Source organism: Labeo rohita, unplaced genomic scaffold (assembly GCF_022985175.1).
Source record: "Labeo rohita strain BAU-BD-2019 unplaced genomic scaffold, IGBB_LRoh.1.0 scaffold_273, whole genome shotgun sequence".
NCBI classification, from domain to species: Eukaryota; Metazoa; Chordata; class Actinopteri; order Cypriniformes; family Cyprinidae; genus Labeo; species Labeo rohita.
The window spans coordinates 1-71,238 of record NW_026129023.1 but is presented as its reverse complement, the minus strand read 5'-3'; the positions used below and the strand labels follow the sequence as shown (position 1 = coordinate 71,238).

Here is a 71,238-nt window from a genome sequence, read left to right as displayed (position 1 = left end):
CTTATGACATGAAATATCCTGAGTGGACGGTATGGTGGTGCGTGGTCCAGGGTTGCTATGGTAACGGAAAGCCACAAGGAAGAGACTGTCGTTATTAGAGCGGCTCAGCTTTGAACAACAACGCAACTTTGACCGTCTCATTATTTCTGTCACATAGATTTCACTGCAGTACTGCCAACTGGACAGTGGGCGTGCTACACTAGCATGTTTCTAGCATGATTAGCATGTTTCTAACATGATTAGCAAGTTACTAGCATGTTACTAGCATGATTAGCAGGCTACTAGCATGAATCTAGTTTGGCTAGTAATAGATAGATAGATAGATGAGTTTGAATGAGTTTAAATGGATTAGAAATACAGTACATAGAAGGGAAGCTTGACTGAGTCTCAAGGGATTGAAAAATTTAGTCTCAGAAGAAAAATAATAATAATAAGTTTAAATAGCATAACAGTATATTGGCTTTCCCAAGCCAACATAATAAATAATAATAATAATAATAATAAGTTTAAATAGAATAACAATATGTTGGCTTTGCCAAGCCAACATAATAAGTTTAAATAGCATAACAGTATTTTGGCTTTCCCAAGCCAACATAAATAATAATAATAATAAGCTTAAGTAGCAGATCAGTAGGTTGGCTTTCTCAGGCCAACTTAATAATTAACAATACACATCTGAACATAATGACAAAATTCAATCAATAACCATGTGAATGAACAGACCAGGAAAAAGATGCAAACTAAAAGTCCAAACTAACAGAAACTGTGGCAATGTCATGGGGTGTAAGAAAAAAGGTGGAGAGTTAAAAGATATTTAGATAATAATTAAACTGTCATATCCTGTATCATTCTCCTGACACACTTGACATTAAGTAAAGTATAAAAGCAGGACTCTTTCTGGAACTTCACAAAATCTTCTTCTAAGATTCTGAAGGCAACCAGCTGAAAACCAAGGTGAGTTTTGGTAGAGACCTACGGAATAACCTTTTGACTTAAAGTATCTTTGTATTTAAAATGCATTGACAATCCACAATGTGCAGCATATGAATACATGCTTTTAACTTTAAATCCTTAACTTTTATTTTTTTAGTTGTATCATGGCAATGCTGAGAAGTCTTCTGCTTCTTTTCATTGTGTTCTCCATGGGGAATGCACGAGGTAACACAATTATTTGTAAAAATATTTTAAAATATTGTAAATTGTAAAATATTGTAATTTTAAACACTTTTCCGCCAATCCTTTGATATTTTGTAGCTTTATGGAGAAGCATAGCAGCAAATGTTAAATATTCCAATATTCCAATATTTATCATAATATTATTATAATATTTCTTATTTTTATTTACTGGATAGTTCATTTAGTTGAAAAATGCCCTTATGGATGGACAAATTTTGGAGTCCGATGCTACAAGTTCTTCTCTCAGACAGTCAACTGGATCACAGCTGAAGTAAATTGTTACAAGAAGATGATTTTTATTATTTTAAATAAATTTAACAAAAAACTAATACTGAGCAAATAATCAATCAGGCCCAACTTTGTTTGAAAATGACAAAGAAGTTATCTATGCTTCATGCTGAAAAGACTGTATTTTGTATTGACAATGAAACATCTCTCTCTGTAGAAGAACTGCCAGAGTTTGGGTGCAAATCTCGCATCTGTACATAGTATAATAGAACATGATTTTCTCCTGAGTCTGTTGCCGTCCTCTTCCACACGTTGTTGGATTGGTATTCATGATGGTAACCATGTAAGTAAAGTCATGTGGCCTTCTTTGTTTTGCTTTGTCTAGTTTGTTTGTCTAAACTGAAAACTCCAAACTAAAACTAAGCCAAACTAAATGATCTTCTAAATGGAGTCTGCGTACAGTAGAGCACTTATAATAATGTTTTTGTTCTTTAGGAAGGACAGTGGTTGTGGACTGATGGTACTCCGTATGACTTAGCCTACTTTGGCCCTGGACAACCTGACAATCTGGATGAAGAGAACTGCGGGGAGCTGAACTTAACCGGTAAGAATGCAGTGTGTGGGTGTTGTTTTTTTATTTACAATTATTATTTGCAGTCCTATAATTTCACATCAACCAGTAACATGAAATGGCTCCTTTGTCAAAAATACCTTAAACATTCTATTTTGATCTTATTTTGATTCTAACACAAGAATATTAATGAGAATAACATTTTTTCACCCAACAGCTAACCGTTGGAATGATGCAGACTGTTTAACCTCACTGCCTTATCTTTGTGTCCAAAACCTGTGAGATCACATGCAGTCGTCCTGCTCCACAGTTACTTTGATTGTACTACATTTACATTTTCTGAACTTACCTTTACAAAACGTTCTCAACTTTAATCTCTACTCAAATCAATAAAAGCATTAAAGCAAGGCTTGTGTGTTGTGGTGTTAAATCAAAACATTTATATTTTAACATTTATCTATATTGTGAGAATATTGTTATTAGAATGCAATTATACTTTTTTTTGTTTGCAATTCTAATGCAATTCTCAGGAGTAGATAAAAGATTAAACGTTTGATTCATATCAAAACATTAAAATATACTCTCTATGTCTTTATTATGTAAGAGCTTATTGGGAATGCAGTGTCAAAAAAAAAATTATAACAACAAATTAAATTAAACACTAATACATTAAACATTTGAATACATTTAAATTAGGCTACTTAAGAGACTTCCAGATGTTGATACATTTGTAGTGAATTACTGAGACTTTTATCCTTTATTCCAAAGTGAAGATCATGATAACTCCCTAGTAGTGACTAAAGCTTACAATGATTTCAGTCATTACTAGTGGGTTACCATGATCTTCACTTTAAAATTATTTATAAATTTAAAATTTCTTAGTAATTCTCCAGGAGATGATGAAAAATAGTTACTGATTAGCTAACTACCACTTTCAGCTGAGCGCTATTACTTACTGATTCATTAATCAGTTTCTTGTTAGTTAATAGTAGTTACTAAAATGTTAATAGTGCATTAGTCATTTGTTCCTGTGTAGTTATTTATTAATGATGGAACAATATTACTGGGAAGATGTATAAAGAAATGCAGCAAATTATAGAATGCTCAGCTAAAATGATCTCATGATGATTTAAAACAACAAAAACCCAAAACACGCGGAAGAAAATGAGCAACTACTGTTAAACAGATCGAAGAATAGTCCAAATGGCAAAGATCCAGCCAATCATCACCTCCAGAAAGATCAAAGTTGGTCTAAAATTACCTGTGAGTACAGCTGCACTCAGAAGACGTTTGATGGAAGCTAAGCTGTCAGCAAGAAGCCCCCGTAAAGCAGCATTGTTGAAAAAACGGCATATGCAGAATCGTTAAAATTTGGGAACACGTTGACTGGACCAAAGAGAAATGATGTAACATTCTGTGGACTGATGAGAGTAAAACTGTTCTTTTCAGATCTAGCGGTCATCGACAGTATGTCAGACGACCCCCAGGTACTGAATTCTAACCTCAGTACACTGTGAAGCATGATGGCGCAAAAATCATGGTATGGGAATGTTTTTCATACTGTGGCGTTGGGCATATTTATCGTATACCAGGTATCATGGATCAGTTTGAAGAGATTATGTTGCCCTATGCCAAAGAGGAAATGCCTTGTTTCAACTAGACAACGACCCCAAATACACAAGTAAGCGAGCAATATCTTGGTTTCAGACAAAAAGGATTGAGCTAATGGAGTGGCCTAGGGAGGGCCTTATTGTCCCAGTAATTCAATTCATATTTATTTGTACAGCGCTTTTCAGATACAAATCTTTGCAAAGCAGCTTCACAGAAAATTTAAGTTTCTACATTATATTTAGAAGTAGTTTATCAGTAGTGACTATGCCAAAAGTGTACAGTAAAAATCACGCAGTCAGTAAGGCAGCATCCATTTATTAATTTAAAAAAAAAGATAAGTTACAGATTTTACACTCACTAGTATAATGTACTACAATACTGAGGTATTGCAATAAGTAGTACAACAGCAAAAATACTATTTTTAAATAGTTTAAATAGAATCTATTGCTATTTTCACTTAGTGTAAATAGCATCTATTGCTGTTTGTACTTAGTGTAAATAGCATCTATTGCTAAGAAAATATGCTGTAACTTAGTGTAAATAGTAATATTTCCACTTAGTGTAAATTGCATCTATTGCTATGAAAATATGCAGACAATGCAGAGCTGCTAAAATCAAGGACTCTAACTACCCTTGTCATTGTCTGTTCAGCCAATTTGTGTTAAATTGCATAAATATGAAATCCCATATGGCCTTACATGTTTAAATAGAAACACACTTTCCCAACCAGTTGTAAAGTTTTATTGCCTTGTGTGACTGATTACAGTAGAAAATGTACAGAAGAGTAGTACATAATGCAGTGACAAAATTACACCGCAGTATTTCATTTAAATCCCCTCCTTAGTTTCCAGTTTAGAGGTGGTTAAAATAAATGATTTTGACCTATATAAATAAGAGACATTTTTGACCTGTATAATTTCAATTTAATATTAAGAACATTATGCAGTTTATCCACTGATGTACAAAATGTACAAAATGATTTTGGTGTAAAAGACAAGTTCTTTCAGCAGATTTGTTTGAGGTTCACAGTATATGAATCATTCATCATCATCTTCGTCATCATCATCATCGTCATCATCATCATCGTCGTCATTGTCATTGTCGTCGTCGTCGTCGTCATCATCATCATCATCGTCATCATCATCATCATCATCCTCTGTATTCACTGTTCCAGAGAGCACATCTTCTATCCAGTTTTCCAGCTCTTCAGGTGAAGGCAGATCATCTTCATCATTCATGTCCAACCAGACACTGTCCGCCTGTCATAGAGAACACGACAGTGGGACACATCCAAGCATGAGAAAGAGGGCTTTCATAATGAATTCAGCAGATCTGGTTAAAAATGAAAGTAGTGCACTTACATCTGTAACATTAACTACACCAATCTGTGGTCTGAAGAGGTCAACCTTGAAGGTCTTCTCCCAGTAAGGAATGAGCTAAGAAAGGAAACGTGCATATGAAGAGTGGTTAAAAAAAAGAACAGTGTTCTTTCAGTTTTTGTCATCCATTTCACGTTACAGCATTACTGATGTCATGCATGCATGTCAATATATTGTCATGCATCCATCAAGACTTATTTTAGTCACCAGTGGGAAGTTGTCTGGGTCGATCCACACAATACTCAAATCTGGATTGTGTGTGTTGTCTCTGGCCACCTCCTTCAAAATCTCCAAGAATTCAAAACCATCTGAAAACATATTCAAGGTTAAGTTCTTTAGATGATGCTCACATTAAATTAATGTCATTGGCTTTATAATGTAGAGGTACCATGAAATTGTACATACCAGGGTCCTCTTCTTCTGCAAAGGCTACAATGTGAATTCCATTTAAATCATCCTCCTGCGAAATGACAACATTTATTTCAGTGTGTCATATGCCCTATGAAGTCCACCAGTCATTTTTATGACAATCGATAACTGAGATGCATACAGTAATGTCTGTATAAAACAAGAGAGTGAGTCCACAGTGCCCGCCATAAATGTAGCCATAGTTTCAGTTACCAGATGAGGAAGTATCTAACCATTAGATAATGCAACTGACCAATCAGAGTAAAGTTTTCCAGAAAGTCGTGAAAGAACAGTCATAAAAAATAGTCATAGTCACAGAAAATCATATACAATTGCACCAAATTTTCATTTAAAAAATATTGCTCACCCAGGTCTCAAACATGTCTTCTGCCCTGAGCTTTCTTAGAGTTGGTCTGTGGAGGTCAATAGATATCATCAGTATGTATATTAGATCAGTATTGAATATCTCTCTATCCATCCTTTAGAATATCATTAAACTAGCTTTTGCTGATTACCTCCTGTGTTCGGATATGAAGGCCACCAGCTCTTCCTCTGAGTGTGGTTTGTCTGGAATGGTGACTGGTTCCTCCATGAATGGCTCATAGAAGTCCACCTCATTCATCTTCAAAGTCAGCTCTTTTGCGACCTGAAATGCACCAGTTAAAAACAACATATCTACCATCAGTGGTTTTCAGAGAATTCTCCACTCCCCAAAAGAAAATAATGGCACAATGATAGCCTCAAGATCCTCTGAACATAAACAGAGTATAAAATAACACAATACTCACAGATTTCTCAAAGGTGGCGAAAAATTTGATAAAAGGCTGAAACTGTTCAGCTGCCTCTTGGAAAGCAAGATAATCTGGGGAAACCAGAGATAGCATTTGTTTGTTTGTTTACTACAATTCCCTTTTGATCATAACTGGAACCTTTATTTTTGACAGTGTAGCCTACCACAGTGGTGTCTTGAAATAAATGACCTCTAAATGTCAACTATAGCTTGAAAGAGTAGTAGTCTACAATACTCAAGAGATCTTATACGGTTTCATTGTGCATTTAAAAACGTAACTGGAATGTACAGACATTTTAAAATAAATGTGTTAACATTCATTTATTGCATACAATGTAGGTATGTGTTTGGAAAGTGCAGAGATCAGATAACCACAGCTGAAGGATATAATTGCCTGCGCGCACATACTTACGTTCAGAGTCACGACTCTTAAAGAAACCAATGAGTTTGATGTCTTCTTCCATACGGTCAAATGCTCGCAACTCCAGAGCATTGTCAATTATCTCAACCGGATCTTCCAACAGCTAATGCATGAGGGAGAGAAAGGCAGAAAGTTAAAATGACATAAAAATGTACTACAACAAATTAGTTATCTAGATTTATGGTAAATATAGATTTTTTACATCCAAAAGGAATTCCACAAGAGTGTCTGCAGCGAGCAGTCCATCAAATTCAATCACACGGTCCTCCTTAAAGACATAGACGCTGCCTTCCTCATGCAAATCTTCCAATGAAACACATACACATTCATCACTGCATTGTAAAGTACACCGTAAAAATAGCCTAAAATACAGTTAATCGGCATCCATTTATACAAATCTCCCAAAAGTCAACATCAACATTGACTGTGTGTTTCTTTCACCCGGATATTTAATGAGGATTTTAGGAGATGTTTTAAGGCCGTGTATGATGGGTGCATAATGGTCATGTTTGTATCTCTTTATAGTCAGTGCAATGCACTGCTGCTGCCATCACTTTTTCATGAGACCAACAGATTTTCATTTTGTATTTGTCACACGTGTGTCACTAATGTTAAACGTGTGCTACACAGCTATGAATGAAGGATGGAATAAAGGTTATACAAATGTGCTGGGATTAGGACTGTGCAATAATGAAAAAAATAAAAATATCTAGATATTTTCTGAAATTTTGTCAATAATGATACATATTTTTAAGACAATATTTTGTTATTTTGCTGGAACTTGTACATCTGACTCCCAAAGTTTTCGAGTCTGTGCAGCAGTTAGTTTGTGAGAGTAACAGAAATTAACTTTTACGGGTTAAATTGATTTTTACCTTTTATGGGCATTTTTACCTTTATAAAGCCATTTTTTCCTAACCTAAATAAATGTATGCACCGTATTTTTTTTTTTTTTTGGGTGACTTGAATTTTTAAATTAAAACCTAAAATTGTCAAAATCATTAAATTGTCAGAAAACGTACAAAGCTTTTACGGGTTTGGAACGACATAAGTGATTAATCACAAAATTTTCATTTTGGTGAAATCTAAAATGTGTTTACTAATCTACAAAGGGGTGCTGTAAGTTGGGGGGTTTAGGGTGATTCCAAGGGCCCGACGATGGAGGGGGGAACGCCATACTGAGGGGGAATTTTTTTTTCAGAGGGGAACTACAGAGAAAAAGTGAATATGCTGTTCAGATGGCCCAGAACCTACATCGTGCAGTGTATGCGTGCATGCTCTGGGTGTGTGTTGTTTGGTTTTTGCAATATACTCCATCGCATATCGTTTAAACGATATTAACGTAGATGATATCGCACACCCCTCATTTAGGATAGATGGCTGAAATGAGTTTAAATGTTGTACATGGGGCCTGTGAATTTCATAAATACTTCTAAGCAATATAATTGTTAAACATTTATTTGATTTAGGTAATTCAGTTCCCTGCTGAAGAAAAAAAAAACAGCTAAAACCAGCCTGAGCTGGTTGGCTGGTCTTAACTGGTTTAAGCTGGAAGCAGCTGGTTAGGCTGGTTTAGCTGTTTTTTAGCAGGGTTTACACAACTATTTTCTGTATTTTTTCCCGTTGCTTTTATATGAATTACACTGCATTTCTAAACTGTGTACATTAACATTTTACTGATATTCTCATTAAAGTATTGCACCCAGAGTTTTAGCTTTACCTAGTTTCTTGGCAACCTTGGCATCTTTTTGGGAATCAACCATTCCAAAGCCAATATCCTTTGCCTCCAAGACTTGAGCAGCTAACTGTGGAAAAACAAATCATTATTAGTACTGTAACAGCATTTTTGTCATTTTTTATTTACTGTTAGCTCAAACTCCAAAAAAAGATCAAACAAAACACAGTAAAATAAATTAAGGTCTTAAAAAATATATATATAGCCTGTGTATACCTATATATATGCATGTTTCAGTGAATATTACAAGTACATGGAGTACCATTAAGTCATGCTGGCATCATTATCTAGATAGTGAACCTATGAGCCATTAAATTTAGAGTTAAGAAGGGCACACTTATGTAATCATTTTAGAAGTGTTCTCGTTCCATAAATACCCTCAGTGTTCTGCTTTCATCGTGATGCGAGTCACTGAAACGGCTGAATTTTAAAAGCCAATACTCTAAGACCAGTTTCCCAATCGCACATTAAGAAGCTATCAGGTGCACTGAACACTGAAGTGCCTGATTAACACATGGTGACTGATGACATCCACTTTTTTAATCCAGATAAATACAGAAGTGAAAAAGAGAGTGATGTGAAGATGGACATGTCAGTCAGCTGCAGCATGTGGGCCTCTAAGCTGCATTGATATTACATAGGACATACAAAAAATGTATTTAAAATTATATTACATGCATATTTATTTTTACATATCATACATGCAACCCATTTATGATGAAATTTAATAAAAATATATTGAATCGTTTCAATTATTTAAAAACGTAATGCAGTAATCATGTGTACTTTACAAATTCCATGTCTATAGACACTCCCATGTTGAAATATCTTATTCCATACATTCACTCTTGTCTTGTCCTCTCTTACCTCTAGCACTAGTTCAGTCATTTGTAACTGTTTCTGCAGCTCTTTTGCAGTTGGTGGAGGAGCGTGGTAGAAAAGGCACAGCATGTCGTATTTCTTCAGGGCTTTGCGGTAGTTCTTCTCATTTATGTCCAGGACACGATCTTTGCCATCATAGCGTGGAAATTCGAGGCCTTTCTCAGCACCAGCCAGGGTTGAGAGGCTCAGAGAGGCAAGCAGCAGGATCCAGAAGGTCTGCATGGTCTATACTAATGACTTAAGACCTTTTCAAAAAGAAACGGTGGCTCTTCATGCAGCTCCACTAGGTTTGAGAGAGCTCTGGTCAGGAAGTGTAAGAAATAGGAATATAAGTCAAAAGTTTATAATTACAGTGGCAACCGTCCAGGCCTTCTTCCACCGCTCTTTCTGAGGGTTTGTGTACGCTTCTGAAAATTCAGCTTTCTTTAGACAAACCCTTGACTCTCTGCCTTCTCTCCTGAGTAGAGACAAAGAGTGGCTGGTGGATTGTGCTGGTAATAGGATGAGAGAGAGCAGGCAGGATACCTTACATAGCAGTGTTCCTCTAACCCTTTTTTAGGAGCCCAGTTGTTTCAGAGCTAAAAATACCCCAGCTGGACAGCAAAGGGACAAGAGCTCTATGGAAGAGTGCTTAGGCCACAGCTAATGACATTTGATGCTGAGAAGGGAAAGGAGTGTTATGAAAACTTCACAGCAACATAAGACAGATGTAAACAAGAGCAAATGCGCTCCTTCCTGTATATTCATCTGAGCACGATGGAAAACAGCTTGCTGTTAGTGTCATTGTCATTGTGCAAATTAGTGTACTGTACTGTAACCGGACACTTGTGTGCGTCTGTGTGTGTGAGTTGTTTTTTTTGGTCAGGTATGTCCCTCTACATGTGTGCACAAGTTAAGCTGTGTACATGAGCTGTTGTGTTTGGTAACTGGTGTTTTGGGCACTGAAAAGCCATTTGCACAAAAAGTGGCCAAAAGTCTTAACTGGAATCCCTAATAGAAGCAGGAACCCTGAAACATTATTACCATGTAGGATACGGCTGATAAAGCATACAGCTGTTTGTCAAATACACTTAAAAATTGGTGTAGAAACAATTTTCACTCAGAAACTGCTAGTAAATTGCTTGAATAATTACAGAAAAACACACTGAATTGAAGGTGAATTTTTGAAGTAGAAAGACTGAAATCGTATTCTCTTGTAAAACATATTCTAGTAATATTTGTTTTATTTACGACTTGAAAAAAAACATTTTTTACAATGTACAATCAGAACTGTAAAAGGTCTAGTTAAAGTCAAGACATGTCTTTCATGCTATTCTGAAAACTGACAACAAGCACCGTTTAACTTGCATTATACATACATATATGTGTACATTTATTGTGGTAAAATGTTGTTTTGCAGCATTGCAACAGTTATTTAGGATAATTTTATGATAAAAACACAGTACCATCATGATCGTAACTACTAGGCATGCATGTCCAGATGTCAGACAAAACTCTGCTGACAGGTATATATATAACAGGGACGTTTCCTCTGAGGAGGCAAGGGAGGCAGCCTAGTGTGTCTCCTCAAAATATTGGATGAGAAAAACAATTCATAGTACAAAAATAAAACTACCACAATATTACAAAATATAACCAAAAAGTATGAATTCCTCGGTTTTCTAAAGTAAAACTGTCCAACAGTGACACCAGCAGGTAAAGTTACAGTGGGAGTCCGTGTCTCTCTTGCCTCCCTTGAACCCACTGAGTTTCAACAGACACCATAAAGCCTGCCATGAGTTTTTGGGGGGTTATTAAGAATGAATAGGGGGAAAATGACCTAAGAGGAGGTAATGCCTCCATCGCGATAAAATTGGTTGTTTTCAATTGTGATTGGTTCATGCGATAAATCCCGCCTCCCAAGTCTCCCATTTGCAAATCAGTAAGATCAAAGGCCACGTTCACACTAGAGGTCTTCACGGGTCCAAAAAAACCCGAAGAGACCCATAAATTTGTTGCACGGAACCGACCCAGACCCGTATTTAATTTGAAAGTGGGACCCGAACCCATGCAGACCCGAGAAATGCCTTAAATTTACTACCCGGACCCGACGCGGACCCGACCGTTATTTGTAAATTAGACCCGAACCCGGCTGGGAAGACAGAAACCCGACTGCACCCGGTATAAACAAGGTATAAACAAGTTGTGAAAAAAAACTTTTTGGCTTACCTACTGTTAGTAGCCCAGACTGTGATCAATCCTCCTTGACACTAACATTTTCGTCCATGTTAGGCTGTTCCTCTCTTTTGCCGAGTGAAAGAACCTTCTTAATTTTTTCATTATTCCAGCACAGAACAAGAAGTGCGTTACACTTTTCTGCGTGCACAGTGGTGTAGTGGTGTCTGGAGAAGTAAGAACTCTTAATTTATTTAAGGTATTGTTTTCCTTATAATGCACTGATTCAAATTAGTAATCAACAATTAATTATCATGTTACCACTCTGAGTTACAGGCTCTGGCGTATGCAGGCAGCAGTTCTGTCACGAAGCAGGACCGAAGCGGGCGCAGTTGCAATCATTTTTCAAAGGAAGCCGGCGCCACGGTCTTGCTGTTATGGAGTATTTGCATTTATTCACGTGCAATTGGATAAGATATTATGTGGTCGACTGTCATGATTTTGGCTAATGCAAGACACTACTGAATGATGCACATCATAGTGGATTTATAAGTGGGTATACACAAAGCCGACTGCGCTGCTTCATCGTGCGTGTTCAATAGGTGCGTGTAAAAGAAAACAATACAAAACATATGCTTAAAGGGGTCATCGGATGCCCATTTTCCACAAGTTGATATGATTCTTTAGGGTCTTAATAAAAAGTCTCTAATATACTTTGATTAAAAATTCTCAATGATTTTGTAAAAAAACACCCTTTTTACCTTGTCAAAATGAGCTCTACAAAAATCATCTCATTCTAAGGGGTTGTTCCTTTAAATGCAAATGAGCTCTGCTCGCCCCGCCCCTCTCTTCTCTCTGTGGAAAGATGCTATTGTTTACATTAGCCGCATGTAGCCGCGTTTAGCCGCTAAACTTCCTAACTACCACGTTATAAGGAAAGGCGATCGCAAAGATTCATAAAATAACCCTTATACTCACTTCTGCTGTAAGTGAAGCTGGATCATGAATGATTCGTGCGAACATAGACGGATATATGTAGATCCTGAGGTGCATTCCCTTCACAAACAAAGGTAATCTACTGCATCTTCAGCGGCTCAGATGTCGGGAGTAAATGACGACCACTATGTTCATTATTACATCCAGCAACACAACACCTCAATCGCTCAATCGGAGATATTCTTGTCTAACTTACATCCCTGCTCCAGCATCCAAACAAAGAGGGCGGACTGTGACGGCTTATTCAAGGTAAATCGCTCATGTCAATCAACTATCGTGGGAGCGGCCTCTGTGGGTGTGACGCCACAACGACAGGCATCTGAGAATGGCTCGATTTGAAAAAGGGGATATTATTTTTACAGATTAATTAAAACCACTACATGGATTTTTATAATTATAGGGTAAATTTGTACATACACTGCCAACACACATTAATGTTCAAACAGCATGAAAAAGTGAACTTAGCATCCGATGACCCTTTTAAAGCTCCACCTAGTTAATCTTATGAGGCTTAAAGGAGGAATTCACATGAGACAGCTTGATACCGTCCGCTTGCAGTACTAACATTAACTTAACATTAACATGTTTTTTTCCCACCTTATTTCCCGCTCACACTTTTCTCATCCTAATTTTACAAGTTGCAAGTTACAAAACACACGCAAAGTGCTGACCCACACTGATCACTGGCGGGTGCAGTGTTCTCTGATCGATTCGGGTATTACACACAAATGTTAAACAGACCCGGTGTTCTGACAATTTGTGCTACCCTGTCAGATTTTGCTACCTCCCATTAAAACAGATGGTAGCATAATTCGACAGCGAAAAATGCTACCTATCAGATTTTGCTTCCAGCATGATATTAATATTGTGTGAGGCTTTATTAACGTGTACACCTACCCCAACCCTAAACATAACATTACAGTATGAAAAACACAGTGTTGGTAGCACAATCTGATAGGTAGCATTTTTCGCTGTCGAATTATGCTACCATCTGTTTTAATGGGAGGTAGCAAAATCTGACAGGGTAGCACAAATTGTCAGAACACCGGGACCCGAGGTAATAGATTGGGACCCGACCCGGACCCGGCTGACCATTTAAAATATAGACCCGAAACCGTACGGGTCCCGGGATCCTCGGGTCTCGGGTCCTCCGTGAAGACCTCTAGTTCACACTGTCAGTTTTTGGGATTGACAACCGCATTTACTTACAGGTGTGACTCTCGAAATGTCCCGTTCACAGAGCAGCTTACAGTCGCTTTTCGAATCGGAGTCAAGCCCTTATTCGTTACCAGTAGCCATAGCAACAGAGACCAAAGCAATATCAAAGATGGCGAGGTCCGTAAAACTGAAAGTATTACCGTTTTTTTAAAACAAGAGTCGAATCCAGCCAGGAGTTCATCCATCAAATCATCATTAACCGACAGCCGCTTTTAAATTTGAGTGGAGATCGGAGCATTTGAGCCCTGCGCAGGACACACAATTGACGTGAGGGAGCAGCTCCGATGGAGACTGGATATAAACTTTAAAATGACACACAGCTCATTTCGCCGTCACTGTAAGTTACGGAAACCACAAATTAAACCACGCAGCACACGGTAGACGCGCGTTTGTGCTGCAGAGCGGGTCTTTTACACCGAATGACGTGACAGACAACTAGTTGTCCAGTCTTGTTCCGTTCACACAGGGCGTGTGTTTCAAGAATGCGGTTGTGAATCCTGAAAATTTACGGGTGTGAGTTCGGTTATAGAATACGGTTGTCACACCCGTAAATAACCGTACTGTGTGTGAACGTAACCGTATTAAGGACTCAAATAAGGTATTGACAACCGTATTCTGCTGCTGTGTGAATGTGGCCATAATGGACCCTTTTCACACTGTGATGACACGTTTTAACGGTCATCGTCATTATAAATCCTTAAAAGTTTTTCATATTTAGATTTTTTAATGTATGTGCAATTTTAACACTATACGTTGTATTATATCACCTTTTCATCAAGTTACAAAAAACTAACCGTTAAGGCGAGGGTATTTCTAATGCTGGATCTATGGGAGGGACAGTTAATGTGAGGTCGTTCTCTCTTCTGACTGCCGATCAGGCTCTCTTAGTTTTTTTTTTCTTTTAATTGAAAGTCGTTCAAACACTATCGTGTAGTTTTTTTCTTTTGTCATTTGAGCAAATGGGAATGCAAATATATATATTTGTGGTACTCTCCCATTCACTGCTCTCGGATTTTACCCAACTATGACGACTTCCGCTATGAGAATCCCGGAAATGTGAGAAAGGTCCATAATGGCTGTAACGGAATAACAATAAAAAAAAGTAAGTAAACCGCTCACACCCTTAGATTTAACCACTTTGTTACGTCAAAAGTAAGATTTAAATCGGCATGAAAACATTATCTGTGGGAGTTTTTATTGAGTAATCAGCTTGGTGAAATTTAAAGTAAATCTCCTATCTGTGACCAATATTTACGGAGCTTTGATGACTGATGATCCGATTCAAAAATAGGTCACTATTAGAGAATTAAAAGAGAGACTATTAATTCATTAATTAGACTATTAAAGAATAGCTTAACATAAGTTCACAAATAGAATATATTGTTTAAATTGTTACTGCCTTGAGCTGTTATTTTAAAATAATTGTAAAATGTTTAAAAACACTAACTTAAAGATATTCATAGTTGGCTTTAATAAATAGAATACTGATTAATGTAATGTAATTTTTTTTTTAGTGATAGTGTAAGTAATGTTTATTTAAACATTAATTTATGTTTGATTGGAAAAAAAAACAAACAAAAAAACTGTTTCCTCATTTTAGAATACCACTGGTGTTCCCAACCTGCTGTGGGAATTCTCACTCATTTATAAGTTGAACTCAAAAGCTGGCAGCCCTGCTATATGTAATTAATCAAATTATGCCAACGGGATTCTTTAAATGTTCTTTTGTATCCTGTCCTAACACTTGTTACGTTTAAATCACATTATAGAACGGAACCTTTGAAGTCTGTTTGACTTTAAATAGAATTTGTTGTCACAGAAATGGCACCAGCAATGTTCATGCCCAAATTAGGATCAGCTGTCTCAAGGATTCCTGTCTAATTGCTTTGGACACAGCATTCCTAAAAAGCCTCTTTCTTATATTAACATATACATAGTCACAATGTCTTAAAAGTAGTCTTAGGTCATTAACACATAATCTTAAATCAAGCTGCTAACATGCTTTACAAATCGCTTATGTTAGGTGATGTACTGGAAGAGCTGTTTTCTGTCCATATAGATAAGTCAAGGTTCACTGGATGTTGGACAAATAACAAAACACTGGACGTATGCCTTGGTCTGAGAAGACCAGACTTCCTCTTTGAACTTGTGGTAGGTAAAGCTCCCTTCTCTTGGACTTAACTGTGCTTACTGTTAACAAGCGTCACGGTTAGCAAATGTTTTTCTCAGTAAGCTATTGGTTTAGGCCATGCTGGAACTTGGTGTTTGTTCTCAAGAATTTTAATTGTGGCGCTTGTACAAGTGGAAGCTTAGATTTAGCCAATTAGTCATTACAATGGAAAACAGAAAGAAAACACTGGAGAAATAACTTGGTTATTCCAGGTTCGCTGTTCAATATTTGTCGCAATTGAAGTTACTAACTGAAACCACTAGATGGCATGTGTGTCCTGTGTCAGACTCATTTTCATTACATCTCATCCTTGCTTTATTGAATTCAGTGGCATTTATGGTTTGGGGTGAGAAGGAAGTAAGTTCATTTTATGTGTTTGAAAGTGAATGAAAATCACACCACAGAATTTACCAGTTTTTTTTTTTTAGGTTTACTACATTCATAAAAACTTATTTCCAGTCACACATGTATTGTTCCATTCAATTAACCACACAAAATTTGAAGTCTGCATAGAGTGGTGTGCCAAACAATATACACTTGCAAAAATTAACAGTGGTTTTATTATAATAAAAGTGTAGTAACCATGTTTTTTTTGTTGTTTTTTGTTTTTTTGGCATATTGACTACCTTTTGTACAACCACAGTGTTACTACAAATACCATGGTTGAACTATGGTTAGTGTAGCAAAACAATGGTTTACTTGTGGTTATGATAGTTTTACTATAAAAGGTTTGCACTTACGTCAGGGTTTGGTCAGTTACCCGGATGCACGGTCATATTGGAGACACTCGGATGTAAACAACAGCATGGATTGCACGGTTAATCTACTACTGAATACGTTGTTCTGCTAATTTATGCTGTCTAAACCACAGAAAAAAATGTGTGAAAGCTGTTAAATCATATAGAGAAGGACTTAGCAAGCAGGAGGAGAAATAAGAACAGACACGAATGTTGTCAAGATTCATGCACTGGAAATCCTGGTTCAGTTTGGCCAAAGACAGTCTTTTGCACACCCAAGACAAGACAATAATTAACCATTTTGAGCTGCAATAATCAGCAAAATGTGTAAGTTCCATTTGGTTCAGTGGCATTGTTTACATTCTGGGCTGCTAATCTGGCTGATTGATGACGCGTTGTGAAAACACTATAGTAACCATGTTTTTTTTTGTTTTTGTTTTTTTATTTGTTGTAAAACCATGGTTAATTTTGTAAGGATAGCCATTCAGAAATTGCAACCCAATTCTTTCTCCAAATTGTCTGCAGTTTCTGCATTTCACAAAGCAAGGTAAACATCTAGCTGGACATCCTAAATGAAACACAGCTTTGAACAAATTGAGTGCACCCTGAGTGTTTTCTGTGTTGGTCTGTGTGCACTGACATTTTAAGCAATTTAGCATACCTCACAAACACAGAGGCATATTGTTTGATTCAAGTACTGCTGTGGAATGCTGTGGATTTTTCTTAAAGTGTCCACATTACTGGCAACACTGAACTTACAACCTCTCAATCTCTTCTATCTCTTTATGTAATGGTCATCATTTCTCTCTTAGTTTTTTCAGTTTCAGATTTAAACCAAGTGATACTCTATGAATAAGTTACAAACAACAAATGATTTTGAATCACAAATGCTTGTGTATTAGTATATGTACTACTTAAATTGATTAATGAATGAGTTCGACACATGGGTGATCTCTTCGGATACAGATGCATACTAAATACTAATGCTTGTCTCTGCAGATGCATACTAAATTTTCTCTTTTCCACACAGAAGGGGTATGACATTGCTCCTTTAAGACATACTCAAGGACGAAGTGAAAAAGTATGAGAAATGGAGTAAGAGAGAGAGAAAATGGGGGGAAAGGTGATGGAAATATTTGAGTTTCCACTGGAAAATGACATGTTTAAAAATGCAGAAGATTACAAGTAAGCAAAGTCAGATGTCCCATACACTGCATCAGTTCCACTTTTCCTTGCTTTTCTCTCATTTAAAAACAGACACATTTTCAAGAGATTGTTTATTTGGTTTACACACAAGAGGTTCTGAAGTGAACCAGTGTAGAAAATGCATGCAAATGAAATGGCACGATGCATTATCGTAAGAACATTTTGATGTTAGAAAGCACTGCTACTGATTAGAATCAAAGGGACATTTTAATGCGTGACCTGAGGGGTGGGGGTATAAAATTACGTTAGCAGTTACTGGAGCAGAAACACAGTATCATGAGCTGCTCCTGGAGAACTACTGTCCTGCAGAGTTCTGAGTCCAACCCCAATCAAACACGCCTGAACTAGCTATATATGTGTGAGTGAGTGTGTGTGTGTGTGTGTGTGTGTGTGTGTGTGTGTGTTTGTGTACTTGTTTTTGCCACAAGGATAGTAAAACCTGAAATTTTTGACCGGCCTGCGGTCCCCACAATGTTAAAAAAATACTAAAAATAGTAAATGATGTTTATCTGAAAGTGTAACTATGCAAACATGTTTTCTGTAAGGGGTAGGTTCAGGGTTAGGGTTGGGTTAGGGGTTAGACAATATCGTTTGGTCAGTATAAAATCTATGGAAGTCTATGGAAAGTCCCCACAATTCACAAAAACAAACGTGTGTGTGTGTGTGTGTGTGTGTGTGTGTACATATATATTATATATATAATATATATATAATATATATATTTTGGATATCCTGCCTTGGTTATTTATTTATTTTAAGGTGGTACTTAAGGTGGATTCTTCAAGAAAAGAATCACACAGAAAAGAATACCAAAATGTCCAAGTTGTATGTTCACCTGCTAGATCGCCAAAAGTTACATTGAATTGCTTTAAAACAGGGGTGTCCAAACTTGTACAGTTCATGTTTGAGCCAAGTCATTTGCGTGTTAGCCTGAGAACCCAGTGTAATGATTTACTGATATATCCTGCTTGTATTACCCTGCTTATTCTATTCTGAACATAGATCTTACGCAATAAAATCATCACTTCTAATACTGTCATTTGTGCTTTACCATCATTTATTTAGAAACTCTCTCTCTCTCTCTCTCTTTTCTTTCTCTCTTATTTGCTGATGTAAAACTGAACATTTTCACTACATGATATATCTAAGAAAGAGGAATTCAGCAAAAATTACTTCTCAAAATCTGTGTGTGTGTGTGTTGTGATGGACTGGCCATCATCCAGGGTGTTTTCCTACCTGTGGCTCAAGACGCTGGGTTAGCCTCCAGCTCCCTACGACCCTAATAAGGACAAAGAGGTTTGGATAATACAATGAATGGATGGATGGCTATATAAAGATACAGTTCACAACTTTGAAGGCATTTTTTAAATTATTTAAAATTTTCAAAACGAAAACTTCTAAATGAAGAATTAAAGATGACCTATTATACTCCTTTTTACAGAAAGTAAAATAAGTCTTTGATGTCCCCAGAGAGTGTATGTGAAGTTGTAGATCAAAATACCCGATAGATAATTTTTATTGCTTGTTAAAATTGCCACTTTTAGGGTGAGACAAAACACGTCGTTTTTGTGTTTGACGCTTTAAATGCGAATAAGTTGGTGCTACCGGAGAAGAGGGTGGAGGTTCGTGCTCCGGTGCTGGCCTTTGCAAATAATCATTTTACTATTAGTAAAAGCCTGTTATCTTTACAGAAAACGTACTCGTTTAAAAGTCAGTCATCTGATTGATACTGTGCATAATAAATGCATGTTTATGAATTACACAGACGGGGAGCATGGTGCAATAAAAATAACAACATAGCTGGTCTCATGGTGTGCTATCACAAACACACGTGTGGCATTTTTTTTAGATTTGTCTGTAATTGTTCAGACACATGAAGCATCAGTTTTTGAACATAAAAAATCACTCTGAACAGCAGAAAAACCTTTAGAACTTAAATGTTGCCAATTATCCCATGAGCCTCTCTCCATCACAGGGTGAGGAAAATGGACATCTCTTCATATATATGTGGTCACATCACCAATTTTGTTTAAGGTTGTCTAGGGGTGGCTCAACTCCCCCACATGCTCAAATCACCTCATTCTCCCTTATATACACTACCAATCAAAAGTTTTTGAACAGTACGATTTTTAATGTTTTTAAAGAAGGTTCTTCTGCTCACCAAGCCTGCATTTGTTTGATCCAAAGTAAAGCAAAAACAGTAACATTTAGATATATTTTTATTATTTAAAAGAACCGTTTTATTTAAATATATTTTAAAAGGGTCATCGCTAAGTTCACTTTTACGTGTTGTTTGAACATTAATGTGTGTTGGCAGTGTATGTACAAATCTACCCTATAATGATAAAAATCCATGTAGTGGTTTTTAATTAATCTGTAAAAATAATATCCCCTTTTTAAAATCGAGCCATTCTCCGATGCCTGTCGTTGTGGCGTCACACCGACAGAGGCCGCTCCCACGATAGTTGATTGACATGAGCGTTTTACCTCAGATCAGCTGTCACAGTCCAACCTCTTTGTTTCCATGCCGGAGCAGGGATGTAAATTAGACAAGAATATGTCCGATTGAGCGATTGAGGTGTTGTGTTGCTGGATATATATATGGTAATAATGAACATAGTGGTCGTCATTTATTCCCGACATCTGAGCTGCTGAAAATGCAGTAGATTATGTTTGTTTGTGAAGGGAAAGCGCCTCCCGATCTAAATATCCGTCTGTGTTCGCGCAAATCATTCATGATCCAGCTTCACTTACAGCAGAAGTGAGTATAAGGTTTTTTTTTCTTTGCGATCGCCTTTCCTAATAATGTACTAGTTAGCAAGTTTAGCTGCTAAATGCAGCTAAAGTAAACAGGCTCCTCAATCCACAGAGAGAAGAGAGGGGCGGGGCGAGCAGAGCTTATTTTCATTAAAAGCAGCCTCGACCAGAATGGGATGATTTTTGCAGAGCTGATTAAAAAGGGTGTTTTACACAGCCATTGAGAATTTTTAACCAAAGTATATTATAGACTTTTCATTAAGACCCTAAAGAATCATATCAACTTGTGGAAAATGGGCATCCGATGACCCCTTTAAAACCATTTTATTCCTGTGATTTCAAAGCTGAATTTTTAGCATCATTCCACAGTCTTCAGTATCACATGATCCTTCAGAAATCATTCTAATATTCTGATTTGCTGCCCAAAAAACATTTATTATTATGTTGAAAACAGCTGAGTAGATTTTTTTTTCTGGTTTCTTTGATGAATATAAAGTTATCTGAAAAAGAAAATGTTTTGTAACAGTCGTGGCCTAATGGTTGGAGAGTCTGGCTTGTAACCCAAAAGTCACTGGTTCGATTCCCGCACCAGCAGGAATTGAAGGTGGGGATTGTGAATGTACAGCGCTCTTTCCACCTTCAATATCATGACTGAAGTGCCCTTGACCAAGGCACTGAACCCCCAATTGCTCTCAAGGCGCTGGAGCAATGGCTGCCCACTGCTCCGGGTGTGCGTTCACAGTGTGTGTGTGTGTGTGTGTGTGTGTGTGTGTGTGCACTCATGATGGGTTAAATCACCATACTTGACAATACGTCGTCACTTTCACTTTCATTTTTCACTTTCAAATGTCTTTATCATTTTAAATAGTAAAAACATTTTAAATAGTAAAATATTTCACAGTATTACTGTTTTTGCTGTATTTTGGATCAAATAAATGCAACTCTTGAAATTCTTTAAAAAACATTAAAAATCTTACTGTTCAAAACCTTTTGACTGGTAGTGTATATTAAAATATTTAGCTTCTGGTAAGTTTCTGCACTTTCTGCAACTCTTCACAAGGTTTCAATTGATTTGTCAGAAAAAGCTGAGAAGGTTGAGGTGAGAAATTAAAAAGTACAAAGGTGGTATGGTACTTTTCCATGAAGTCTGTCCCCTCTAGCGTCATCATGCCTCACCCAGTTTCTGTCGGTACATATGTTACATCGGTGACACCCTCTTTACCCTCCACCCTTCTGGCTTTTTCCATTGTACCATTTTTTGCGTATTTTAATTTCTGAAAATAGCAGACTGCTATGCATAAAAACAGGCCAAAGCTCATTGGGAAAATAAACGATGGGCAAGAAATATCTGTTTTTCTTATTGCAAGGCAATTCTAAACTCTACACTTTATATTTACTTGTTTTAGAAATGTCTTTAATTATATCATGTTTGACTAATTAAACGAGAACCAGTGTAGAAGGTGCATGCATCTGCATTATACACTGAAGGACACCAATCTTAAAAAGGGCAGTTAATGATTAGAATCAAAAGGGCGATTTAATATGTAACGCAATATAGTGACCTGAGGGGTGTGGAGTAATGTGACATTCCAAAGTGCTGGAGCAGAAAAACAGCAGCGTGAGATGAAGGAGAACTTATGGAAATGACTGGTCATTGGTTGAAAATGATCACTTATGCAGGCAGCAAGAGCAGATGTAAGATGATCTTATCTATCCATCTTTACTCCTCTCAATTCAAATAGTAATTTCAGTAGCGATCAGTAGTTAAATATGTGTTCTAAACCGGTTTGGTCCTCTAATGATGACGCATCAGCGGCTCCTCTGAGGTCTGTTACCAGAGGCCCGACCTCACTCCTAAAGCCTCTTGATTAACATAGCATCCATATATATTTTCCTTTTCCATTCAGATGCCTTTTTGTGGAATAATTTCATAAATTGAGGAATCTCCTGCATGCCAAAACCGCTTAACTGGCCATCTATATTGAATTTTGGGAATGTGTGGCATCTGTGTTTGTTTTGGTGTGGGTTGGGGTGGAGAACAGTATTGTTCTTCATATTAGATGCTGAACAATGCCTGTTTTCCATGTGTCTCTGCCCTGGCCTGTGACAGGTTTACATTAGGGCTTGACAAGGATGTTGTCTTTGAGGGACTGTTCATGTTATATGATTCAGATCACTTAAAATACCACCGCAATTATGAAGAATACCATAAGTCAATATTGAGGTTAATTATCATTTTTATACATAGCAATTGCCAAAACAAAACAAATGTCTTCAAGACATTTAACAAAAATCAAATCAGCACCGAATGTCCCTTCTCTGAAAAAATTTACAACAGTTAAAACAGTTACAAACAAAAAAAAAATAAGATGGTATTTTCATAATACGACAGTATTTACACAATAGTTGATATATACACAACAATATAAAAACTGTAAAAATACGTAAACACAGTTTTACCTTCTTTTCAAATTGCACTTTTGCATTACATTGTGTTTTAGGGTTAGCAAAAATGTCACCAGTACCATGAGATTTCCAGTATCTTTTCTTTAACAAAAAAAACAAAAATTATATATATATATATATATATATATATATATATATATATATATATATATATATCCTAAATTGGAACCTAATTTAATTATAAATAAATAATAATAATAAAATTAAATGTACTATTAAGATGTACTAATACTTTTGCATTTATTATATATATATATGTATATATATCCAGAATTACAGGATAACAGAAATTGCATGCTTGAACATGTTCTCAGCAACATAAAAGACATGCTATTATGAGTCATTTCATAATCAAATGCTTGAGTTTACATTTGCATTTTATGTTGAATCATGCCTCAGTGTGGTGGTTGTCAGATTTTATATTTGCAAATAAAAATAGTACCACAATAATATGATGTCCAAACCCTGTTGGAGAAAACTGTGTTTTATCATTGTTTTAATTTTTTTATTGCATTATGACTACAATGTTAGAATTGAAATGGCAAGTAATTGCAGCAATTTCAATAAAACAGCAACAACAACAACAAAACAGCTAGTTCATACAAATGTCAACCTGAAAAACAATAAAAAATCATCTTAAAATAAAATCACCCTTTTTTGCACCTTATTTACTTGCATAGTGCATTCTCTTATTCTGGGCTGTTAACTGGAGTGACACATTCTGCTATGAGTGCAATTCCCACAGCTATGAGCTTTGGTTGCAAAAATGAAGCGGTCAGTCCAAATGTGCATGTCGAATTCATGTTGAAATAGATTTGTTGTTTTTCACTTTTGCTCTCTGGCTGCAACAATGAACAAAGAGCAGCCCACGGTATTGTTTTGCCAGTACTTTTCCACTGTCTGTAGTAGCAGCACCAGCCTCAGGAGGAAATACAGAGATAGAAAAAGAGGTCATAGTGACATTGAGAGGAGCAAATAACAGGTATACATTTTCACAGAACAGCTCTATATCTGATAAGCTGCTGTTAGGCTGAGTGATACGGAAGAAGTAAATTATTGTCTGCTGAATGGATGCAATCAGACTTTCCACTGCATGTTCCACTGCATTTATTCTCATGAGGCATCAGTCTCAAGTTCAGCAGTCCTGTTGTAATACTTTGTTTCTTTGCTCATTGATACGTTTTAACCAGATATGGATAGAGAAGCTGCCCTTATTAGTGCTAAACTCAGGTTAGATAAGGTTATCCCTTCTTTTTGACAAGGAATGTTGGATCTCCCATACAGGTGAAACGCCAAGCTGAAGGATTCACTGCATCGGCTTCGTTTGAAGAGCTTACCGCATTTACATTGTAATTATCATGTATTATGAATGTAGTGAAAACAGATTCTTGGAACATTGTTCCCGTTTTTTCCTTTCTCAGAAACATCAAATAGAGCATTGACACACCCTATTAACAACCTGCAGGCTTTGCCAAACAAAGGTGCAAGGTGGAGGTAAGTTCACAACAATTATTCACCTACGCATTTTCATCCTCAAGAAAGTTTTCCATTTAGTCACCTCCATTCCTAACATACATCTGAATGCAAATTAAATGAAAGCTGTCAGTGGAAAAGTACTGCACAGACACAAACTGTCATGCTGTGGAGAGAGAGAGTGAACGCTGCAAAACACTTGCGCTGTACAATTCATTTCAAAGAAATAAACTGCCTGCTGTTCTTCAGAAAAATCCTTTAGGATTCCACAGATTCTTTGGTTTTTCAGCATTTTTTGCATTTGAACCCTTTCCAACAATGACGGTATGATTTTGAGATCCATCTTTTCACACTGAGGACAACTGAAGGAGTCATATGTAACTATTACAGAAGATTCAAATGCTCACTGATGCTTCAGAAGGAAACGGGGTAAATTTAACTTATTTTGTCTTCTGGGAAACTGGCATCTTCCCTGAAGGGCAGTACTAAATGAAAAAAAACATGATATTTAGGCAAAAAAAGAAAAACGTACACATCTTTATTCTGTTCAAAAGTTTACACCCCCAGCTCTAAATGCATCGTTTTTCTTCTGGAGCATCAGTGAGCGTTTGAACCTTCTGTAATAGTTGCATATGAGTCCCTCAGTTGTCTTCAGTATGAAAATATGGATCTCAAAATCAGAGTCATTGTTCGAAAGTGTTCAAATACACAAAAATGTAAAAATCTTATTCAGGTCAGTACTAAATAAATAATAACATGCATTTTGTATGATCCCTCTTATTTTGGTAAAATAATTAACATTTTGCAGATTCTGCAAGGTGTATATAAACTTTTGACTTCAGCTGTGCTTGTGCGTGTGGAAGTAAATGCCTTCATTATTGTAGATGGATTGTCATATTTATGCAGAATATGGAGTAGATAACAGGACTAAACTTTATGTAGTATGTTGATGACAGTGTTTTGTCAATTACTGTTACAAGGACAGGATGATCATCTCTACAAGACATTACGGAGCCATGCATGACAGATGAACAAGACTGTAAAACTCTCATTTTGAAATGCGGTACTGTTTCAGTTGGAAAAACAGAGTCAGTTGTTTGGAATGTGATAAATTAACTAAAGAAAAAAAAAAACCCAACAACATGCAAGTAAATGGTACAATATAGAAGATTTAATGTCAAATAACCAAGTACAGTTTGTCCTTCTCAAATGAATGTCTTTTTATTCATCTGCAACTTTTGATAATAAAAGTAGCAGATGTACAATGTACAAATCATTTTCGTATTTCTGATGAGATCAGAGATTGCAAGCAATAAACTCCATATGCATCTTTTTAGCTCATGGAACTCATCACAATGAATCGATAAAGCCCGATTTCTGCAACACAAGGGATCATAAGAAATGTACACACTCTAAAAATCACAACAGAAATATATGGAATCTATACACCATTCAATACAAATGTAAAACATGAGCTACTGAAAACAAACCACATAAACACAAAACCCTTTTGTCATAAAAAAAAATGTTAAAATAAGTATCCTTAGAGTGTGACGTTAAATCAAATCAAACGTAACAGTCGATTAAAATTCACATTATTAAACACAAACATAGTGCCTTCAAAAAAAAAAGACCCCATCATTTCACTAGTAAATACATGGGTAAATTATTCAAAAACTTTGGGTTGTTGGTTTGAAAATCTGTGGTGTATCCAAAACCAACAACCACTTCCACATCCCTAAGCAAGTAGTAGTTAAAGTATGACACTGCCAAGTGTTCAATTTGTGCTAAATGATGTTCTGTTGGAGCATAAAGTCTATAACAAAAAAGAAAATTGACAATTTTGTCAATTCAATGAGATCATGTCAGGTATGGATGATCTAACTGATTCAGAGAACAATTCTCTGAATCAATTAGGCCTTACACAATTACAACAGTTCCCAAACTTTGTAAATATACCTTTATACCTACAGTTTAAGCAATGACATGGCTGTATACTTTCACTCTGAGATTGAGAATGGCTTCTACAAATTAGAAAAAGATGAACTGATAAAATTTTTTTAAAAAAAAAATAGGAATCACAGTAACATTCACAAGGACCATAAGTGTCAAAAACCAAACCATTCATTTTGAGAAAATAAATGTAAAAGAACAGATCTCTATTAAACATTTTCTTTTTAGTCATGTACCTAAGAGATTATCTGTACAAAAATTGATTTATACTCAGTGATTTAAACAGATTTTAAATTTACAATGTAAAACAATAGCCTTCCAACGTCTTTATCCCCGTCTTATTTTTGGGGGGAATTTTTTTCAAGATATATGAGATATGAGTTATGACATACTTGCAAATGTTGCACCTTTGGGTCACATTTCATGACAATTACTAGCTTTTGAAGGTATTAAACCAACATTGTGAACTTGTGCTTAAAAAAATAAGTTAAATCTGTCTAGAAAATCCCTCACGGCTGTCACATTTTCACTAAGGCCACCCAGCAGTTCCTCTTTGTCTGAACAAATAGTGCATTCAACAGCAGATCAACAACAGGCAATGCCTGTTACTGCAGCCACAATCGAATTCTTCTTCTAGAAGAACAAGATACTATTTTGCGCAGCAATCAAAAGACTGGACATCCCAGTCTTTATGTTTTGGGATATCATAATATCAGTTATGATATCAGTTTTTAACACATTAATAACAGTGTTCTCAAGTCTTTTCTGTAACGGTTCTAATGGTCATTAAGTAACATCCATATTAGCAGTCTGTGCATTTCATAGTTGAGTTGTTTTGTTGCGATAACATATTGGAAGTCTTTTTTTTTTTTTCCACAGTAAATGTTATATTCCCAAAATGAAGACAAAGCAGTGTCTTTACAGCTTATGCTTTGCTCAAATGCTCTGCAAAAAAGGCATTTTGGTGTTTTTTTGTCCAATGAAAGTAGCTATAAATACAAAGACATGAAAGTGCAGAAACACACAGCAATTTACATACGGTTACAGTTACAATTTAATTGTACGGACCTAAATACTCGTATTTGACGGCACAACACCTTAATGATATGGCATCTTTTTAAACAAAAGTTTTTGTTTTAAATAAATCATCATCATACATCATAATAAATTTCTCACCTTTTCTAACTGAAAATTGATCGTTTTCACAATTTCAATTTAACGTTAAAACTTTAGAAACACTACTCCAGTTACACAAGTGAGAAATTTACAAGTGAGGTCAAGGTTTAGAAATTTGGTAGACTTAACAGTGTGCTTACAATTACAAATGCACATATAAAAGACAACTTCTTCATATATTTATGTATTATATGAGTCTGTTAAAAAAAAAAAAAAAAAAAACTTGACTTGTGGGAAAAAAACTAACCGCTTTTCGGTTTGGCGGAGTACACACATTAAGGCAAAATTTACCAATGAAAAGAAATAGTGTATCCTACATTACCTTAGCTCAGTGGTTTTCAAACCGGTCCTGCGAGCGCCCCCAACACTACACATTTTCTGTGTCTCCCTCATCTATCACAACTGATTCAACTCATCAGCTAATTAGTAGACGGCAAGACCTGGAATGGGTGTGTCACATATGAGAGACCTACAAATTGTGCAGCGTTGGGGATGCTCGCCAGACCAGTTTGAAAAATCACTGCCTTAGCTCAACCAAATATTAACTATAAAAAGCTACAGTTTCAGTAATGCATTTGGTCATCAACATACCACAAAGAATAGCTTAATATTTTCAAAAAGGTGTGACAGAGCCAAGGTGAAGGAATAAATAACTTCTATCAGTATGATTCAAAATACTTAAGAGTCCCTAAAAGGAAGAAAATAAACCACACTGTAAATATTACAGACCCTAAATGGCTTGCAATAACAAATAGTTCATATAAATGTGCTGTCGTTCACACAGGCCTTACGGTACTGCAAGATCAGCATATTACAAGGAGAAGTAGATAAACATAAAAACACCCAGCAAACAGACAAATACCAGGCCGAAGTTCAATAAGAGCTTGATCTTTGGAGGTTCGTGAAGCATTTCACGAATAACTCCTTCATCTTCTTTAATGACTTTGGGTTCGGCGACGGACGTTTTCTCCTTGTGACAACAAATCCAGTCAAACATTTGCAGGCAGCTCTCATCATCTCCACACTTGCCTTGATTGTTCTGTTTTACAAGATTTGCATGACCGTTGGCATACAGCTCCATTGGTGTGGATGCCTCTGTGCTTGGGGTCATGTGATCTTGGTCACAAGGGGAGGGCATAAGCAGTTTCAAATCAGCCCCATCAAGACATCTCTCCTTCTGGACATCTTCAGGAACGTCTTTCTTTAGAACACCGTCGCCACTGCCATTAGTGAGTTTGTACATTTCCTCTCGTTCAGTCACAGGTAGGCGCTTAAGTTCTTTCAAGCCCCAGATTGTGGTACGCTTGATCTTCTCCTCTTCTGGAGGCGATGTGCACAGACTGACACACACAGCCACCAGCCCGGATATCCAAAACAGGCCAGCGGCAATGTACATGTAGTGGACGTGCGTGATGAAAGTCGGCCGGTCATCCGGCTGGTCACATTTTGGCTCACGATATATAAAACCAAGGAAGAGGCGGGTAGTGCCGAGTACGAACCCAGTCATGCCACCCCAAAATGCGCCGGTCTCACTGCAACGTTTCCAGAAGACTCCAAGGAGAAAGAGGGCGGCAATAGGAGGTGTGAGGTATCCTGCCATTTCCTGGATGTAGAGGTACATCTGGCCGCCTTGCATCTCAATAATGACAGGCACCCAAGCAATGCTAATAGTCACCATGAATATCACAAAAAACCTGCCGACGACTACCAGCTCACGGGAAGAGGCGCATTCACGCAGCATTTTATAGATGTCCAATGTGAAGATGGTGCTGGCGCTGTTGAAAATCGAGTCTAGGTCACTCATGAGGGCGGCGATCATCACAGCCATCATCAACCCTCTGAGACCCACTGGCATCACGGTCATGACCAGCCGAGGGTAGGCGATGTTGGAACAGCCAGCCTGACTGCCGCACACAGCCAAGCAGTGCTCTGGTCCGATGCATGCAAGCTCATCAGGGAACAATATTCTTGAGATCATTCCTGGAATAACAATGATGAACATGGGAAGGATCTTAAGCATTCCCGCCATAAGCGTAGAGCCTTTGGCGTGGGCGATGTTCTTGGCGGCTAACACTCTCTGGACGATGACCTGGTCAGCGCACCAGTACCAAATGGATGAGGGCGTTTGACCCAAAATGAACCCTGGCCAAGGGATGTCCTCATCCAGCGGCCCTCGTAGGAGCTTGAGGGAATCTGGCTTGGGATGGATTCGGCAGGAGTTTGTGTACTGGAAGCTGAAGTTGCTGTTAGCCAGGATGGCTGTGACGTTTGGGATCGCCTCCATGTATTTTTCCCGCACCCCTTCCAAACCGCCTACCTTGACCAGGCTGATGATAGTAAGGGTCATTGCACCGCCAATCATGAGCACGGCCTGTAGAGTGTCCGTGTAGATCACGGCAGCCAGTCCACCGGTTACTGTCAACAAGGCGGTCATTGAGATCAACAAGATGATTGACAGGTAGAGGTTCCAGCCAAGAGACTCCTGGATGAAAAGAGCTCCTGCGTACAAGTCCACTGAGAGTTTGGTAAAGATGTACAGCAGAAGTGAGAGGGCGGCAAAGTAAACCTTTAGCCGCCTGCCCCCGTAGCGCTTGGAGAGGTACTCTGGCATGGTGTAAACTCCAGAGTAGATGTACACTGGGATGAACACCCAACCGAGCAGCTGCAGAAGCAGGAGGGCGTTGAACTCCCAGGCGCCTACTGCAAAACCACTGGCTGCACCAGAACCAGCAAGTCCAATGAAATGCTCACTGCCGATGTTGCTGACAAACAGCGAGGCACCAATCACCACCCAGTTCATAGTTCGACCAGCCAGGAAGTAGCCGCTGACGGTGCTACGGTTGGCCTTCCACATGGTGAGCAGACCAATTATGAGCACGAGAACAAAATAAAGTGCTACAACTGCAATATCCGCTGCCTCCATCGCTGGTCCCGTTTTTAACATGTTTAAGCTGTTATGAAAGTTCAAAATGCAATTGTCTAAAAAAATTTGGGTAAAAATGCAAGCAAAAGCACATAAAATCTCTTATTCCTTTGGTTTGCTGTCTTTCTAGAAGGAAACTGATGCATCCGCCGTCTGTCAGATGGATTTCTATTTGGTTTGTGTTTGGTTTTGATTTGATTGGTAATCCAACGGTGCTCTCATGAAGCACAAGAGTTATTTTGGGGAGGATGTCTCTGGCTTCTGGTCTAGAAATGGCAAGAGTTTACATTCCTGCAAGACAGCAAACACAGAAAGAAAGAGAGAGAAACAGGGCATGCATTAGATCAAGTGTGGATCAAAATACTAAAGCTGATGACAGAATTTCCCCATCCCATTCATTATTACAGGCCACTGACTATAATCACCACAAAACAGGAAAAAGCATTTTTATAAAGATTTTATTTACAACATTGACAATCATTTACAAAGGCAAAAAAAAAAAGAATGCACAATATATAAATAGTATTACCAGATTAGATAACATTTTATCAATTTATTGGTATTGAACAATATTGGATCTGCTCATTTTCCCTATTTTGCATTTAGAAAAACTTAACACTGTAAAACACTGTTAAATTCAACCCTCAGCGAATCTCAAAATATAACTAAATATAACTATACATTATAATGTCACACTGACTAAATTCATATAGAATTTTAATATTAGTGCATCCTTAGAAGAAATTAATAAAAGCAATAAAAACACTGTTTAATTCACTTACTCTATTTTCAAATATATGATAATAGAATGGCATCAACAAACAATCATTATAATAATCATTTACTCCTTTTAATCCTTATGAAAACAACCGTTTATCCCAAATTTGTTTAGCCCTCACTTTGAACATGTATAAGAATTCAGCTCACATTTTGTAAATGGTTTTATTGCTTGCATAACATAGACATACGCAAATGTGCCATCAGTTCCCAATCCACTGCTCTGCCATCTGAAAACTATACCAACTCGGACTTCAGGCACTAAGTCCTTGTGAATCACAGGGCAGATTACTGCATAACACTACACTGGTTGATTCTAACCACTAGCTTAAAATCCCATCTAACAGCAAGCTAAAGGTCAGACTGCAACAGCCCTGACAACTATCCAAACAGTTCGGTCCTATTAATGTTAAGGTTTAAAGCAGAAATGAGAAACAAAGATTTAAAAGTCATCAATCGTAACAAACTACCGATGGTAATGCCAATAACCAAAAAAAAAAAAAATCTCAAGGAATGTCAATACGAAATGACTACTGCCACCTATTGGTATTACTGTGAAATGGGTCCTGTAACTCATTTAAGTTGCAGATCACATATGCAACTGATTTATGCTGTCAGAACAATGCCAGCTCTATTCCTCTTACATTACAGCTCAACCCGTACCAAAGAAAATCTCTTATTGCCTATCTAGGTTAAATCCATACAGTGAGAAAAATATTGGGCTTTTCATAGCTCAAGCTTTTTATAAACCAGGTAGGTTATGCTCTGCATAGATTTTCACCTATACATATTTCTAAGACATGTGCATATGCATTGAAACTGTACACGTATTACGATTACACCTGTACTTTTCCGTCATGGCCTTATCTATGTATCAGAACACAACCATCACACATGATACTGTAATTGTATGACACAACCTGTGCTGATGTTATCAGGTTGCATTTGCTCATCGGCGTTGCTATAAATTTATCATAACTGACAACACATCACAAATGACAAAATATTAAGTCAGTACTGTAAACTAGGTGTTAAAGGGACAGAGAACCTAATTATGTCATCACTTACTGACCTCATGTCATTCGTGGAACAAAAAAAAGATGACAGTGTTGGTCATTATTACGTGTGATGTATAGAAAATACACAAATATTCTGCCTAACATCTCCAAGAAAGAGTCTCAAAACGGAGGAGTAAATTATGACATGATTTTCATTTCTGAATGAACATCAGATCCCTTTATTTACCCCTTTAAATCTAACAACAACCAGCCAGACTGGGATAATCTCCTTACAGATCCTCTGGTTGGCCAAGAAAAAAAGAGAAAAGAGACTTGGTAGGAGGAGGGGTGGGCAAAGAGGAAATTTTCCACTTGCAGCCAACTTACCTCACTACAACCTCAAATGTGCTCGAGCATCCAATGGCAACGACTATTTGTTTTAACAGATAACATAAACAAAAAGAGCTGACAGTAAATACAGGACAAAGATCTAAACCTGTGTGACTAAATCTACCCTGCTTCAAAATTATTACACTGTTATTGCATTATTGCACTGCTTATTGATACTCATGTCGTGTATCGATTCGCTCTGAGTGGAATTTTACGACATTGAGTGACAGGATAACAAGCTGCCCCACCAACCCACTGCGACTCCTGCGAAATTTCTAGAAGGACCGCTCGCCGGAAAGAACGATGCTTTATGTTGAATAATTTTAATAGCGACCAACACAGTCATTTTTTTACTCACCCCCAAAACCTTTACCTCTTACGAACAGCCTCCATCACCATTCATGCAAGCTAAATAATAGAGGTGAATGGTGATCAAGCTGTCACGCCTCCTTGTTTTAAATTAATTTTAAATTAACTACCCATGTAATTCAAGACGAAAAACAGCATTTTAGAAATCTATTTATTATTTATCTTTCACGTATTTACTACTAAATGACGAAATTTTTCAAATATGGCGCATCTGTATGCTGCAACAAATGCAGTCTCTTTACAATTCCGTGTTTGCACGGATTCTTGGTTTGGTTGCCTTCAAAATTCCTGTTTGATTAATACAGTAGTTACACTTGAGATACAACTTACCATTTTCATGATGAAGTCTTGAAGCAAAGAACTGATCAACGCGTGTTAGTGGAATGAAGGAAGAGCTCCGAGCGAAGTGATCACCTACATCAGTTTCTGACAGCTTCAACGCGGAAGGATGCAGAATAAGTTTGTTGTCAGAAGAGAGCTTTAAAAGTTCAGAAATGGAAGATTTCATTTCTTCGGAATGAATGGTGACTCAAACGCGGCTTTTATAAACGTACATCAACTCCTTATCTTCCGCTGTAAACGCCCTTGTGCGTGGTTTGTAAACGTGACGTGGACATGGGGGTACTTTGCATATTTAACCACGCCTATTGCATCTCATAAGAGCTTGTCTTGTAAGGGCCTTTGTTTCATGACTTATCACCTCTTGTAGTCCCTTAATTTTGGAAACTACTAGAAATCGCCCTCTTTTTATATAAGAAGAAGCAGTCAGTGGAAAGGCTAAATTTAAGCCTCTTAGGTTTTGCTGTCAGCAGAACAATCTGGAAATTCACCATAAGGTTCATGAGCAGTGGGGTTTACAGTGCTCATTAAGAATGTTCTTTACTAGATTTGTTTACCTTAGTTTTATTGTATGCATGCTATCATGTCAGTCAGCATGGATTGTAAAGCCTTCCATCATTAGGAATTAGCAAATTCTAGTCTATTAACAGATTCACAAGGATCATTCTGCTCATTCCACAGGTGCACCTGACATAAAACACATAAATAAACACAATTGCTCATTGCTTATGTTATACCCTTATCAATAGTCTGTATCTGGGTGAAAAGATAAATTTGTGACATGATGTCATACGCAGCTGACCTACTTGCTCATGGGTTGAGCTGCATCTGTCCTCACAGAAAATAAATAGATGAAAAAGTGCGGTGCAGTTAAATTGCAGAACGTAAGATAAAGGTATTGTTCCAAATCAACTGAGGTGAGGTGATGTAATTTATGAATGAGGGCACACATCTTTTTTTAGACTGTGAAATTAATAAAGATGTGCTAAAGGAATCCTGCAGTCAGCAATGACCTTGATCACTTTACAATACAAGATTCAAATCAGTATATCAGGTTTGGTAAACCTAAATTGATTTGATTTTGGACTGGCCACCAGATTTAAGATGAATGCTATGCTGCTTAATATACATAACAAATAGGTTAAGGCTTTAACTTAAAACGTTTTATTAAACAAGTTGATTCATACAAGGTAAAATAATAGTATTATTATTCATAATAATAATAATAATAATAATACTAAAAAGGGGACGTTATATATACGTATTTGGAATTAAGTTTCCAAACGTTTTATTTGTTAAGTATCCCATCATCTTTCAGAGTAATTTTCCACTGATGTGACTAACTACATTTCCCACAATGCACAAGCGCAGTTCTTGCGTATTTGTTCCCAGACTTACGCGCACGCGCACTGCTTTTGACCTACACAGTCGCAGGAGAAAATGGCAGCGATAGGAGTTGGGCTGCAGGTATGACTTTCTAAAAAACCTTGGTATTTCTATGTAAAACCGCGAGCTGTTTGGTTTTGTGTAGTTAGATATATGTAATCTTTGGGAACTGAAATGATTTGACCAGTCGAAACAAAACGATTTTTGTGATAACTAATCGAGGCCTTGACAGCCAGTTCTTATTTGCGACATGTAGTCATTCAAACCGTGTGCTCTTGTAGAAGCCTAATAATTTAATTTTCGTTAGCGTCTCTCCTTTGAGTTGTGTTTTTGCGAAATAAATTAATTTAGTTTTATCTGAAAAAAGCCTGGTGCGTTTCTGCTCCCCGCATGCACAAGTAAGATTAACAAATGCTATAGGACATGCGTTTTAAAACCGGTATAAGTGATCGTATGGTGCAGTTTAACGTTACTTGGTTGTGGGAGGCATTGAGTGACACTATTAAAATTACGAGCATAGGTTGACCAGGTCGTGTCATTGAGAGTGTTGTATTTGTTTAAAAAAATATATTGCATTAAAGTTATTCTGATTTTCTCTCTACAGGTGCGTCAATTTAGCACTTCTGTGATCCGGCCAGCAGCAAAACTTGTCAAGGTAAGAAAATTAATTCGTGCCAGTATATAAACAGTAACATTTTCATAGCAAGGAAAAAAAAATATGTTTCACATCTCTTGCACCCCTTGCAAAAGATAAAATTGTAACCACAGTTTCACCTAAAATATCTAAAACATGGTGTTTTATACAACACAGGATGTCCCATGTTAATATATGATTGGTGTTTACTATGGTATTTTGGTCAAATGCACAATTTAGTTACACATTTTTGTACATGTATATATAAATTTCTTTGTTTATGCACACTGTAACTACACACTGTATGTTTATGCATGCTGTATTCTTACCATAGTATGTTTTTTCAGCCCCCTATCCAGGTCTATGGGGTGGAGGGTCGTTATGCTACTGCCCTGTTCTCTGCTGCCAGCAAGCAGAAGAGTCTCGATAAGGTCGAACAGGAACTTGGCCGTGTAACTGTGAGTTTCTCTGTGGATTTCAGTCTTCGTTCTGCTTGTTTCCCATAATGCTTCAATAGTTCACCTTTCATTTTCTGACTTCTTAGAGCCTGATTAAGGATCCTAAGCTGTCAGGTATCGTGATGAACCCTCATGTCAAGCGCAGTGTCAAACAGAAGACTTTCATTGATGCTTTGACCAAGGCAAAACTCTCCCCGATCACCATCAACCTCATCAGTGAGTTTTCTGATCAGCCATTATTCTCATTATTACTCTGGTGGATTCAATGAAAATTGATACGATTAAATATAAACATACAAGTCGAGTTTACAAGTTTGCACTTAACTAAAATATCTGTAGAATAGAGACCTATATTCAAAAAGCATTGATAGTAGTAGCATTTAAAAAATGATGGGACTGTTTTATAGATTTGAAAGTGTATTATCTATGAATATTTACAATCATTTTTGTTTACAGATGTCCTAGCAGAAAATGGCCGCTTGACCTTGACCCCTGATGTCATCACAGCCTTTGGCAAAATGATGAGTGCCCACAGAGGAGAGGTCACATGTTCAGTCACCACCGCTCAGGTAAGCCCTGTGGACAATTATGCACAAATACTTATATTTGTGCATTCATTTTGTACACCCTGTTAAAGTCTTGTTTTAAAAGATTTTCTGGTCTGCATAGAAGGTTTTGAATTTGCTTTCCACAAAGTTTTGAATTAAACCTTTGTGTCTATGAACAGCCACTGGATGAAGCTAATCTTGCAGAGCTGAAGGTGGCACTGAATGGTTTCCTGTCAAAGGGAGAGACCATCAAACTTGAGACCAAGGTAAGAGGGCTTGTACTAAAGAGTGCGCTTCATTTTATTCTGAAGTGCTAATTTGAAAATGAGTACATATTTATTTTATTCAGGTCAGCATAATGTTTTGATTTGTTTTTCACTAAAGTTGATCAGTCTTTTTTTTGCATCGTTTCTAATGTATCATAACCGAGAAAGAGTGGCAAATGGTTCCTACTCATTGAGTTAGAATTAGCCAAAACCTTTCGAAAATGACCTTTAATGTCTTTTGCTCGTATTTGTTTTGTCGATTCCTCATCCTAGTGAAATTGAACAATAAATAATTGTTTTTGTCAAAAGGATTTCTTATTTTTATTGTAATGTAATACAGATGCCTAATATGTTTTTCTTCCTCCTCCTCCTCACAGTCTGATCCCTCAATCCTTGGGGGCATGATCGTGAGCATTGGTGATAAGTATGTGGACATGTCTACCAAGACAAAGATCCAGAAGCTCACAAAGCTGATCAGAGAGACCTAAGTCCTGTGGACTGACCAGACCTAATCAAATCAAGATTCAGGGGATGAAGAAAGAACAACCTCTCTCTGCTATTGTGTAGTTGAATGACCTTGTCCAGTTGTGTTCAAAATAAATATTATGTAACATTTAAACTTGTGTTATTTTTAAAATATGTTGTTTAAAGAAATATGACATGATACCATCTTTAATGACCTAAATACCACAGAACCTAAACTAAAACACAGTGTGCGGGTGCTAATACAAATTCATGCTCTAATTGTTGTGGAAAAATGATGAGGGTAAAACACTAAAATTGGGTTTTGCATTAGCAACACTATATTTATATTGGGTCCCTTTTTTGGTTTTTATAAATTTAATTTTTACCTTGACCTGCTAAACATTTTGGTCTCTAAGGTCCAGTTTCGACGTCAGGTTTAGGCCATAGTTCAATTAGGACATTTAAGTAGCTTTTATAAACATTCCTTAGGTAAAAACAGTACTAGTGTGCATTTTAATGCATAACAATGAAACTAATGTATTTCTTTCAGTTAAAACAGCTCAGACATGCATTTTAGCCTGGCACTAGGCTTAATATTAAAACCTTACCCCCCATGAAACTGGGGGTAAATGTTTTAAGTAGGTTTTAAGATTATCTGCTGACTTTACTATTTGTTTCATTAATAATACCAAGATTAGAAATAGATAATTATCTAAATTATCCCTTGATTAATACATTTCAACTTTAGTTGAAATAGTTGTGCTTTCATTGTCATACCAAGCGTTTTTCTCTAGTTAATATTTTGACTTCATGATAAACAGAAGAGGGCGCCAGGAACTCAAAATTTTGTACACGGAGTTTGATCAGTGTGCTCAAATGGTACTCATTTCAGATGAGCTTTTTATTTCTGTCCTGTGCACAGTGTTTAATATTCCTGGCATATCTAACAAGTTTTAACCCTAGAATAAGAGTGCAGACTTTTGCCTGCTAAATTTTGTACATGGAGTTTGTGTACTCAAATGGTACTCGTTTCTCATTTCAGATGAGCTTTTTATTTCTGTCCTGTGCAAAATGTTTAATATTCCTGGCATATCTAACAAGTTTTAACCCCAAAATAAGAGTGCAGACCTCTGTGTTATCTTCAAGTTCAGAACTCAAACAGGTCGCAGGATAAAAGCTGCTTTGCATAACCACATAAGATAAATGGAAACCTATTGACCTATACTATTCAGTATCTGGACTGTCATTTTTCAAGCAGTCATAAGTGCTTCGTTACTGAAACCTTAATTTGCAAACCAAATTAAGACAAGTGTTTGCGGTGCATCTGCAGAAAACAGTGAAAATATGTTACACATTTCTTATTTGAAATGTAAGTCTTTTATAACATTATTAATTTTCTCTCACTTTTGATAAAGCATAATTGCTGAATAAAAAAAAAAATTTATTTTTCAATAAATAAAAATGAATGGTAGATACTATATATGTGACATTAATATATATAAGTGTCTGACAGTCTCTATTCATCTTTTCATGTTTTCAGTTGATGGTCATCCAGCTACATCTCGTATTAAACATCATCTATGCTTCATAATCTGTCATGCGTTATTATCACTAAAGCACTGATGGTCAGCCGCCTTAAAATGTGACAGCTTGCTGCGAGAAAAGTAAACAGATGAGATCCTGGAAGATACCAACGAATGGGGTGAAGCTGGCAAAGAATATGACTGTCTAATAAATACAGTGATTTCGCCCAGCACTAAAACAGATAACAAATTCATTATAAATAGAAATAATAATCTTTTTTTACACGAACTCAACACAATTAAGAAACGCAATAAAAGCGTTCAATAATATATGCCACCGCCACACCCCCGTGTCATCGCCGCATGGTTCGTCCCCCTCCGCCCATCAGGAAGTGTACACAAATGAACTGTTTGGTGGAAATCAGCTGAGCGATTCGATTTATGCTGGCTACAGCTTTGAATATTAATATGGCGTATCTTTCCTCTTTCGCGTTCGTCTTTTACTGTTTTTAAAGAATCGCTTTATTTAAAATCGTACGGTTATTTGGGACGAGACTCTGTCATCTGTCGACCATCCTGTTTTGCTGCAGTGAGTGAGTCATTCAGTTCTCACAATAACATATGACATGTTGTAATGAATGTCATAAAATTTAATAGGTAGTTTATTGCACATATTGTACTAATAGTATTTCTGTAATCATGGCTGTAGTTCAAACAGAGTTGGCTTTTATATGTGATAACAGATGCTGCAAATTATTGTTCTAGCGGCAAAAGAGATGTTTTGTTAAAAATGTGCATTTCTTTCGTTTAATTTCTTTTTAGTATTTTTATTATTTTTTTTTTTTTAAATGCAAATGCATTCAGACATCTAGCATAAAACCACACTTTCCCTTCCACATGTATATAAAATGTCCATTGTGTTTAAATGTCAAAGAATGATGTTTTAATACTCTTTAGGATGAATATGCATGTGATGGATATGATGTTCTGTGTGGTAGCCATGAAGTCATTGGATGCAACAAGGACGGATTTGAGTTACATAACAGCTCTGTATGTTGTGTTGCTTCACTGTTGCTTCAATGAAACTGTTGCTCAAATATTGTGAAAGGAGTGTAGCAGAGACCCCTCCTTTATAACTGCTGAAATTAAGGTCTACTTATTTATCACATGCACATCTATATCCACTTGCTGTGCATTTCTCTGGCTCCCAGTGCACTGCTTTCACTGGTATGCTGCTAAGAGGAGAACTATTAATGACCAGATCAATAGATCAATATCATTGTGTGCAACTTTGTACCATAAATACATGGCCTAGGGAGAGCTGATTTTGTATGTGCTTTGCAGAGTGGCCGACAAATCAATCCTGTCTCCTTGCTTTAGAAAGCAGAGATTGTTCACAGTATGGGGTGCATGAATTGAGCACTGGAAATGGGTGATTACATGACATTTACACTAACATTCGAAAATCTGAGGTCAGTAAGTTTTTTTTTTTTTCTTTTAAATAATTAATAATTCAGCTTATACCTTTATTCACATTAAATTGATCGAAAGTAACAGTAAAGACATAATGCTACTAAATATTTATAATTCTGCACACTCTCAGAAAAAAAAGGTACAAAAGCTGTCACTGGGGCACAATTTTATACCCTTCAGGTGCTATTATGTACACTTTAGATACTAATATGTACTTTTCAGGTACCAGTGACAGCTTTTGTGCCTTTTTTGTAGAGTGTATGTGTATTTTTGAAGACATAACTGCTGCCTTGTGGCATTTTTAATGAGCTGCATTTATAATGACAGTAAGCTGCTGATGATATTAAGAACATAAGCCAGGATAATTGTGTGCATGTTTGTGTTTCCTTTATTGGCCTTGTGCCTCCCCCTGCCAGACACAGAATATCTTTGATGTCTCAATGAAGTGCCGAAACTAAAATTAGTACTTGATATCCAGCAGTTTACTAATTGGGCTGTAATGAGTCTAAATCCATAATGGGAGTTGTTGTGTACATTTCTGGATGATAAGAACGGAAAGCTGAACAGGTAGTATTAAGACACTAGTAGACATGAATCAGATTGTTTGGGTGGATTTGTGTTTATCAGGCACGTGTTTTGGGGCTTGCTTCTGTCTGTTAAATCCTCTGTAAATCTCTAAATAACCATTTGATGCTCATAGCATCAGACTAAACAGATGTAAGTGTTACAGTGTGTGTTTGCATGCATGTATGTGCGTTCTCAGGGCTTTTATCACCAGAGAGCTAACAGATGTCACCATATCTAATCAGAGACCATAATCTATCTTATGCTGTCTGTTGTTTTTGGTGTGTATTTATTTGTAATGTCTGCTTATGAGCTGGCCAACACAGAATAATGCAGGTGCATTTACTGCAATTATTTTGTCAGTATGTCATTTAACTGAGAGTGGTTATGTTCAGAGTCATCGCTCTGCAATTATTCCATCCATTTTGACTCATTCAGGCTGATTTGTGCTATGGATGACTCCTCTCATGTGATTTGTCAGCTGTAGTTTGCTATTACCCCCTGCATTCATGGCATGTATTAGAACCTCTGTGAGAACAATGAGCTCAGGGGAGGCAAAAGAGACGCTGTGTCCCTCTGTAATCCGCTGATGTCTCTGTTGGACAGTATTACTTTAGAAAAATGAGTGGATTATATGCTACTTGTTTTGATTTAGTTTTGTACTGTCAATTTCAGTATCATCCAATTTTTTCAGGAGGCAATGCCTCCCTTCAGAGAAGGCACCCCTGATATGTGTACACTACCATTCAAAAGTTTTTTTTGTTGTTGTTTTTAATAAATGAGAAATTGAGTACAGGAAAATTATAAATTGCATTTACACTACTGTTTGAGCAGTTTGGGGTTCTTTTGCACTTTCCCTGTATCAAAAATACAGGTTAAAATGTTTCCAGAAAACATTAATCAATTTTAACTGTGGGAATAACAATGAGCACCAAATCAACACATTATTCGAATATGCTGATTTGGTGCATTTCTTGTTATTTCTAGTTTCTGAAGGATCATATGACTCTGAAGACTGAAGTAATGACTGCTGTAAATTTAGCTTTGCACTCACAGGAATAAATTCCATTTTAAAACATAAAATGACAGAAACTACTAAATAAATGCAGTCTTAGTGAACGTCAGAGGTTTACTGACCCCAAACCTTTAAACAGCAGTGTGCAATGTTTCAGGCACTGTGTTTACAACTATAAACTCTGTTCCATAGTGTCATGTTATAGATGCACTTGGTATACATGGAATTGTCCATTTATTGTGGCACGATTTTGTTCAGCATCATTTAAATCCCCCATCATTTCACAATAACAAGATGCTCTCTTCTTGCTTTTAGGTTTGCTTCAATTTCAGCACAAAATTTGTCTCTAATTTCTGGGAACTATTTAGTTCCCAGAAATTAGAGACAAATTTTGTGGTTCTCTTTTTCCATATACTGTTGATTTTTGATTTTTTTTTTCATCCGTGTATCGGTCGTGAGGTAAAACTCATAAGCCTGATTGCTTAGAAGAGTAGCACACGTCTCCTTAATAAGCCACAAATGATTTGAAGTGTAATTTATGTATGCAGCACGCAGTCTAATACTTAAGGTTAGTGGTTTGTTCAGACTTACTCTTACCTTAGCATGCACCACTTTAGCTATTCACCTTTTATACATTTCTATATAAAAAGTTATTTGTCATTAGCAAGGATTTCACCTTACTTTATGATGCATTTATTTTTTTGCACAATCATGAGGATTTCTCCTGATTTCTGTTTCTCCTTGACTTCTCTGTTTTGTCTCACAGACAGATGCTAAGCATGCTGGGACGTGACTGAGGCATGATGGATCCTGAGGAAGCAGAGCTTCAGAATGACTACCGTTATCGCAGTTACGCAGCTGTCATTGAGAAGGCGCTGCGGAACTTTGAATCATCTAGTGAATGGGCTGATCTCATCTCCTCGTTAGGAAAACTCAACAAGGTAAAGTCTGGTGAAAAACAAATCAAAAGGTTATCATTTGCTTCAGTTGGAAAACAAACAGAATCAATATGAGCAACTGTTTAAAAACTCATTCAGCTCTTTACTGATTTCTGTTTTTAAAAACTCAAAATGCTCCAATTTATACATGTCTTACCTGTAGTTGCACATGAAACTAGTAGAAAAATATTTTAGAATTTAAAAAAGACACACTTTAGCTTTACTTCCCTCTGCAAGTACAGTAGGAAGTTTGCTTAGTTCAGTTGAAGTTTTTTTTAGAGAAGTGAGAGACGTTCCTTTATGATCTTCGGTCCTGTTGAACAAAGGCGTTGGATATAACATTACGGCTTGACCTCAAACACATCACACAAAAGTTCAAAGTGCAGCTGATTTGCATAACTTGAACAGGACATGTGAACACTGTCCTTAAGATTAGACAAATACTTTAACAAATACAAATTTATTTTACACTTATGCAAATACTCCTCTGAATTTCTTTCTAAATGTTTTTGTGCAGATGTGAAAAAAAAACTCGTCTTATTTAAATTTCTCTCTGTCTCTTTACATGGCATGTGATTTTCTTGTTTGCTTAATGGGACTTTCCTGATATTACGCAAGTTATAAAACAGCATGTATATGAGTGAATCTTTTAGGTTTTGTGTGTTTGTTTCAGATATTTGACATCTAACATGATGCTATGATTAACAGTCTCTCTTTTTTTTTAACACACTCCAAGTATGTTGGCTTTGTGTATCAGGTGACATAATTAATGTTATGTGTTGTAAAACATGTTTCAAGTGCCGTGCAATAACAAACTAGGCCTAGTTCCTCCTTTGAGCTCTTGTTGGTAGCTTGTTTGAAACCTGTTCAGCAAATGTGGTTGCTGAGTGAGATATGTGTTAAAGAGTGGAAAGCTAGTGACATGGATGATAACTAAAGACTGTTACTACCATGTGTGAATACTAGCTTTCATGATTTTTATTTTACTGATATAATCAATCTACAATTAGCCTTGTTTTGGTGGTATAGTATGTGTATGTAGTGTGCAATAATTTTCAACCACTAAATACTACCATTCAAAAAATATGGTTAGATTTTTTTTTAGGTTTATATAGATACATGTAGATAGTCATTTAAAATCTTTGACCAGTCAGTATAATGTTGCAGTTATTTACACTGTCCAACTCGCTCTGCTCTTCCACTCTTTGTGTTTCTCAGGCTCTCCAGAGTAATTTAAAGTACTCACTGTTACCACGGCGGCTGATCATTGGGAAGCGTCTGGCTCAATGTTTGCATCCTGCCCTGCCCAGCGGTGTCCATCTCAAAGCACTTGAGACTTATGAGGTCATTTTCAAAATCATTGGCACAAAATGGCTAGCCAAGGATCTCTTCATATACAGGTTGGTGTCAAAGATAAACACTTGGTTAATCCTACATAAAAATGTGAAGGTCACATTAAAAAAAAAAAAAAAAATAGAAAATCAATACATTTTTTCCATATTCATGACAAATAAGCATTTACTGCGTTACGTTTTGTTTTTAAATGCATGAATATTACTAACTTGTATTAATATCAGCATAAGTTAATATGTTTTTAGTTTTTAGTTTTTAGTTATATAAATGTACATTGTACCAGTCAAAAGTTTTTGGACAGTAAGAGTTTAGTGTTTTTTTAAAGAGGTCTCTTCTGCTCACGAAGCCTGCATTTATTTGATCCAAAATATTTTTACTATTTAAAATAGCTGCTTTCTATTTGAATATATTTTTAACTGTCATTTATTCCTGTGATCAAAGTTAAATTTTCATCATCATTACTCTAGTCTTCAGTGTCACATGATCCTTCAGAAATCATTCTTATATGCTGATTTTCTGTTAAAGAAACAATTTTTTATAATTATCAATATTTAAAACAGTTGAGTACATTTTTAAGGTCCAAATTATAGAAATCAATACTTTTATTTAGCAAGGATTCTTTAAATTGGTCAAAAGTGATGATAAAGACATTTATAATGTTACAAAAGATTTCTATTTCAGATAAATGCTGTTCTTTTGGACTTTCTATTCATCAAACAAACCTGAAAAAAATGTACTCAGCTGTTTTCAACGTAATAATAATAAATGTTTTTTTGAGCAGCAAATCACAGGAATAAATTACATTTTAAAATATATTTAAATAGAAAACAGTTGTTTTAAATAGTAAAAATATTTTAAGTAAATTAATAGTATCTTATAATAATATGAATGTATTTTTTATTGTAATAATGAAAATTGATACAAAATTGGCAAACACGTTTTAATTTTTTTTAAATATTCAAAATATAACCTGAACATATTGTTAACAAAAATTAGTGAGATTAATTTTCAAAGGTTGATATGGTGGTATTTGTGTGTTCATGTGTATACAGCTCAGGTCTGTTCCCATTGTTGGGACATGCAGCGATGTCAGTGAAGCCAGTTCTGTTGACGCTGTACGAGCGATATTTCCTGCCTCTTCAGAGGGCTCTGTTACCCAGCCTGCAGGCCTTTATCATGGGCCTACTGCCAGGACTGGAGGAGGGTGCTGAGGTTTATGAAAGGTGCAACCTAACACCAGACATCAATAAATGATTCTCATGCTGACACTCCAGAGATTTCATCCTAATCTTTCCTAATATTTTTACAACATACTACTATGCCCTGAAGTCCTTTGTTGCTTTCACTACAACTGTGCCTCAAATAATACATAACCAGTTTAATGTTAAAGGCGTAGTTCACCCAAAAATAAAAATTCTGTCATTAATTACTCACCTTTCATGTCGTTCCAAACCCGTAAGACCTTTGTTCATCTTCAGAACACGAATTAAGATTTCTGACCAATGCAACTACCACGTTCAAGGCCCAGAAAGGTAGTAAGGACGTTGTTAAAACAGTCTGTGTGACATCAGTGGTTCAACTTGAACGTGGTAGTTCCATTGCTATCAATGCAGGGTCAAAAATCGCTCAAATTTTTAAAAAATATCTTAATTCGTGCTCTGAAGATGAACTGAAGGTCTTACAGGTTTGGAACGACATGAAGGGGACTAATTAATGACAGAATTTTCATTTTTGCGTGAACTGTCCCTTTAAGAAAATGCTGCATTATCATTATAGCACTTATTATTATTCATATTGTAACTGTCTTTCTTCCTGTCTTAGGACGGATGCATTGCTTGTGAAGTTGTCCGTGTTGGTGGGTCAGTCTGTGTTTTATGGAGCGCTGTGGGGTTCAGTGCTTATATGTCCTCTGGTACGGCTCCCAGCCTCCCTCTTCATTGTCGCACACTTTGACCACTCACTCTCTGCTCGAGAACAGAAGTATATGCTTGGGACAGACCACAGACTGGTGGTGAGTATGTATTTTACACACTATACTTTATTTCTTCAAAACTAATCGGTTTAAATTACACATGGCGTCTACTCTGACTAAGGTCTGTTGTTTTAAAGGAGTTACGTAACTGAAATGTACACCTCCCCATCTCCCTGCTCTAGGTGAAAGCTGTTTGTCTGGCCTTACAAGACTCTAATGTTCTGGTCCAGAGAAACATGCTGGAAATCCTTCTCTACTTCTTCCCATTCACAACATTCCAGGTTATCCTTCTTTTTCTTTTGGTTCTTTCTTCACTTCCATCTATATTTGTGACCCTGGACCACAAAACCAGTCTTAAGTTGCACGGGTATATTTGTAGCCATAGCCAAAAATAAATTGTGTGGGTCAAAATTATTTATTTTTCTTTTATGCCAAAAATCATTAGGATATTTAGTAAAGATCATGTTCCATGACGAATCTTTGTAAATTTCCTGCCGTAGATATATCAAAACTTAATTTTTGATTAGTATTATACATTGGTAAGAACTTCATTTGGACAACTTTAAAGGCGATTTTCTCAATATTTAGATTTTTTTTTGTCCTGTCCTAACAAATCAACATACATCAATGGAAAGCTTATTTATTCAGCTTTCAGATGATGTATAATTCTCCATTTCCAAAAAAGTGACCCTTATGACTGGTTTTGTGGTCCAGGGTCATATTTGTTTAACCAGTCATCACAAATAAACTTGTCCCAGCCTAGCCGTGAAACATTTTGTTAAAATAATCCTATCTTTAGGATCCTGAGAAATGTGCCATTCCATTAAATCAAGATGAGATGATCAGTGTGGTGTCTGCTGCCTCGCTCACCCTGCTCAGGAGAGATATGTCTCTGAATCGACGTCTCTATGCATGGATGCTTGGTACCGCTGACAGATTTCCAGAAAATTATAGATTACCACACAAATACTGTTTAATAAAATAAATGTCATTTATCCACTAAAATAATAGTTTGGCCCAAAATTGAAAAATATTGAATGAGTGATTCTATAGAAGATAATAGTAAGTTTTATGGCAGTTGTTTTCTTAGTATTTCTATATGTTTTTATTTGTCAGGCTTAGACATCAAAGGAGGAATGGTGGCTGCAGACTCCAGTCGCTTTAACACTGTGGAGGAATACACTGCATTCTACTTCAGTACACACTCCAGAGAATTACTGGTGCAGGTATAGAAGATTACACACACTCACCCGTCTCAAATTACATTATATAACAACAGTGTATCAAAGTAGAGCTTTTCAATTAGAATTGCAGTTCACATTTTACATTCTCTGTATGTTAGTGTGTGCATTCTGTATATGCGTGGTGATCTCATCTCATATTTGACATTTTCTTCATAGGCTGTGGTGAATATTCTGAAGCAGAAAGATATAGAAGCCAACCCAGACAATCTAATAGAGTATCTCAGACCATTTCGCATCATCATTAGCCTGTTGGACAAACCTGAAATAGGTAAAGTAAATTGTAAAATGCTTTACTTTGGACCTGTTTTACATAATTATTTATATTTCCGCATTCTCTCACGCAGGGCCATTGGTGTTGTCTGATGTATTGCTGGAGGTGGTCAGAGCTTTTTACAGCTACTGTAAAGTGATGTTAGTAGAGGACAATCTCAACTCCAACCTCAGTGGCAGCCAACTTAACAGGTTAGAAAGAAGGAATCAATGCTCATTTTACTCACACTCATGTCGTTCCAAAAACCTTCAGAGACCTTTGTTCATCTTTGTTCACAAATTAAGATATTTTTGATGAAATCTGACAGCTTTCTGACCCTGCGTAGACAGCAGCACATGTAAGGTCATCATTATAATAGTCAATGTGACATCAGTGGTTCAACCTTAATTTTATAAAGCTACGAGAATACTTTTTGTGCAAATAGAAAACAAAAATAACATGGAAGAGAAGAAATTGTTAACTAAAGTTTTGTTTTCTTTGTGCACAAAAAGTATTCTAGTAGCTTCATAAAATTAAGGTTGAACCGCTGATGTCACGTGGACTATTTTATTGATGTCCTTACTACCTTTCTGGGCCTTGAATGTGGTAGTGGCGTTGCTGTCAGAAAGCTCTCGATTTTCATCAAAAATATCTTAATTTGTGTTTCGACAGATTTTTTTTTTTTTTGGATGAATTCTGTTTCTGATTGTTGACTGTCCACTCTGTGTAGTAAAATCAAGGAGAATAAAAATTCCTCTGAGATCATAAAAACCGTCAATATGCTTGTGGGTGCCATGAGCAGCAATTATCTTTGGGACTACATGACAAGGCTTTTCCAAATCTGTCTTAGGTAAACACACACAAATTTATAATAAACAGCATTTCATGAATATAAATGAGATGATGTGATAATGCCTAGTGTTGTGGTTGTTTCTTAACTCATCAAGTGATCCAGCTGGGAAGCATCCATCTAAAGAATGGAGTAGCCCTTCCTCTGTGACTGAACTCTCAACGCTCATTATCTTCCTGTTGGATGTTATTCCTTTGGTATGATCTGGTGATTCATCTTTGGAAAACCTTTTTCAAATCTTTGGTAATTTGGTCTCATTACTCTTCTTGGCTTTCTTATTAGGAACTCTATGCAGAGATTCAAACGCAATACCTGCCACAGATGCTGGGCAGCATGCTGCAGTCACTGCGTAGTCACATGACATCTCTTAGCCTACCGGAGCTCACGCAGGCCATGAGGGCATGTTTTAAAGTGCTCAGTAAGATCCAGATGCCAGTGGTTTATATGGACATGGAGGCCGAATCACAGACGCAAGATTTAGAGCAAACACAGGTATGATGGATCAGGTTTACTGTACACTATAGTTGAAACGTTTGGTGGTTTGTATGATTTTTTTCTATAATGTTCACCAAGCATGCATTTATTATTAATACAGTAAAAACTGTAATATTCTAAAACATTTCTACAATTTAAAATAACAATGGTGAAGCTGAATCTTCAGCAGCCATTACTGCAGTCTTCAGTGTCACATGATCATTCAGAAATCATTCTAATATGCTGATTTTCTGATCAGGAAGCGTTTCTAATTATTATAAGGGTTGAAAACAGTTGGACTGCATAATATTGTGAAAACTGATACTTTTTTTGGGTGAATAGAAAATTAGAAAAAAAAAAAAAAACTGCATTTATTTGAAAAAGATTTTGTTTGTAACAATGGAAGGCCATTTCTGCCACTGAATAAAAAGTATAAATAATAATTGCAACTTTTTACCTCACTTTTTCTCGCAAGTGTGACAGTTTTTCACAGAATTGCGTGGAAAGAGAAAGAACTAAAAATTCTGAGAAATTCTGACTTTTTTATCAGAATTGCAAGTTTATATCTCGCAATTATGACTTTTTTTTATCAGAATTGTTTATATTACACGCAGTTGCGAGTTAAGTCAGAATTGTGAGATATAAACTCACAATTTTGAGAACATATCAATATTTTTTTCCCCCTTGAGTTTGCGAGTTTATGTTCTGAGAAAAAGTCAAAATTGCAAGATGTAAACTCTGTATTCAGTGGTGAAAACAGGATTCCATGTGACTGTCACTTAATGCATTCTACTGAATAAAAAAAACATACTGACCTCAAATGTCTGAAGAGTAATGTAGATTTTTACACAGATTTTAAGACATTTAGTGTATCATTATGATAATCACAACATATAAAAAGTTTACGTTGAAATGCCATTTATATTTTCATTTGGAAATGTGTGTTTTAAAAGGTCTCTTTTTTTGTACAAATATAGATTGTGATGACAGGCAACAACAAAGTCAATGAAAGTGACCAGGTGAATGGTAACCATGATGACAGCTCCAGTGAGGTCGTTGTGAATGAACAGGAGACACAGGAGGCAGAGCCAGGTGTAGCTCCGTACCCTCCTTTGCGCTCTGAAGACAGTGGATTAGGCCTGAGCGCGTCTCCATCTGAACAGCACCTCCTACCAGGCCGTAATGGATCAGATGCTGCTTTTGGTGTGAACTCTGAAGCAGAGGGTGTGTGGAGAAGAGGAGGAACTATAGAAAACATGTCCAAATGTGTGCAGGACATACTGGCATCTGTGATCACAAGGTAGTCCAATGTGTACTGTGTGCTTTCCCAATATGCAAATTTTCAGTATGCATGGAACACAGAAATTACTAGTTTTGACATATAGAGTTAAAACATACAGCAAGGAATAATATATTCCAGACTGCTCTGTACTTGACTTGACCTTCCATTTGCAGCATGACAGATATACAAAAAATGTGATTTTGCATATCCAGTTTTGAATAATTAGATTAAAAAAAGCAAAATAATGTCTTACTGTGATAACTTCGCAACTGGTCATGTGACAATAATGTAACATTTGGCATTTAATTTAACATTCTAACTAGTTTTTAAAAATAGTATCCAAAAATTTTTTTGATTTACCTAAAAAAAATTAAATTTCTACCTGATAAATTATTTTAAAGTTTGGCAGAACTAGAAAATATGTATATTGATTTTTGAAAATGCCCATGAAGTTTTATTAATTACATAGAAGTCACACTTTTAAGATTAGGCTACCTCATATATCCAGGTTTTTCAAGATGGGGGGAATCCTGGTTCTTCAGAACGAAAAAAAAAAGAATCATGTTTTTTTTTCTTATTTTAAATGTTTTTAAATAATCCCTCTCGGATGTTTGGTGAGGGCCCCGGCTCCCTACGTGCAGCATGCATACTTATTGCACTTGCTCTCTCTGTTTATCTCATAGGCATTTGTTGGATGTGATGGATCCAGAGAAAAAGAAGAAACAGGAAGAATCAAATCAGCTTGATTCTAATGCTTCTCCTAAAGGCAGTAAACGGTCTCCATTGAAACGGAAAGGCAGTCGAGACCTGGGTCTTATCAAAGACAGACTTGCTGAGTTCTTCAACCCTGGTAAACTGAGGATCCATGTCCTTCATGGTTCTTCTAGAGATGGGGATAAAGACCACCGACCAGCAGAGTTGGAGTGGATGGGAAATTTCCAGTCAAAGAGCAAAGGGGAGATATCGGAGTCATGCCGCCAGGCCTTTGCCGTCATATGTCAGCTTCTACTGGAATGCACAACGTTTCCTGTCTATTTTACTGAGGAAGAGAACCAAGACCTGCACACATCTATGTTCAACAAGACAGGTAAATAAAGGAAATGTATTCCACTGCTTCATTAAACTGTGTTTTTCATGTAGCATGTCACAGCACATAGATATGTTCTGCTCTTCAGGCATTGAGGGAACCCTTCCTGACTGGCTGAGGTCCTTGATGACTCTGTGTTGCCTGACGAAAGACTATCAGGTACAAATTCTCAAAGGAAATTAAAAGATATACAGTAGTCAACATTTGAAGTGGATCAAAAAATTCATCAAAGTTGTCCTAAGACAAGAACAGGCATTGTTTTGGTTTTAGGACAACTTTGATGAAAGATTTTGATCCACTTCAAATATTGACTACTGTAGTTCATTCAGAAATGAAAATTCTGTAATCATCTCACCTTCATATCATTCCAAGACTGTAAGATATTTTGAAAAATGTCTGTAAAGAAATGAAGTAAATGGACTCCAAAGTTGTTTGGTCCCCAAGTTCTGTTGTATTCTGCAGAAAAAAAATATGCCTACAGGTTTGGAATGACATGAGGGTGAGTAAATGATCACAGAATTTTCATTTTTCAGTGAAATATTCCTTTAAGCTTAAAGGAGAAGTCCACTTCCATAACAAAGATTCACATATAATGTACTCACCCCCTTGTCATCCAAGATGTTCATGTCTTCCTTTCTTCAGTTGTAAAGAAATTATGTTTTTTGATTAAAACATTTCTGCAGTTTTCTCCATATAATGGATTGGTATGGTGCCCTGATCTTGAACTTCCAAAAGGCAGTGAACTGTGTATTCTGACTCAAGACAGTTAGTGTATGTCGGAAAACTCCAATCGTATTTTCTCCCTCAACTTCAAAAATCATTTCAAAATCATCCTACATCGCTGCAGAAGTTCTGACCCAGTCTTTGCAAAGTGAACATGCAAAGAAAATCAAACACCCTTAACAAAGAAGGTAAAACAGCGATATAGGACGAATTCAAAGTTGAGGGAGAACATGAGATGGGAGTTTTTCGACATACCCTAAATGTCATGAACCGGAACAAAAACAGTCCAGGAAGAGTAAGATAAGACGAGCGTTTGGCATTAAAAAGTGTATAAAGTGTATTATTTTTATTAAAATAACTGATCATTATGCTAGATAAGACTCTTCTTTCTCAGCTGGGATCATTTACAACTGCATTTGAGATCGTTTGATACCACATTTAAAGTGCATTTTGGAAGTTCAAAATCGGGGCACCATATCAGTCCATTATATGCAGAAAAATGCTGAAATGTTTTCCTCAAAAAACATAATTTCTTTACGACTGAAGAAGGAAAGACACGAACATCTTGGATGACAAGGACGTGAGTAAATTATTTGTAAACTGTTATTCGGGAAGTGGAGTTCTCCTTTAACAATCATTTTTATAGACCTAAACAGTAATAAAATTTCCCCAATTTAATATTCATACACATAGACACTAAAGCTGTTAATGTGGGATCTCTGTTGACCTTAATGTCTGTTATTTTCACCTAGAATTTCTTTTTAAACATTTCCACACACTCCACTGTCTACCAACGTTCTGAGAAACAGCTAGTCCCACCCCCAAACCCACACTATTGGTTGAGTCAGAAGTTGACATGTCAAACAAACAGAGCAATGTTTTGATAGCAATGCACAGTTTACACTCTTCAGGAGAGTCGGCCTACGAATGGCTTACTAAGAGTTGCCTCTGCACAGTGAATTGGGACAGGACGAAGTATTTTGACATGAAAAAATGACACTACACCTTAAATGGTTGCAGTGCCAAAACTGAATTGCTTCATAATAAATCTTACTTTTTTGTGTTTGTAGGTGCAACATGTTGCCATCTCCTCTTTGCTGGAGCTGATCAATCACTCTCAGTCTTTAGCGCTCGTCATTCAGGATAAAAATCAACGTTATAAGAACTCGGATGCGAACCCACTCAGCGGACAGCTGCAAATGGTCACCCTGCCTCCAATCTACCCAGCTGTTCTCAAAACTCTGGAGGATTCCACAGACTTTTACTTGGTAATATACATTATAAGTAACAGATCTATCTATCTATCTATCTATCTGTCTGTCTGTATATATGGAAGTCCTGCATTTCAGTTAAAAGAGGCAATTGCCATTTTAGTAGAGGTATCTCCTATTTTCCTTTTATCCTGTATAGAAGGTGCATGCTTGTTAGCTAGACTAGCCGAACTAGCAAGATTTGAGCTAAACAAACAATGTTTATGCTACCATTATGTACAGTTTTAGTGCCAATTTGACATACATTATTAAATCTTAATTTTGACGGTTGTAATAACATATTTTAAGGTTTCAGTCTTTCTCTGTTCAAGTAGATCGGTGCTGTACTTGCATGTCTGTCATCTACATAGAAAATATCTGCCTTTTTGTAACAAAAATGAAGAGTGATCTTCTTTAATGTGACTGGTTATTCTCATTTCTTTTGTAGCGTGTATCTCAGGTTTTATGGGCTCAGCTGGACACAGAGCGTAGAGAGCATCACGTATCTTGTGTGGAGCTCTTCTATCGACTTCACTGCTTGGCTCCATCTTCATCCATCTGTGAGGACATCATCTGCTTGGGTTTAGTCAGTGGAGACAAGGTATTGCATTTCTCTTATTTACTACATCTACACACACTCATAAGCATTTATTAAACTGTGTATGTGTATTTGTGTTAGGTTGTGTGTCTGGAGGCGCTCCACAGGTTCTCAGTTTTGTGGCACCTGACGCGAGAGATCCAGACCAATCGCAGCACATCTCTCAACCGCTCCTTTGACAAGTCATATACATATTTCTAATCTAATTTTAAAATCAGTAATATTCTGCCATATTTTTGTGACATATACTCAAGTGTTCACTGTATCTTTCTGTTTTCTCAGGTCTTTGTTTGTGGTCCTAGATACTTTGAACAATCAGGATGGTAGTGTTAGTGCCGCAGCACAGAACTGGTTGGTGCGGGCTCTCTCTCTCAATGATGTGGTCCGTATCTTGGAACCAGTGCTGCTCTTACTATTGGACCCGAGAACACAGAGGTCACCCATACAAAGCGTCAAACAGAATCTCTCTGCTGGTACGGAATCAAAACACAGAAAAACACACATATTAGATCACTAGACAAAGTGATACATATGCTTCAGGTTGGAAGTTAAAAGGAACATTGAATCCAAAATTCACTTTTACATGGTGTTTGCATATAAATGTCTTAGTGTGCGGACCACCCTACAATGATAAATCCCCAACAAACCTAAACAGTTTCAGTTATCAAGCCGTTTTGATTTTATGACCAGTATGATGTCATACTGCTTGGGCTCCGCCTACGACTGCTGACGGACTGTCCCTTATTAGCATATGTTTTGCCCTCAGCCAGTTGTACGCTGTCTGCCGTCCGCCATTTTCTCTGTGCTTGAGCAGCTGTAGCAACAACGTCTTATAAGCAATGCAGGTGTTTAGTAGTTGGATGTAAAAGTGAACATATGCGTCTTGTTTTTGATGGTAACACACCACCGAATACACAAAAAATGGAAGAGAGGGGTGGGGTGAGCAACAGCTCATTATCATTTAAAGAGACATGCACTGAAATGGGTCGCTGTGAACAGAGCTGTTTTTGACAAGGTTGTTTTAAACAACCATTGAGGAATTTTAACTAATTATGTTGCAGACATTTCACAAAGACCCTAAAGAATCATACCAAATATCTAAAATAATCAATATAGCAATTTGCACAAATAATGTTCAAGACTGAAAGCAATAGCAAGACTTTATTTTTGTTCTTGTTGTGGGGTCTGATTCAACTCTATATGTGATTTAGGTAATTTAAAGGTGCTGACCTGGAGAGACAGATCCATCACAAAAAGTTCTGGAGACAACATGACTTCAGGTTGTCAAACAGAAGAAAGCCTTGTCAAGCGCATCACTATAGTAGACCGTGAAGCACTGTGGGCAGAGTTGGAACGAGATCCAGAACTAACACCGGCAGATTCCCCAACAATATCAAGGAGTGAGAGCGAAGAGACTGAGGGAGAGGATGAAGAGGTAGAGGAAGAAGAGGAAAGTGAACACACTGAATCTGCAGACACTAGTGGTGCTCAGAACTCCACTGAAAACTCCAGCTCAAGCTCCGCCCCTTACTTACAGCGCCATGACGATGGTAGCGTAGAGGTGGAGGGTGTGGCCAATGGTCTGCATAGGGTGGATTCAGAACGCACGCAGGTTTCGGATTCGCTCTCAAGTGATGAAGATGATGGGCAGTTGGAGGCCATGGCCAAGTCTCGGTTGCTGAAGCGACAGCGGGAGAAACGTGAGGCAGTGGATTCACTGTTCCGCCATGTTCTGCTCTATAAGCAGCAGTACGAGAGCAGCCGAATTCTCTATGCCTTCACTATTTTAGAGACCATCCTTCGGACAAGTGCAGGGCCATTTGTGGAGGCTCTCTCCAGCACTTCTCTGGACTGCAGCTCCATTGCCCATCTCAACCTCATCCAAAACCTTCTGCAGAGGCACCGTCAGGCTCAGGACGGTGGTAGCTTCTATGGGCGATTACAGACCTCAACTCCACCAAGTGGAGCTACTCCTGACCCATCCCAGCCAGCATCTTCTCCTCTCCATTCACCATCTTCTCCTTCTTCTCCACCAACTCTCCTGCTAGAGCTACTCACCTGCCTCTGCATGCGTTATCTCCGCTCTCACTATCCCTCCTATGCTAGCGTTCCCACTCGCCAACTCCAGGCCAATCGGGAGGCCCAGGTGAAAAGCGTGGAGGTGCTGACAGAGTTGATGATCCAGTTGGTGAATGTGGCCCAGCAATCTCAAATCGGGGAAGCAAAGGGAACTAGCCTGGAGGCGGTGCGCAACCTTCTTTGGGGCTACAAAGTGCAGCAGTACATCCTTCTAACGCTTTCCGCCTCAATGTACGTCTGCCAGAGAACTGATCGGTCAGATCAGCGCACATTGCCTGAAGAAGACCAAGGAGATGAAGGGGAGATCTCAGAAGAGAGTCTGATCAACTTTGGCCGGGATGGGATCTGGGCTGAGCACCCACTTCAGATTGCTCTGCTGAAGCTTCTGAAGGTTCTTATTGTATTGGAGCACCATGTGTGTCCACCACACATCAAAGCACAAGATCACGATCAAAGCAATTCCAACTCACAGCGACGTGCAGAACCACCATCTTCAGCCCTGGCTCGAGAGTGGCAGACAGCTATTATGTTCCAGCAGTCCATCAAAGCAGTGCGTTATGTAGCCAGTCAGCCTATCACCGCTCAGGGCATGTTTGTGTCGGCAGCAGCCCGAGCTTTGCACCCTCAATATGGCTGTGCCATGCACCCAGCCTGGGTGACACTGCTATGTGAAGTGTTGCCGTATTTAGGACGATCACTGGCCATCATTGTATCACCCATAATTGCCCAGATTTGCAGGAACCTGGATGAACTTGTTAAACAGCATGAGCATGATGGAACCAAAGCTTCACACAAGTAAGTATTTGGGTTATGATGATAAATCAAAGAAATGATTCTGCATCAATTCTGAGGTTTTCTCAGTGCATCACAATTCTCTCAAATCAATCCTGAGCTTAGCTTTTAACAGCAGATGGCACTGCATGCTTTAGAAACAGCCATACTCTGCTTGCTTCCTGTTCCTTACACACTCCTGAAGCTAAAATAATAATTCAGAAAGTTTGAAAATGTTGAAGTGAATTGTTTACAGTGGGCTCTGTTTACATTAATCTTGCGTCATAAAACCATTACAATAATTACGTTAATTATCATGACGCTCTTGAGAACTCTTCGTTGTAAGCATTTGAGTGTGTGTTAAATAGCACCATTTCACTGTGGGCGTCCCGAGTTCAAATCCCAGTTTGTGGACCTTTCTCGATCCCACCCCGTTCTCTCTCTCTCACTCCCACTTCGCTCCCTGTCAAACTACACTGTCCCATCTAAACAAAAGCATAAATGGCAAAAATAAATCTTTAAAAAAAAAAAAGAGCTAGATTAGAGCGCCATCTGCTGTTAAAAACTAAGCTCAGAATAAATTCCAGAGAGAATCACAATGCAACTGGAAAATCTCAGAATCAATCCACGAATTGCGATGCATTGATTTAACGACATAAGTAATGTCTGTGGTTGTTTGCGTTTGTGTGAGAGTGGGTTATTTGATACTTTTTGTTGTTTTATTGCAACTATAGATTTAATTGTGTGCATATTTCTTTTTAGTGGCACCCTAAAGAGGGAAAACATAGCGCCTGACTATCCTCTGACACTACTGGAAGGACTGACCACTATCACACACTACTGTCTTCTAGACCACAAGAAGGTAAGACATACAGGCACCTGCTAAAGCAAATAGTGGAGGATCCTGGCATAGGTGACTTGGACATTATCCTGGGGAGCCAAATTTCTGCTGTGTCATCCATTCACACTGATAATGATTACATTTTTGAAGGTCACTAATTAACTGTCTTGCTAGTAGCTGTCTTTGGTGCAGCACTGTCAGTGTAAATGAATCACATCATAAAATTCAACCAACTACTTCCTTTTTCCTAAATATACATCCACTGACATACAGTTGTAGTTGCAAACAAGTCTGATCTTGCCATGGGCATCAAAAATGCCAGGATTGCCACTGAACATGTTGGTAAATAAGAAAGCTTCAAAACACTAATGTGACTCATGTTATAATACAATTGTTTGGTTTTTTTTTGGGTTTTTTTGTTTTGTTTCGTTTGTTTTGTAGACGATTGTGGGATGTGATGTTCCAGACCTACGAAATGCTAGCAATGCTATTCTGGAGGAGTTTCCACACATGATTAGCAGCATGGCCTTACTCTGGGGTGTGATCAAGGGCTGTGACTCCATCCATGGCAGCAGAGCCTCACCCACCTCTGTATATTTTAAAGGCACAAAGGTATATCTGATGCTTGCAGTAAACAAAAACAACCATTAAAGGGGTCATCGGATGCAAACTTCACTTTTACATGTTGTGTTTGCACATTAATGTATGTTGGCAGTGTATGTACACATCTACCTTATAATGATAAAAATCCATGCAGTGGTTTTAATTAATCTGTAAAAATAATATTCCCTTTTTCAAATCGAGCCATTATCAGATGCCTGTCAGTGTGGGGTCACACCAACAGAGGCCGCTCCCACGATAGTTGATTGACAGGAGCGTCTTACCTCAGATCAGCTGTAAAAGTCAGACCTCCATTGTTTCGATGCCGGAGCAGGGATGTAAGTTAGACAAGAATATCTCACATTGAGCGATTGAGGTGTTGTGTTGCTAGATGTAATAATGAACATAGTGATCGTCATTTACTCCCGACGTCTGAGCCGCTAAAGATGCAGTGGATTACGTTTGTTTGTGAAGGGAATGCACCTCCCGATCTAGATAAATGCATCTATGTTCACGCAAATCATTCGTGATCCAGCTTCACTTACAGCAGAAGAGAGTATAAGGTTTTATGAAGAATCTCTGCAATCACCTTTCCTAATAACGTGCTAGTTAGCAAGTTTCGCGGCTAAATGCGGCTCTCTCAGAGCAGCAGAGAGTAGAGAGGGGTGGGGCGAGCAGAGCTCATTTGCATTTAAAGGAACAATGAGATTATTTTTTGCAGAGCTCATTTTGACAAGGTAAAAAGGGTGTTGTTTTATACAACTATTGAGAATTTTTAACCAAAGTATATTATAGACTTTTCATTAAGACCCTAAAAAATCATCACAACTTGGAAAATGGGCATCCGATGACCCCATTAAGTTTACTTAAAGATGATACTGTGTTGTTGTCTGCTTAGTGGTACCAGTCCTGTGTTTTTGTTTTCTGTAGATCTTGAGGCAAAAGGTTCTGGAGTTCTTAATGCCGCTGACTCAACAGTTTGGGGTGCAGGTCATGGCCTCTGTGGGCGCTGTATGGAGTAGCAGGAAGAGTCGCAAAAGACGTTCCCGAAACAAGGTGAACAGTAGATATCAGAATGCAAAAATGACATTGTCATCCAGTATGCCTCTGGATTTTTGTTTTTAAATTTGGTGTGTGTTTGTGTATGCATGCATAGATTTTACCAGATGCTAGTGATTCTCAAATGACGCTGGTGGACCTAGTGAAGGCACTAAACACACTCCGTACAGACACCATACTGCAGCTCATCAGAGAGGTGGTGAAGAAACCCCATCAGATCAAAGGAGACCAGGTACTGCATACACACATTTATATGTAGCTACTGTAGCTAGGGCTGGGCAATAAAACGATAACGCTAATCTTCCCAATATTATTTTCCTAGAATAAGGGATATCAAGAGTTCAATAAATGTTCAATATAATGATAATTCACAAATAGCGAAACAGTGCTACTCATTTGAACCACGCTACACAAACCGTTTATCCACTTGGCTCAAAGTTCAAATGGCAGCGCAGTGCAAGCTTACTAGAGCAGATGCATTTACTCACTGATGAGTCTCAGTCACGCGTGCACTAAGCAGTGCTGTGAGATCCAGTGTGAAGCACTTGAAATTAGCGAAAACACAAATAGGTATGTGATTTAATGTAGTTTAAAGGCAGATTAAACAGTGCTGACAAATAAGAGAAACATTGTGCACAACAGTACATTCAGAAGGCTCAATCTACAAATAACCATCATTTACCATAGATTTACTGGAGTAACACTAACTGCACCATAGTATTGTGGCACAAATGTGGGATATTTTTCATACAAATACATAGAAACCATGTAGTTAAATTTTTCCATGGTACTGAGGTGCGGTCATCATGATCCAAATGTGTGCTAGTATGGAAGACCAGTAGTTAGTTTTAATAAAACTCAGTCAGAATAATTAAACTTCACCATATAAAAATGAGTTTATTACCATTTTTACAGATGTTACTGTGTTTGATTATGAACACAAATTTATATCTGCATCCTTACTCAAGCTATTACTACTCTACTATGTTCATTTCTAAGAGACAAAAAAAATAATATTATTCAATTAAAGTCAGGCAACACAAACCTGTTTCATTATTTGAAACAATATAAGACATTAGAACATGCAGAAACTAAGAAATTAATTTTTATATTAAGATGTTTATTTTGATAAGTTAAAATGTTTGGGAAAGTGTACTGAATTAAAAAAACATAAAGTGTTTGTCAGGTTCTGACCATAACAAGTAGGTTAAAACAACATTTAATGGTCTTGTTTTGTACGACTTTTAAAAACAAAAAGTGGACTTTAAAACGAAATATAAGATTTGAAATTTATCATTATAATTATCAATATCGACTGATATGAAGAATTTAAATGTGATATTTTAACTGTATTTATAACTGTAGCTTTCAAAATGGTGACGTTCCATGTACAAATTTATTGTTTTTACACACAGCTAGTTATAAATACTATATCTTAGTCCTAAGAATAAACTTTCTGCATTTTTACAGTTTAAAAAAATCTTTACAAACTTTACAAAAAAACAAAAAACCCTAAGCTCACTTCTGGCTTTGTCCCCAAAGTATGGTTAAGTAGGTACACGTACACAGATGTTTAACTGCATAACTATATCATGTATTATCATGTTTACTCTCGTTCTCCTTATCAGAAGACTACTTTAGTTGACATTCCAATGCTACAGTTCAGCTACGTCTACATTCAAAGGTAACCGTTTCAGTTGACATCATTCTTATATTTTATTATATTTACTATCATATGATGTCATTTACTTTAAAATGACCAAAGTCCAGTGAACTGTTGCAATCCAGTTCATGCAAGTTCATGCTAGGTACTGTTCAGTGGAAGATCCACCCTCAGCTATATTGTTTTACAAGGTGAATATTTCTAGTGCACTGTTGATGGGAAAAACTCCTATGATCTTTTTTTGCAGTCTTACCGCTCAAGCTCTTCAGGAGAACATCAATCCTCTCCTCTGTCTGCTCAGAGAATCTGTCCAGCTTAATCTCGCCCCTCCTGGACACTTCTTGCTCCTCGGGTAAATAAAATAATGAGGTCACTATTTGACCAAACCCTAATCCTAAATATTAATCTATGGTGCATAACTTGTCTTGCACCATTTGGTGCCAGTACAGCCAATGCAAATAGACCAGTATGAAACCACCTAGCTGTTGGATGCAACATTTCAAGAAGAAAACTCTTACAGAGATTTCTTGTTAATTACATAAAACAATTGTTAGGTATTATTGAAAGGTAAAACATCTTATGAAACTTCAATTTTTGTTTATTTTACTGTTGCAGCATCCTTAATGACTGTGTAAATAGACTTCCCAATATCGACAACAAGAGGGATACTAAAGAACTGCAGGTAAGACCGGTACAGCAAGAACACAGAAAAAACAGTATTGTGTTGATATAGTAAGTGAAAACTGAAAGTTTAAACAGACATGTCTGGATTGTTAAGCATGAGAAAAACATTACCCGTCATATTTCTTTATCAACCTGTTGAAGTAACTGTATTCTCAACAGGAAGTGAGCCAGCGCATTCTAGAAGCGGTGGGAGCTGTAGCTGGCTCATCTCTTGAGCAGACTAGCTGGCTAAGTCGTAACCTGGAAGTGAAAGCACAGCCTCAAGTCTGTCTTCAGGGAGATGAAGATGACCATGATGGCAATGAGTTTGAAGGTAAACCTACACTGAAATTCATAGACTTTCAGCATAATGCCCATTGCTGTATTGCAGACATAAACTGATAATAAAAATGCCTAATTCTGTTGTCTACTGGAAATAGGGGCAGTTTTAAAATGGACTCTGTTTTGTTTTTCACTCAGAGTGTGCAGGACAGAGCAATGCTATGGTGTCATCTTCAGCTCCATCTGTATTCAGTGTGCAAGCTCTGGTTCTGCTGGCTGAGGTAAAAGACATTAAGAAATGCACACACAGGGCTCCAGACTGCAACTGAATAGCCATATATGTTTAAGAATTTCTAGCAATATTAGAGAAAAAAAGAAAAAAGCCTAATTGTTATTAAAGAAACACACCACTTTTTTTGAAAATAGGCATTTTCCAACTCCCCTGGAGTTAAACAGTTGAGTTTTTCTATTTTCGGGTGCAGCAGGCGCAATGATATTACGCAGCACCTGAAAATAGGCTAACTTCTGTCAACATGACCAACGTGACCATCTGCTTGGGTGCTGTGTAATATCATTGCTACTATTTTTTGAATTTAAATAATCCTGATTTACAAAAATGGACAAGAATTTCTGGAGAAAATGCAAGAGGTAAACAGTGTGTTCTCATTTGTGCTGATTGTTTGTAGGTTCTGGCTCCTCTTTTGGACATGGTCTATCGCAGTGATGAGAAAGAGAAAGCCGTGCCTCTTATTTCCCGTCTTATGTATTATGTTTTTCCCTATCTAAAAAATCACAGGTGAGCATGCCAAAGATGCACTCCAGTTGAAATGATACACATGTGACAGTAATAACAAATAATAACAAATAATACTTAGGACTTAAAGGAGAAGTCCACTTCCAGAACAAAGATTTACAGATAATTTACTAATCCCCTTTTCGTCCAAGATGTTCATGTCTTTCTTTCTTTAGTCGTAAAGAAATTGTTTTTGAGGAAAACATTTCAGGATTTTTCTCCATATAATAGACTGCATTCCAAAATGCAGTTTAAATTCGGCTTCAAACAATCCCAAATGCGGTTGTAAACAATTCCAGCCGAGGAAGAAAGGTCTTATGTAGCGAAAGGATTGGTCATTTTAATTAAAAAACACAATTTAAATACTTTTTAATCAAAAACAGCGTTCAGGCAGAGCAAGACAAGACGAGCATTTGACATTAAAAAGTATAGAAATTGTATTATTTTTATGAAAGTAACCAATCGTTTTGCTAGATAAGACCTTTCTTCCTCAGCTGTGATCTTTTACAATTGGGATTGTTTGAAGCTGCATTTTGGAAGTTCAAACCCGGGGCACTATATCAGTCCACTATATGGAGAAAAATGCTGAAATGTTTTCCTTAAAAAACATAATTACTTTACAACTGAAGAAAGAAAGACATGAACATCTTGTATGACAAGGGGGTGAGTACATTATCTGTAAATTCTTTTTCTGGAAGTGGACTTCTCATTAAATTCAAAACCTTTGGTCTATTTATTGTTAAATGGCAGTGGCTATATGTATAAAAATATATGGCAGTTTTTATTTTAAACTCCTACTCATTTCTTAATTTCTATCTTTCTGTTTCTCAGTGCCTATAACATGCCTAGTTTCTGTGCGGGTGCTCAGCTGTTGAGCAGTCTGAGTGGATATGCCTACACTAAGCGAGCGTGGAAGAAAGAGGTGCTGGAACTCTTCATGGACCCAATGTTTTTCACAATGGAATCCACATGTTCCTGCCAGTAAGATGGACATCTACACAACACTCTAAATTAAATTAACTTGATAATGCCAAAATTGTCAAATATTGGTCAAATTAATTGGCTGGCCTATATATGCTACCAGTCAAATGCTCAGTGCTCACCAAGGCAGCAATTATTTGATCAAAAATACAGTAAAAAAAAAAAAAAAAATAATTGTATTTATTTCTACAATAGCAAAGCTGAATTTTTAGAAGCCGTTTTTCCAGTCACATGATCTTTCAGAATTAATTTTAATATTCTGATTTGGTACTCAATTATTATGGGTACTCAATTATTAATAGTGGTTCTAATCATTACCAATGTTAAAAATAGTTTTTGCTGCAAATATTTTTTGTGGAAAGATTTTCAAAATTATTTGATGAATAGAAATTAAAACAAAAACATCATCTATTTAAAATAGCTATCCTTTATAACATTATAAACGTCCTTAATGTCACTTTTGTTCAATATAATACATCCTTGCTGAATAAAGGTAGTCAGTACTATTTTTTTATTAATCTAACTTACCCCAAAGGTTTGAATGATGGTGTATCACAGTTTCCACAAAAATATTAAGCAGCAAAAACTGTTTTCAACATGGATAACAATGTGAGATGTTTATTGAGCACCAAATCAGCATATTAGAATACTTTCTGAAGGATTATGTGACTGCTGAAAATTCATCTTTGCCTTCACAGGAATAAATAATATTTAAAACTATATTAAAATAAAAAACACATTTAAATTGTAATAATATTTTGCAATATTACAATTTTAAATGTATTTTTGACCAAATAAACAACAAAATCACTAGTTTGATGTTATAGCCTCTAAACACATATTCTGCTTCAGTTGGAGATCCATCATAGACCACCTTCTGACTCATGAGAAGACAATGTTCAAAGACTTAATGAGTGAGTATAATTACATTCTTTTACATTAGTTATTTGTTTTATGATAATTGTATCGACCTATATTGTGTGTTCATGTACCATATGCAGGCATGCAGAGCAGTTCTTTGAAGCTCTTCAACAGCGCCGAGCAGAAGCCCATGTTACTGAAAAGACAGGCTTTTGCCATGTTTAGTGGAGAGAATGACCAGTACCATTTCTACTTGCCTCTCATACAAGGTATCACTCAGTCTGTATGGAAAACAAATGTAGGTTAGTAATGTAGAATAGGAAATTATCCAGCTAAAACATTCTTTACCTAATATATTCTAGAGCGTCTAACAGAGAACCTGCGTGTGGGACAGAACCCATCAGTGTCAGCTCAGATGTTCCTCATGTTCCGTGTTCTCCTGTTGAGGATTTCGCCACAACATCTCACCTCTCTGTGGCCAATCATGGTCACTGAGCTGGTAAGAAATATGCCAGTGGTACTCTCTTCACTAAGAGTGTTTGTTATTTGATTGTGTTCAAAAGCGTCGTCAGGTGTTTTAGATGTTCTTTCTACTTTGGTTGAGTGCAGTTTGAATATATATTTCAGATACGCATTTTTAACCGCCTTGAGAAGACACTGCTGGACGATAAAGAAGTTTCAAAGTGAGTCTTCCTTATTAAAAAATGCTGCTAGTATATATTTTGTTAATTCATTAAAAAAAACATATATGCATCTTTCTGTTTCAGGAGTAAATTGCGGGGTGGCAATGACAAGAATGGTCTGCTCTTCTCTCAGGCAGAGCTAGACATGTACCTGTCAGCCTGCAAGTTCCTGGACACTGCTGTGTCGTTCCCTCCTGAGCAAATGCCTCTGTTTCAAATGTAAGACTCCAATGAGCTGTGTGTGCACATGTTTAGCACTATTTATTCTTGCCATATCAGTGATCAATTAACAATAACAAAGAATTTTTAGGAATTGTCAAAATTTAGTTTACTTAAACTTCTTAAAGAAATCCACTTCCAAAACAAAGATTCACATATAATGTACTCACCCCCTTGTCATCCAAGATGTTCATGTCTTTCTTTCTTCAGTCGTAAAGAAATTATGTTTTTTGAAGAAAACATTTCTGCATTTTTCTCCATATGGTGCCCTGATTTTGAACTTCCAAAATGCAGTTTAACTGCGGCTTCAAACAGTCCCAAATGCGAGGAAGAAGGGTCTTATCTAGCGAAACAATCGGTTATTTTCATAAAAATAATACAATTTAAATACTTCTCAAATAATCTCAAACGCTCGTCTTGCCTTTCTCTCCATGAACTCTGTGTATTCTGACTCAAGACAGTTAGAGTATATCGAAAAACAATCGGGATAGTTTACAACCACATTTGGGATCATTTGAAACTGCATTTTAAAAGTTCAAAATCGGGGGACCATATCAGTCCATTATATGGAGAAAAATGCTGAAATGTTTTCCTCAAAAAAACATAATTTCTTTACGACTGAAGAAAGAAAAACATGAACATCTTGGATGACAAGGGGGTGAGTAAATTATTTGTAAATTGTTGTTCTGGAAATGGACTTCTCCTTTAAGGACAGAAGCAGTGGTTGGACATTTTCCAATGTCACTGCAGTTTAGCTTTTTGGGGGTCAGTAAGATTTGATACTTTTATTGAGCAAGAATGAATTCAGTGGATTCAAAATGACAGTGAATACATTTTAAAATAACTGAAAATCAAACAATTTTGAAGTTTCTATTAATCAGATAATCATGAAATTAAAATGTATCACCATTTTCACAAAAAAATATATATATATTTTCAATATTGATAACAATAATAAATGTTTCTTGAGCTCCAAATCAGCATATTGGAATGATTTCTGAAGGATCATGTGACACTGCAAAGTATACACCAGTAATGACAATTGAAAATTCAGTTAAGCCATCACAGGAATAAAATACATTTTAAAATATTTTAAATTGCAATAATACATACAGTATTTCTGATTTTTTATATATGCAGCTTTGGTGAGCATAAGACACTAATTTAAAAAAAAAACATTTAAAGTCTTATCAACCCCAGACTTTCAAATGGTAGTGTATGTAAGACTTAAAGTGTTAATTCAGCCAAGAATTACAATTCTATCATCATTTACTTGCCCTCACATCTTTTAAAGCCACCATTTTCCATCCAGTGAAAATGGATATGATTTTTACTGCCAAAATAAGTATGAAAATCGCCATTCAAGTTCATATGACTGTGTGCTATTCTAAATCATCTGTCAGCAAATATTTCAGACTTGAAATATAGCACACAATTCATACGGACTATACACTGATCTGTATATGAAAGAATTTCATTACTGTAGTTTTTTCTTTATGCACCTAAGACCTTTTATTTAAAGGGATAGTTAGACTTGTAAGACCTTTGTTCATCTTCAGAACACAAATTAAGAAATTTTTGATGAAATCCGAGAGCTCTCTGACCCTGCATAGATAGCAACACAGCTGACATGTTCAAGGCCCAGAAAGGTACTAAGGACATCCATATAGGACATAAACCAGTCCATGTGAAATCAGTGGTTCAACCATAATTTTATGAAGCTACGAGAACGCCAGCTCCTGCATCAGTAGCACCACACGAATGCATCAATGTACTCTCATGAACATGCATCAAAGACTGACACAGAAAATAAGAAATTGTTGAATAAAATCATTTATTTTGTTTTTGATCACAAAAAGTATCCGCATAGCTTCATAACATTATGGTTGAACCACTGATGTCACATGGACTGTTTTAACAATGTCCTTACTACCTTTCTAAGCCTTGAACATGGTAGTTGTATTGCTTTCTATGCAGGGTCAGAAAGCTCTCTGATTTCATCAAAAAATATCTTAATTTGTTTTCCGAAGATAAACAGAGGTCTTATGGGTTTGTAACGACATGAGGGTGAGTAATTGATGACAGAATTTTCATTTTTGGGTGAACTAATCCTTTAAGGTACATCTTCTATTAATATTACAGCTCATGGGTAACTCTTTATTTGGTCTTTTGACATTTTTAACCTTAGTGGACTGTCATGGTTGCCTCAACATTGGCAGCTGTCAGTAATAGATCAGTAGGTACCCTCTTACTTCTGGGTGACCTTTAATGCCTGACCCAATAAAAATGACCTTTGATCCGATTAACACCATAAAAGGACTGACCTTTATTTATTTATTTAATTATTGTTATGCAGGTATCGCTGGGCTTTCATTCCTGAAGTAGATGTCGACCATTATGATGGACCAGGAAACACTCTGTTGGAAGGCGAGCAAGAGTGTAAACCTCATATTGTTAGGATACTGGATGGAATAAACCGACGCTATGGGGTAAGATCTCCACACGCATGAACACATGCTTTAATGTATCTGTGAACCAGTAAAGTTGGTGCTTTTTCACATATCTGAATGTGTGTTAAGGAACTGAATGGAACAGCGGGAGAGTCAAGCACGGATCGAGTGGAGTTTCCTCTGCTCACACTACATTCCCTCTGTTCTATCGTGGATCTCGTGCCGTTCTTCAGCACCCTTTGCTGCTCTTTTAATGGCTCTTCCACGCACCTCCCACAATACACAGCAGACTACCCGCCACCCAGCAGCGATCAGGTCATGAAACGCCTAGAGCACATCATTGAAGGAGAGTTCCTTGATGGACTGGACAGTTAGATGATAGATCACATTCTAATCTTAAAATGTTTTGCTCCGCTTCTCTATTTGCTTTTGTAATTAATGTAATCGGTTTCTCTTTGAACACAAAAGTGCAATGCAATTTCACTGTAGCATAATAGTTTACATGCAATGTAGAAAGGACCCTGCTAATTTTCGTGTTATAATCTTAATGCACGTCAAGTTGTTTAAGGTCTCTAAAATGTTATGACCGTTCCGAGTTGAACACGCTGTGAATGTATTATATCATCTTTGTATTTTAATTTGGCTTAAGGTGGGCGTTCTGTTCCTTCTTTGCACATTCCCTTACTGTTTGTTACTGAGTGAGCCAAAGACTATTTGGCCATGTTTCATCGACTATAATGGTCAAAACAAACAGATATTTATTGTTTGGTCCATGGAATTTATTACTTATGTAGGGTTGTCAGTCATTTCTTGACTTGAAATCCCTTTGCAGTATTTCTGTGTACTTTCTGACCTCTGTTTTTTTCCTGTATAGCTTATCTATATGTTGGGAAATACTGACAACGTCAGTTGTTTATCGTTTAGTGTCTGTTTAAGATTTTCTGTCTGTCGTATTCTGTTTTAAGATTTTGTCTTTTATAATCTCCACTCACTTTAAATGAAGGATAATGTGTGTCTTTATTCTTATTATGTGGATATCAAATGTCTTTTTTTCTGTGTCGAGTCAATGCAATGTTAATATTTACAGCAAAGGAATTGTAATGCACATTTTTATTTCTGTACACAAGGGAATGTTTTTGATCCGTGTTTGTGTTCTTCATCATTTGTAGGACCTCAAGGATGCTTTTATGCGGTTGCTTTCATTTTAGAGTGTATTTGATTGAGCAGTTGTAGTCTAAAATCTCTAGTTACTACCTTGGCCTTTGATTGAAGTGCCTAAAAACAAATGCTTTAGTAATGAAACATCCTTGCTCGTTCTGTAGTTGCTATATGCAATTGTGCCACAGAAACAGGCAAATAAAAAGCTTATGATTCCCATTAACGGCAGTGAAAAGAGTTATTGCTCAAGTGATAACAAAATACATAACAAAAAAACATAAAGACGTCCACAGGCTCACTCCATGTTTTTTAGTGGTTTGTTACTCTTGGAATGTAGTCAGTTTTATTTTTCTTGAGGAAAAATATGTTAATGCTTACTGAAGTTAATTATTTTATGCGTATGATCTGCATATATGAATAAAATGACCCTGAACCAGAGAGTGTTTGTGGCTTTTTTAAACACTTAACAGTGTTGTGCAAGGGAATACATACTGTAGTCTTAGTTTTCTTTTATTTGGTATTATGAATGGAGTTCCTTCTGTCCTTAACCTTCAGTGGTCTTTGGTCTTTTTAGACTGAAAAAGTTTTGAACTTTGTAGCTTTTTTGTACTTAATCAGAATAGCATGGACATGACTAAAAAAGGCAACATGTTTTTAAAAATAAAGTCACACTTGTTATAAATATTTCAGTGAATTTTGATGTTAGAGGACAACAAGGGATGGACTTTTTCACTGTAGGAAGGTTTAAAATTTAATCTGGGCATGACCCCTGTGAAATATTAAACTACTAATAAATAATTTTCTCTAATCAAATTTTAGCAGTCTTGTCCTTTATGTTTTTTTTAGCATATAGCAATGCCAGAATAGTGAATTGAATCCCTGTCTAAAACTGTTTGAGTGTCAGTTTGATTCATGTAGGCAGTTCATTCACACACTTAATAATTTACAGAGGTTTCTCACAATTAATAATGTGATAGTGGTTGAAGGGTGAGTAGAGTAATGTCATCTCATTGTGCCCAGTTTTTGAAAATGCTTATTATTGGTTTGATAGAACAAACTTTTCTGAACAGAAATTACTCCCATAATTTGTGCAAAGTCTCATGGGGCCAACCTTGGTATGAAATATACTTGTTTTTTTACACAATAACTCCACAACATACAAGATTTCCTGTATCAATGCTTTTATTAATTTTATTTTGATTTATTTTATTTTAGGAGTGTTTCATATTGAGAAGAGATTTAAGTGAAGCTTAATTTCAGAATAATGTAGTAGATCAAAGTAACGGTGGGGCAGGATGACTGCACATGATCTCACAGGTCTGTAGCACAAACATAGCTTAGTGAAGAGGAACAGCTTTTATCATTCCAGCAATAGTTAGCTGTAGGGTGGAAAAGTGAAATAAGTTATTCTGATCATTAGAGTGGTGGTAGAATCAAAATAAAACAATGTTCTATATAAGAAACCTAACATTTCATGTTACTGTATAATAAAGTATTGGATTGTTATTACTGAAATGATTCCCCCCCAAAAAACAACTCCATTCTTACAGGTCCAGTTGATCTCCACACAGTTCTCAGAACCGCCACCATTAGGTTCTCCATGGCACCAGTTGGTATAGTCATACGCAGTTCCATCACTCCACAACCACTGTTTTTCCTAATGAGTGAAGAGACTGATTTTAAAGAGTGTACTGCTGTACTCAAGATCCAGTAAGCAGCTAATTAAGTCAAACCATATTTATGTTTAAAGCAGAAATTTGATTCTAGGCAAGGTAGTAGGTCTCTGTAGGCAGCACAATTAAAGAGAAAGATAGGGAGAGATCAGCAAAGGACCAGCAAAGGATCAAACTTCACTTACTTGTTCACCATCATGAGCACCAGCCCAACATTGTGTGGAAGAAGAAGGCAACAGACTCAGGAGAAAATCGTTTTCCAGTTTACTGTGCACAGATGCTAGATTTGCACCAAGAGTTTGACAGTTTCTCTAAATAGACAGATTTTTTATTGTCAGTAAAAAATATAATCTTTAGCATAAAGCACAAAGTATTTTTTTAATCTGCTCTACATATCAGCTTTCTGCTTTATTTTTTCACAGTAAAGAAAGTTTTAAAAATTTAAAAAATAAAAATTGCATGTAACTAGCACATTACCTCTGCTGTGATCCAGTTAACTGTCTCTTGGAAGAACTTGTAGCATCGGACTCCAAAATTTTTCCATCCATATGGGCATTTGTCAACTAAATTAAGTGCATCCAGTACATAAATGTAGCTTATTTAATGTTTGCGTGATTGTGAGCTGCAAATGTGTGTACTTTAGACATTATAGATCCCTTATTAATCATGCAAATATTATTCATTAATGTAATATTATATATTTCCTGCTATCCCTCTCCATAAAGCTATAGCTTTACAAAACATCAAAGGTTTGGTAGAACGAGATTTTAAAATGGGATAACAAAGGGTTTTTACAAATAAATGTT

The 71,238-nt window shown here is 36.9% G+C and overlaps 5 protein-coding genes and 1 pseudogene across 6 annotated transcripts in view; 3 read left to right on the top strand and 3 right to left on the bottom strand.

Moving 5' to 3' along the window:
• LOC127159994 (galactose-specific lectin nattectin-like) overlaps nucleotides 1–2,394 on the top strand; it is a 7,524-nt gene extending 5,130 nt beyond the window's left edge. The window contains exons 1-6 of one of the 2 annotated variants that reach the window (XM_051102685.1): nucleotides 863–954; nucleotides 1,091–1,158; nucleotides 1,353–1,447; nucleotides 1,622–1,747; nucleotides 1,900–2,008; nucleotides 2,193–2,393. In XM_051102685.1, the coding sequence (XP_050958642.1) occupies nucleotides 1,098–1,158; nucleotides 1,353–1,447; nucleotides 1,622–1,747; nucleotides 1,900–2,008; nucleotides 2,193–2,257 (456 nt within the window). In that variant the 5' untranslated portion in view covers nucleotides 863–954; nucleotides 1,091–1,097 and the 3' untranslated portion in view covers nucleotides 2,258–2,393. Of the gene's footprint in view, nucleotides 1–862; nucleotides 955–1,090; nucleotides 1,159–1,352; nucleotides 1,448–1,621; nucleotides 1,748–1,899; nucleotides 2,009–2,192 lie in introns of those variants that run through there. The other variant, XM_051102687.1, reaches the window with a different exon arrangement.
• A 1,917-nt stretch (nucleotides 2,395–4,311) lies between these two features.
• On the bottom strand, nucleotides 4,312–9,711 carry casq2 (calsequestrin 2). The gene is made up of 11 exons (XM_051102684.1): nucleotides 9,187–9,711; nucleotides 8,305–8,389; nucleotides 6,787–6,887; nucleotides 6,576–6,687; nucleotides 6,162–6,235; nucleotides 5,889–6,019; nucleotides 5,741–5,786; nucleotides 5,371–5,425; nucleotides 5,173–5,273; nucleotides 4,948–5,022; nucleotides 4,312–4,845 (listed from the first exon to the last, which is right to left on the bottom strand). Exons 1-11 carry the CDS (start codon nucleotides 9,421–9,423, stop codon nucleotides 4,624–4,626), a joined length of 1,239 nt encoding a protein of 412 aa, XP_050958641.1. The 5' UTR covers nucleotides 9,424–9,711; the 3' UTR covers nucleotides 4,312–4,623.
• A 15,816-nt stretch (nucleotides 9,712–25,527) lies between these two features.
• Nucleotides 25,528–33,572, bottom strand: slc5a3b (solute carrier family 5 member 3b). The gene is made up of 2 exons (XM_051102683.1): nucleotides 33,295–33,572; nucleotides 25,528–30,721 (listed from the first exon to the last, which is right to left on the bottom strand). The coding sequence occupies exon 2, from the start codon at nucleotides 30,449–30,451 to the stop codon at nucleotides 28,319–28,321; it is 2,133 nt and encodes a 710-aa protein (XP_050958640.1). The 5' UTR covers nucleotides 30,452–30,721; nucleotides 33,295–33,572; the 3' UTR covers nucleotides 25,528–28,318.
• A 1,099-nt stretch (nucleotides 33,573–34,671) lies between these two features.
• atp5po (ATP synthase peripheral stalk subunit OSCP) lies at nucleotides 34,672–37,214 on the top strand. The gene is made up of 7 exons (XM_051102681.1): nucleotides 34,672–34,770; nucleotides 35,294–35,344; nucleotides 35,671–35,781; nucleotides 35,868–35,997; nucleotides 36,238–36,350; nucleotides 36,509–36,595; nucleotides 36,973–37,214. The coding sequence occupies exons 1-7, from the start codon at nucleotides 34,744–34,746 to the stop codon at nucleotides 37,081–37,083; spliced, it is 630 nt and encodes a 209-aa protein (XP_050958638.1). The 5' UTR covers nucleotides 34,672–34,743; the 3' UTR covers nucleotides 37,084–37,214.
• A 1,756-nt stretch (nucleotides 37,215–38,970) lies between these two features.
• dop1b (DOP1 leucine zipper like protein B) lies at nucleotides 38,971–68,556 on the top strand. The gene is made up of 39 exons (XM_051102688.1): nucleotides 38,971–39,172; nucleotides 42,402–42,576; nucleotides 43,792–43,973; nucleotides 44,979–45,149; nucleotides 45,748–45,937; nucleotides 46,081–46,179; nucleotides 46,698–46,821; nucleotides 47,015–47,124; nucleotides 47,299–47,410; nucleotides 47,487–47,604; nucleotides 48,123–48,242; nucleotides 48,340–48,439; nucleotides 48,525–48,734; nucleotides 49,694–50,016; nucleotides 50,682–51,085; nucleotides 51,174–51,244; nucleotides 52,879–53,076; nucleotides 53,507–53,659; nucleotides 53,738–53,838; nucleotides 53,939–54,129; nucleotides 54,868–56,530; nucleotides 57,269–57,368; nucleotides 57,789–57,959; nucleotides 58,878–59,003; nucleotides 59,104–59,238; nucleotides 60,635–60,690; nucleotides 60,917–61,021; nucleotides 61,285–61,351; nucleotides 61,513–61,666; nucleotides 61,813–61,895; nucleotides 62,301–62,410; nucleotides 63,239–63,388; nucleotides 64,241–64,302; nucleotides 64,390–64,518; nucleotides 64,612–64,748; nucleotides 64,877–64,932; nucleotides 65,017–65,151; nucleotides 67,508–67,640; nucleotides 67,731–68,556. The coding sequence occupies exons 2-39, from the start codon at nucleotides 42,436–42,438 to the stop codon at nucleotides 67,974–67,976; spliced, it is 6,936 nt and encodes a 2,311-aa protein (XP_050958645.1). The 5' UTR covers nucleotides 38,971–39,172; nucleotides 42,402–42,435; the 3' UTR covers nucleotides 67,977–68,556.
• A 1,375-nt stretch (nucleotides 68,557–69,931) lies between these two features.
• LOC127159991 (ladderlectin-like) lies at nucleotides 69,932–71,027 on the bottom strand (annotated as a pseudogene).
• Nucleotides 71,028–71,238: the final 211 nt, after the last annotated feature.

What these genes read in the sequence shown, in the direction of transcription:
- atp5po (XM_051102681.1), top strand. Translation starts at nt 34,744, where the DNA reads ATGGCAGCGATAGGAGTTGGGCTGCAG. An exon ending in CGATAGGAGTTGGGCTGCAG is followed by an intron (nt 34,771 to 35,293) that starts GTATGACTTTCT and finishes TTCTCTCTACAG; the next exon opens with GTGCGTCAATTTAGCACTTC. An exon ending in GTTCAGTCACCACCGCTCAG is followed by an intron (nt 36,351 to 36,508) that starts GTAAGCCCTGTG and finishes GTCTATGAACAG; the next exon opens with CCACTGGATGAAGCTAATCT.
- dop1b (XM_051102688.1), top strand. Translation starts at nt 42,436, where the DNA reads ATGATGGATCCTGAGGAAGCAGAGCTTCAGAATGACTACCGTTATCGC. An exon ending in GTTGGACAAACCTGAAATAG is followed by an intron (nt 47,411 to 47,486) that starts GTAAAGTAAATT and finishes TCTCTCACGCAG; the next exon opens with GGCCATTGGTGTTGTCTGAT. An exon ending in GTCTTCTAGACCACAAGAAG is followed by an intron (nt 57,369 to 57,788) that starts GTAAGACATACA and finishes TTTGTTTTGTAG; the next exon opens with ACGATTGTGGGATGTGATGT.
- slc5a3b (XM_051102683.1), bottom strand. Translation starts at nt 30,451, where the DNA reads ATGTTAAAAACGGGACCAGCGATGGAGGCAGCGGATATTGCAGTTGTA.
- casq2 (XM_051102684.1), bottom strand. Translation starts at nt 9,423, where the DNA reads ATGCAGACCTTCTGGATCCTGCTGCTTGCCTCTCTGAGCCTCTCAACC. An exon ending in TTGTGGAATTCCTTTTGGAT is followed by an intron (nt 6,688 to 6,786) that starts GTAAAAAATCTA and finishes CTCATGCATTAG; the next exon opens with CTGTTGGAAGATCCGGTTGA. An exon ending in AAGACATGTTTGAGACCTGG is followed by an intron (nt 5,426 to 5,740) that starts GTGAGCAATATT and finishes GTCATTTCGCAG; the next exon opens with GAGGATGATTTAAATGGAAT.